The sequence below is a fragment of the Pelodiscus sinensis genome, chromosome 30 (genome assembly GCF_049634645.1).
Source record: "Pelodiscus sinensis isolate JC-2024 chromosome 30, ASM4963464v1, whole genome shotgun sequence".
NCBI classification, from domain to species: domain Eukaryota; kingdom Metazoa; phylum Chordata; order Testudines; family Trionychidae; genus Pelodiscus; species Pelodiscus sinensis.
The window spans coordinates 3,872,346-3,941,340 of record NC_134740.1 but is presented as its reverse complement, the minus strand read 5'-3'; the positions used below and the strand labels follow the sequence as shown (position 1 = coordinate 3,941,340).

General features: G+C 57.3%; 2 protein-coding genes, 1 non-coding gene and 3 gene segments (V, D, J or C); 5 read left to right on the top strand and 1 right to left on the bottom strand.

The window, feature by feature from the left end:
• The first annotated feature begins 6,761 nt into the window (after positions 1–6,761).
• Positions 6,762–7,424, top strand: LOC102448365 (Ig heavy chain V region 3-like). The segment is given in 2 exon segments: positions 6,762–6,879; positions 6,973–7,424. Coding segments are annotated over 2 exon segments (498 nt in total).
• Positions 7,425–13,617: 6,193 nt separating this feature from the next.
• LOC142821415 (U1 spliceosomal RNA) lies at positions 13,618–13,781 on the top strand. Its single transcript, XR_012898189.1, has one exon. It is a non-coding gene; the product is annotated as a U1 spliceosomal RNA (small nuclear RNA).
• A 10,987-nt stretch (positions 13,782–24,768) lies between these two features.
• LOC142821112 (uncharacterized) lies at positions 24,769–26,088 on the top strand. The gene is made up of 2 exons (XM_075911914.1): positions 24,769–25,065; positions 25,166–26,088. The coding sequence occupies exons 1-2, from the start codon at positions 24,939–24,941 to the stop codon at positions 26,086–26,088; spliced, it is 1,050 nt and encodes a 349-aa protein (XP_075768029.1). The 5' UTR covers positions 24,769–24,938.
• Positions 26,089–37,810: 11,722 nt separating this feature from the next.
• LOC142821111 (immunoglobulin heavy variable 1-69D-like) lies at positions 37,811–38,891 on the top strand. The segment is given in 2 exon segments: positions 37,811–37,961; positions 38,377–38,891. Coding segments are annotated over 2 exon segments (666 nt in total).
• A 6,451-nt stretch (positions 38,892–45,342) lies between these two features.
• LOC102459948 (putative olfactory receptor 10D4) lies at positions 45,343–49,429 on the bottom strand. The gene is made up of 2 exons (XM_075911913.1): positions 48,551–49,429; positions 45,343–45,582 (listed from the first exon to the last, which is right to left on the bottom strand). Exons 1-2 carry the CDS (start codon positions 49,427–49,429, stop codon positions 45,343–45,345), a joined length of 1,119 nt encoding a protein of 372 aa, XP_075768028.1.
• Positions 49,430–65,433: 16,004 nt separating this feature from the next.
• LOC142821110 (immunoglobulin heavy variable 4-59-like) lies at positions 65,434–65,914 on the top strand. The segment is given in 2 exon segments: positions 65,434–65,479; positions 65,565–65,914. Coding segments are annotated over 2 exon segments (396 nt in total).
• Positions 65,915–68,995: the final 3,081 nt, after the last annotated feature.

The window sequence follows — 68,995 nt, the reverse complement described above, 5'->3', positions numbered from 1 at the left end:
AGATGGTTCAAATCCCACCCCTGACATGGCTTTTGCCTCCTTGCTGGAGAAACGACCTCATTTCAATGCCTCCCCTAATACTGGAAGAGCAAGTGCTTAGGGTTGCCTTAGGGCTTCCTGGGGGCAGAGTAGCAGCAGTTTGGGGGAGTGGAAGGGAAGCAACAGTTGCAGCTTCTTTCCGCATCCAGGTCAGTGTCCCCACATGGGTGCAGGAGTGGGGTGCAGAGGTTTGCAGTGAAGGGTGCAGGGGGTAGCACTGAAGGGGTGCAGGGATTAGGGATGCAGGAGGGGATGCAGGGTTAGCAGCGATGGTGGCATTGATTAGAGGTGCAGGAGGGGGAACAGGTGCTGCCACCTTCCTGATCCTGCCCTGCTTTCTGTAGGCCCAAGCAAGGTGTAATGGACAGGAAGAGTGCTGAGCATCCCATTACTGAGGGGTTAAGATCAGTTATCCAGAAAAATGTGTTGGCAAGGGGCCCGGGAGAACCAATTGAGATAGAGGGTAGCAGGTTGAAATGGGTAGCAGGTTTAAAACTAATAAAAGAAAGTTCTTCTTCACACAGCGTGTAGACAGCCTGTGGAACTCTTTGCCAGAGGAGGCTAGGACTATAACAGAGTTTAAAGAGAAGCTAAATAATTTCCTGGAGGTTAGGTCCATAAAAGCTGTTAGCCAGGGGATAAAATGGTGTCCTTGGCCTCTGTTTGTCAGAGGCTGGGGAGGGATGGCAGGAGACAAATCGCTTGGTCATTGTCTTCGGTCCACCCTCTCTGGGGCACCTGGTGCTGGCCACTGTTGGCAGACAGGATACTGGGCTAGATGGACCTTTGGTCTGACCCAGTACGGCCGTTCTTATGTTCTTATGATGACTGAAATGTGAATTGTATAAGATTTCTTGTCTGTGTTCTTTGTGGGGGAGAGAAAGTCCAGGAGTTGAAGGACAAAGAATGATTGAAACCCAGGCAGAACTACCAGGTCTCCAATGAATTCTGGGCATGGGAATGGACTGAACAAAGAGAAAACCAGAAGTAAAGGACAGGGGAAAGTGCATCCAGTCTCGTTCAGGGAATTTTTCTTTATTTTGTGGTTTGGTTTGAACTGCTTTGTGTGATTCTATGCCTCCTCACCGCCTTTACCATCTAAGCACTGGGCCAGAGACTTTTCTCTGTTTTAATTTGTTTTCTGCAACACCTAGCAAGTGCACTTTTGCAAGTTTAGTAATAAAAATCACTTTGTTAAGCAGATGATTTGATTCCTCTGTCCTAGGAGGTCTGTCTGTCTGACTGTTTGTGTGTCCCTGAATACCTCAGACTGAGGGGCCAGCTACCAGAGTCTGCAGCTTGTTTTTCTCTTTTCTCTTTTCAAGTTCTTTTGGGGGCAAAAGAGCTTGGGGTAACTTTGGGGCTGATTTCAAGTGTTCACCACCAGTTTTTTAGTGATAAAAAGCACGGGATGGTGGCAGCGATTCCCCAAAATCTGTACGTTGTGATTCTGGGGGAAAGTTTTGGTAACAAGACCCTGTAGAGATAAAGGTGGTTTTTTGCTTCTGAGCTCTTTGTGAGCCCCCTTTTGAGCTCCCATTCTGAATGCCAGACTGGGAAACAACCTTGACACCAAGCCACTGGACCCAGCCTGCAGACACAGAGGGCTCGCCTTGTCTCACAGATATGCCACTCAGAAAAATGGCTGCAGGGGCTGTGACGTAGTGGGGGTACCTGGCTGGTTTCTATGCTGCTGGCTCTGGGGGAACCCCCACTGGCTGCCGTGGGTACCACGACCCAGCAAAACAGGATGAGTCACTATGCAAACCAGTGGCCAGACACCCCCCATGGAGAGGAACAAAGGAAGGTGGAATGCTGCCTTGGCTGGGGGGCAGGGCTGGAAGTTAGGGAGTTGGTTGCTGGCTGTCGGAGGGCATGGATGAGAGCCTAGGGGAAGGGGCTGGAGTTTAGGGGCCCAGTCTCCCCCATCTCAAGGGGGCCTGAGGCATCCTAGCCCAGTTCCTGTAACCAGATTACATCTGTGCTGCGCTGTGCTGGAGGAGCAATAAACCACCCTCAATTCCACTGGCTGGTACAGTCTGTTTGTGCCATTTCGGGGTGCAGGAGACGGGGACCCCCAACACGCCGTCACACTGGTGTCAGGAGCGGGATGCACTGCACCCCGTGGATGGAGCTTCCAGCGGCAAGCGACAAGGCGCAGTAGAAGCAAGAGCCCTGGAGCCAGGCGTGCTGGAGACAGAGCGAAGCGGTTCCTGGGAATCGTGGGGCGCTGCAGCACTAGACTGGTGAGTCTGCACCGAGGGGCCCAGCGGGCAGATGGCCTACGCCCGACTCTTGAAGGCAGAGCTGGTGGGGCTGTGCAGAGAGAGGGGCTTGCCTGTGCAGAAAGCAACCAAGGCCCAGCTGATTGCCCAGCTGGAAGATAATGACCAGCCACAGGGCCAGGATCTTGTCCCCAGGGGAAGCAGCCAGACCCCCCCTGAGAGTGTGTCAGGCTCAGAGAGGGGGAGGAGCGCTGGAACCCAACGGAGAGATGAGACAGCGTCTCCCGGGAGGCCTGCAAGCCGTAGCCCATCTAGGGCAGGGGCCAGCCCAGCGGAGCTGCGGCGCCTGGAGATCCAGCTGCGGATCAGGGAATTGGAAGTAGAGGACCGAGAGAAGGACCGCCAGGACCGAGAGAGGGAGCGCCAGGACCGAGAGAGGGAGCGCCAAGATCGAGAGAGGCAGCGGCAGCATGAGCTGGCCATGGCAGAGCGGAGAACCGGCGGGGCACCGGCTGCGCCAAGTGCGGATGGGCCCCAGGGTCCCAGGACTGCCAGATGCTTGGAGAGGCCCGTGGTGGCCCAATTGAAGGACATGGGTGACATAGATGGGTTCCTCAGTACCTTTGAGAGGGCCTGTGGACTGCAACGGGTTCCCCCAGCTGACTGGCTGCAGGAGCTCATCCCCGCACTGAGCCAGGAGGCGGCCGGAGTGCTCAGTCAGCTGGAGGACCTACAGCCAGGGGATTACAACCGAGTCAAGGAGGCCCTGCTGCACAAGTTCGGGCTGACCCCCGAGATGTACAGGAAGAAGTTCCGGGGGGTACAGAAAGGGCCACGGGAGACCTATGTGGATCTGGTCTCCCGCCTGGCGCAATACTGCCGCAAGTGGGTGTCTGGAGTCGGAGCCCAGACCGCAGAGGAGCTGCTCAAGCTGGTCATGATGGAGCAGTTCTATGCAGCGTGCCCACCCAAACTGAGGCTGTGGCTCAAGGACCGGAGACCAGAGAACCCCCAGGAGGCCGGGAGACTGGCGGATGAGTTCACGGAGAGCCGGTCCGGGTGTGAACGGGAGTCCCGGAGAGAAAGGGAACCGCGCAGAGACCGGATCTCGGCTGAGCGACGGAGGGAGTCAACTACGGGGCGAGACCAAGGAACAGGTCGTCTGCGCCCCAGAGAACCAGCCAGGGCCTGGACAGAGACAGCCCAAAGCCTAACTTGCCAGCGCTGTGGGCAAAAAGGCCACAAGAGGGCTCAGTGCACCAGGTCCCAGGACCGGGGACTTTCCAGGGTTAACTGGCTGGGGCGGGAGGAAGGGCAGGCTGCCCCAGAGGCAGGGGCTGGCAGGCAAACCTCAGCTCAGAGAGAGGGGAAGGATGCTCAGTGCACCTCCCCTGGGAGGTCTGATTCTCAGGAGGCGGATTTCTCCGTGTACCGGGTGGGGGCAGGACGGCCCCTGCGGAGCGAGTGCCTCATACCCCTGGAGGTGGATGGTAGGAAGGTGACGGGCTTCTGGGACACGGGGGCAGAGGTGACTCTGGCCCGATCCGACATAGTGGCCCCGGAGCGGATACTACCCCACGCGCAGCTGACCCTGAAGGGCATAGACGGGTCCCCGTTTAAGGTGCCTGTAGCCAGGGTGCATCTGAAATGGGGGGCCAAGGAGGGCCTCAAGGAAGTGGGGGTGCACCCGCACTTGCCCACCGAGGTGCTGATGGGGAACGACCTAGAGGAGTGGCCCCATGAATCCCAGCGGGCTCTAGTCACTACCCGGAGCCAGAGCCAGCGGGGGGCTGACAACGTGGGTCCAGGGAAGGACTCCTGGCAGCATCCTCAGGGTCCCATCCCAGTGGACACGGGGTCCAGCCAGGCTGGGACTCCGGACCTAGGCAGAGGTGGGGGACAGGTCCCGATCCCTGCCTCAGCAGCTGAATTCCAGGCTGAGGTGCAGGCGGACCCCTCCTTGCAGAGGCTGAGGGACCAGGCTGGCCTCCGTGCAGCTCAGCCCCGGGGGAGAGGTGGCCAGGAGAGATTCCTGCGGGAGCGTGGGCTCCTGTTCCGTGAGTGGCTCCCCCCCAGGAAGGCGAGGGCATGGAGGGTAGAGCGGCAGCTGGTCGTCCCCCGAAAGTATCGCCTCAAGCTGCTGTATTTGGCCCACGATTCCCCCGTTGGGGGCCACCGGGGGATCCGGAGCACCCGGCTGAGGCTGCTCCAGCACTTCTATTGGCCGGGAATCTTTACAGCCGTGCAGCGGTACTGCCGGTCCTGTGACTCCTGCCAGAGGGGCGGGAAGGCCCAAGACAGGAGGAAAGCGGCTTGGGGGTCTCTACCCCAGATAGAGGACCCTCTGGGCTTGCTGAGAGAGTTATGGGAGGGGAAGTCCTCCCTGGATGGAGCTTCGGGGGTGGAAGCCGCCCTGGCTGTCCAGAGAAGGCTCGCTGGGCTCATGGCCCCGGCCCGAGAAACCCCGGCCAGAGATCAAGGCCAGCGGAAGGGTGGGTGTGACCCCCGAGGACAGGCCTGCGCCAGTCGCCCTGGAGCGGGGCGGCGAGTGGACAGAGGGAAGCCAATTCATGTGGGGCCTCGCCACGGCCGGCCCGAGTCAAGGGGAGCACCCATGTCCCCAGGGCGGGTTCCCACGCAGAGGACCCGAACTTCCCCAGGTCACGAGCGGAGTGACCCTGCTCAGTTCGCTCTCGGAGGGGGGAGAACTGTGACGTAGTGGGGGTACCTGGCTGGTTTCTATGCTGCTGGCTCTGGGGGAACCCCCACTGGCTGCCGTGGGTACCACGACCCAGCAAAACAGGATGAGTCACTATGCAAACCAGTGGCCAGACACCCCCCATGGAGAGGAACAAAGGAAGGTGGAATGCTGCCTTGGCTGGGGGGCAGGGCTGGAAGTTAGGGAGTTGGTTGCTGGCTGTCGGAGGGCATGGATGAGAGCCTAGGGGAAGGGGCTGGAGTTTAGGGGCCCAGTCTCCCCCATCTCAAGGGGGCCTGAGGCATCCTAGCCCAGTTCCTGTAACCAGATTACATCTGTGCTGCGCTGTGCTGGAGGAGCAATAAACCACCCTCAATTCCACTGGCTGGTACAGTCTGTTTGTGCCATTTCGGGGTGCAGGAGACGGGGAACCCCCAACGCGCCGTCACAGGGGCTGTTTCTCTTTCAAAACTGTGAGCTCTGCGGGGAGACAGGGAAGGTTTCAGGAACAGCCCCAGCACAATTTGGCTAAAAACTGGCCAATGGGAGCTGCCTGTTTGAACAACAGGCAGCCACAAAGCACCATGCCCCTTCCATCCAGCTCCTAATTTTTCCACACAAGCATGTGGCCCTGCAGCTTTTGCAGGGGCAGAGGAGGCAGGGTTGTCTGTCTGTCTGTCTGACTGGGAAACTGCTGGCCAGGAGTTACGTAGGTAAGTCTTCTGGACAGAGGCTGCCTCTGTCTCCCCAACGCTCCCTTCCCCAAGCCTCTGCTCTCTATTCCTTCCCCCTACATCACATACCCAAACCCCTTTGTCCCCTCCTGTACCCATATTCCTGCCGAGAACTTACCCACCAGTCCCCTGCCCCCAGATCACAATGGTCTCCTGCCCTAGGTCAATGGTACTGTTCAAAGGTGATTTGCCCTTTCCAGAGAAAACCCCAACAACCTGCTGCACCTGCAAATGACCGGCCTGAAGCCCGAGGACACCGCCCGCTATTACTGTGTAATAACACAGTGATGCTAACTTGCTGTGTATCCCAGCCCGGTTCCTAACCTGCCACAATCACAAGCCTCCTTTAGCTACAGCCCAGAACTTTCCAGCCTCCCAACTTTCCTCCCTTCTGCTGTTTGAAGCTGTCTGGAGCAAATCCAGCCTGTCTCCCTCTGCCAGTCAGACCCGGAGGGGCCCCAGCCAGGGGAGCCGGCCCCCTCTCTCCCGCTCTGAGCCCCCTTTGCATAAATCCCCGCTCCAATGACTGGCTCCTGCTGCTTCCCCTTTGTCGCCTTCACCTGCGGTTTGTGTGAGCCCGGGTCACCCCCCTGGACTGATTCCAAATCCACGTTCCCCGCCCACACCTGGGGACAGGCTGCTGGACACACTGCGCTCACCAGCCAGTGACTTGTGACCCTCCGGTAAGAGTCCCAGCCCCGTGTGGCCTTGTGACCCAACCCCTCCCCACTCACTGACCCCCTGACCCGATGTCCGCATGGACAGGGCCCCGGAGACCCTTTCCCACGACGGGATAACTAGATGACAATCGGGATCTAGATTCAATACAGGGGAAAGGGCTCACACCCGGCAGCTGCTTCTCTCCCCTTTAACGGGCCGCCCTGGGGCTTATCACTGAACAGACACAGCGAGGGACGGTCTGACTCTGCCTTGAGCCAGGGCCAGAAATTCAGTATTAAGGGAAGGAAGTTGGGCCCATTATAAGCAGCGGGTCATGCAAATAGGGGAGAGAGGTTCCTGTTTAAAACTGTCTCTCTTTCTGCCCAGGCTGCACCCGCAGGGACAAGCCGCAGCTCCCTGGGTCTGCGCAGTGACCAGCCAGTCCCAGGAGAACTTCCCCCTCCAGGAGCAGGGACAATGAGACTTTGGGTCGCAGCTGTTTTCATTGTAGCAACTTTGGAAGGTATTTAGTGCCCCTGATCCAACGTCAGAGCCAGGAGCCCAGACAATTCTGTCTGGTTTTATACCGGTTCTTCTAACGTCCCTTTATTCCCAGGTGCCCGGTGCCAGGAGCTGGTGGAGTCCGGAGGGGATGTGAAGAAGCCCGGAGACTCTCTGCGCCTCTCCTGCAAAGCCTCCGGCTTCACCTTCAGCAGCCACTGGATGTTCTGGGTCCGGCAGGCTCCGGGCAAGGGGCTGGAGTGGGTGGCCGGTATCAGCAGCGTCAGTGGGAGCAGCACGTACTACGCGGATGCAGTCAAAGGCCGATTCACCATCTCCAGGGACAATCCCAACAACCTGCTGCACCTGCAAATGACCGGCCTGAAGCCCGAGGACACCGCCCGCTATTACTGTGCGAGAGACACAGTGACACGAACCCTGCGGCTTCTCGTACACAAACCAGAGCTGCGGAACTTCCCGCGTCTGCCGCACGGGGGCAGCAGAGACACGCGCCAAACAGCCCTGCCGGGGCCCGCCAGGATGAAACGCTCTGACGTCACGTATTAACTCTTTCGTGTCCTCAATACGCCGCCCCCTCCCCCCCACTCTGACCGGGAAGAAAGATGCGGTTTGTGCGGTGCAGGGACAATCCTGGAAACTGCCTTCAAACCAGAAATAAACAAACCTCCTGCCCCCGATGCCTCACTGGGAGCAAAACAGCGGCCAAACTACATGAACCGTAAGGACTAAGCGATCGCAATAGTCCCCAAGCTCACCAATGGGACAGAGCCACACGGGGCAGGAAAGTGTCACATTTGAGCACGAAACTGGAATCCTGGTTTAAAATCCTTATTTATTCAGGTCACCTTCAGAACGGTGTTGTCAGCCCAGGGGTTTGAGCCGAGATCCTGGTGCCAGTTCGAGGTTACGCCCATGCTCCGCTCCGCCCAACGTGACCCGCCGCCAGTGAATGCAATGAAAGCGCTCGGAGCCCGTTTAAAGTGTCACAAACTCTCCTGCCAGCGTGGGAAGAAAAGAACAGCGGCCAAAACCCCTCCAAAACCGGAACCCCTAGACCTTGGGAATATCAGGCTGAGATTTGCTAAGATTTTTAGGGGATCTGGGAGCCAAGACTTCCCCTTAATAAGGCAATGGGGAAAGCTAACCGCCTACCTAGCTACCTACCTCTGCCTCCAGTTAATAATAAATAACCAATAAGCAGACATCAATAATCAATAACGGTTGAGTTTGGGACGTATCAGGCAAAAGTGTTGGGGGAGGAGGGTTGGAACAGGGAAGGGCGCAGAATAACTGGAGTCTCAGGTCCCAGAATTCTGCTTTGTTTATACGAAAGAACAGACACCGGAAACTAATGAGAGACAGAAGCGGGGCGAGACAGTTTAATTCACTTTGGGATTTTGTGTTTTCCTCCTTTGCGGCTGTGACGGCGCATTGGGGGTTCCCCGTCTCCTGCACCCCGAAATGGCACAAACAGACTGCACCAGCCGGTGGAATAGAGGAAGTTTATTGCCTCTCCAGGATACAGCATAGCACAGATGTAGTCTGGTCACAGAACTGGGCTAGGATGCCTCAGGCCCCCTTGAGTTGGGGGGAGACTGGGCCCCTAAACTCCAGCTCCTCTCCCTAGGCTGTCTCCTCCATCCTCAAAGACCGCCAGCCACCAACTCCCTCCCTTCCAGCCCTGCCCCCCAGCCAGGGCAGCATTCACCTTCCTTTGTTCCTCTCCATGGGGGGTGTCTGGCCACTGGTTCAACAAGTTTGGCATTACCTTGGCCTAGTGAGGTTTTCCCTGCTGGGTCTTGCTCCAGACAGCAGGGGTCACCACAGCCCAGCAAGTACCCCCACTACGTCACAGCGGCAACCGAGAAAAGTGTGTGTGTGTGTGTGTGAGAGAGAGAGAGACAGACAGACAGACAGACTATGTCTGTCCAGGAAGGGCACAGGGAGGCAGAGGGGCCTTTTGATCGGCTCCTTCGAGCTCCTCCCTTGGGAGCTCCCTCTTTATGCAAATCACCTCTCCGGGCTCTGGGCTAAAGTAGCGGCCGCCCACAGCCTCGGTGACCCCAGGCGCTGAGCTGCCCCTTGCGAGCCCTTCGCTGTCCCCTTCTCGAGCACCATGAACTCCCCGCTCCTCCCACTGCTCTTCCTGGCCCTGGCCCCAGGTGAGTCAGTGGGAGGCTGCGGGAGGCAGTGCAAGTTGGAGGAGCAGGTGGGTTGGAGTCTGACTGATCCCTGCTTTTCCCAGGTGCCTTGTCCCAGCTCCGGTTCCAGGAGTCCGGCCCGGGCGCGGTGAAGGCCGGAGAGACCCTCACACTCACCTGCTCTGTCACCGGGGGCACCGTCACCAGCAGCTACGGGTGGAACTGGATACGCCAGGCTCCGGGCCAGGGGCTGGAACGGATTGGAGAATGGATCGGGGGTACATACTACAACCCGTCCCTGCAAGGCCACATCACCATCACCGTGGATTCTTCCAGCACCAAGTATTATCTGCAGCTCAGCTCGCTGATAGCTGCACACACCGCCACGTATGACAGGGAGCGAAGCAGGGACTGGCACAAAAAGGAGAAGCGGATTGTAAGCGGGGCAGTGAAGCCAGAGCAGCGGGGAGAGTTGAGCCCAACACCCCTCCCCTCCCCACACGGACACAGGCAGTGTCGTGAGCAGCAGAAATCCACCCACCGAAGGGCACGCAGGAGAAACTGGAATGGGAACTGTCTGATTCAAATCCCCTGTTGCTCAGGAAACAGACTTATGGGACTGGAAGGGGCCCGGAGCGGACATCCAGTCCAGCCCAGTCCCTTGTGCTCCTGGAAGGGCTCAGTGTTATCGAGACCGTCCCTGACAGGTGCCCTTTGCCACAGCTGGGGCTGGAACTAGCAACATTCTCAATCCCCGTTAGATCTGGCAAAGATATTTTGGCCTTGGAAAGGGTTCAGAAAAGGGCAACTAAAATGATTAGGGGTTTGGAACGGGTCCCATATGAGGAGAGGTTAAAGCGACTGGGACTTTTCAGTTTAGAAAAGAGGAGACTAAGGGGGGATATGATAGAGGTCTATAAAATCATGAGTGGTGTGGAGAGGGCGAATAAAGAAAAGTTATTTATTAGTTCCCATAACAGAAGAACTAGAGGACACCAAATGAAATTAATGGGTAGCAGGTTTAAAACTATTAAAAGAAAGTTCTTCTTCACACAGGTATAGTCAACCTGTGGAACTCCTTGCCAGAGGAGGCTGTGAAGGCTAGGACTATAACAGAGTTTAAAGAGAAACTAGATAATTTCATGGAGGTTAGCTCAATAAAAGGCTATTAGCCAGGGGATAGAAATGATGACCCTGGCCTCTGTTTGTCAGAGGCTGGAGAAGGATGGCAGGAGACAAATCACTTGATCATTGTCTTCGGTCCACCCTCTCTGGGGCAGCTGGTGCTGGCCCCTGTGGGCAGACAGGATACTGGGCTAGATGGACCTTTGGTTCAGACCAAAGGCCCGTTCTTATTTAAGGAGCCGCCAGCCTTTCATTCACACACAGAACTGGTTTGGAATTGACCGCAGGGTACCGGGGCTGGGCTGGGCTGGGCTGCAGGGAAATCTGGCCCTGGTAGTGACAAGGGGAGCTGCTGAGCGCTGGGACGTGGCTGACTGCTTCGGCCTTCTCACAGGTCGGGACAGAGAAGCGCAGACTTGCGTAGATCTCGTGGGCGGAGGAACCAGCAGCGGGACATTCTGTGTCCAGCCAGACTCTGGAACCCCCCTGCCAGGAGACAGAACAGCGCGATGCTGCGTCACACCCGCCTGGGTGCCCCCGTTCTATTGGCCCCGCCCCCGGCCCAGTTCCTTGCAGCTCACCACAAACCACCGCACCGCTGTAGTGGGGGGAGGGTGACTGTGCTGCGCAATGGCTGGGAGGGCTTCAAAGGAAGCTTCCACCGTCGCTTCCCTGAGCAACTCCAACATTTAAGAAAACTGCGGTTCAGAAACCCCCGCCTACGTCACTGCCAGGGTAGCCGAGTGCTGTAAAGGCGCTGAACTCAAAAGCTTGTTTTCCCCGGCTACGTCTACACTGGCCCCTCTTCCGGAAGGGGCATGTAAATTTCACTAGTCGTCGTAGGGAAATCCGCGGGGGATTTAAATATCCCCCGCGGCATTTAAATAAAAATGTCCGCCGCTTTTTTCCGGCTTTTAAAAAAGCCGGAAAAGAGCGTCTAGACTGGCCCCGATCCTCCGGAAAAAGCGCCCTTTTCCGGAGGCTCTTATTCCTACTTCAAAGTAAGAATAAGAGCCTCCAGAAAAGGGCGCTTTTTCCGGAGGATCGGGGCCAGTCTAGACGCTCTTTTCCGGCTTTTTTAAAAGCCGGAAAAAAGCGGCGGACATTTTTATTTAAATGCCGCGGGGGATATTTAAATCCCCCGCGGATTTCCCTACGACGACTAGTGAAATTTACATGCCCCTTCCGGAAGAGGGGCCAGTGTAGACGTAGCCCCCGTGTGACGTAGTGGGGGTACTTGCTGGGCTGTGGTGACCCCTGCTGTCTGGAGCAAGACCCAGCAGGGAAAACCTCACTATGCAAAGGTGATGCCAAACTTGTTGAACCAGACACCCCCCATGGAGAGGAACAAAGGAAGGTGGAATGCTGCCCTGGCTGGGGGGCAGGGCTGGAAGAGGGTTAGTGAGTTGCTGTCTGTGAGCATGGAGGAGACAGCCTAGGGAGAGGGGCTGGAGTTTAGGGGCCCAGTCTCCCCCCAACTCAAGGGGGCCTGAGGCATCCTAGCCCAGCTCTGTGACCAGATTCCATCTGTGCTGTGCTGTATCCTGGAGAGGCAATAAACTTCCTCTATTCCACGGGCTGGTGCAGTCTGTTTGAGCCATTTCGGGGTGCAGGAGAAGGGGGACCCCAACGTGCCGTCACACCCTGCAAGTGGGTTTTTCTGCGCTCCGAAAAGAGCCGCGGGTTCAACTCCCACTTCTGCCCCAGCTTTTGTTCTCCATGTGGAGAGGCGACCTCATTTCAATGTCCGCCCTCAGGACGTACTTCGAGCTTCCCTTAGAGCAGTGGCAAGAGAAGTCGGTGAGACTTCAAATATCTTCAGCAACTGCCCATTCAGAGCACCTGGATGGAACGTTTTGCTTTCTCTTCCAGTGGGTCTGGAAGTTTTGAGGGAAGTGGGGAATGGCTGCCCTTTGGGAACAGAAGAGGGTCTCTTGGACCATTAAGTAGAACGGTTGAAAGTTTCCTTTTCAGCGGGGCTTAGCTGGCTAGAGCGCCTGCCTAGCAAAAGCGCGTGTTTAGAAGACAGGAGATCCTGGTTTCAACTCCCCAGTGGTACCTTCTTCTGGCCTTCGCTGTTCGTTACTCACCTTTTCCAGTGTCCTTCTGGGAAACAGAAGAGGCCTCCACTGGCCACCCAAGTAATGGCTTGTTGAGGAAAAGGCTTATTGGAGAGAATGATGAAACCACAGGCTTGGGGCTAATGAAGAGGCTCCTGGGACTGGCTTTGGGAAGGCGGGTGTCCTGACTCCAAGTGCTGAGTCATGATAAGACCCCACAAGCCCCTGTGATTCCCTAGGGGTGTCAGTGCCCAGGCACCCTCGAAGCGCAGCCTCTGCAGGTCGGGCAGCGATGGAGAGTTACTCTCCTCTCGCCTCCCTTTGGATGGTCAATGGGAACATATGGAAGAAAAGTCCCAGAGGGCGGGCGGCACCAGGGCTAAGCTGCCCAAGGCACCTGCCAGGTGAGGCGGAGAGGAGGGATGCAGCTCCCAGTGGTGCCAGGTCAAACGTGTCTGCTCTTCCCACCATTTCCCCCATCAGACAGGAATCTGTCATGAGGAATCAGACAGTTCTGCGTTTGCCCATCAATGCAAATGTTGGCAAAAGATCCCGGCCGTTTTCTTCTCACCAGACTCAGGAGGAGGCACCTGAGAAAGACGGAGAGAAGGAAAAGGCCCCGAAACTCCATTTGCCTGCATGGATCCTGCAGCCAGAGCGCGGAGCACTAAGTCCTGTAGGGCCAGAGCTGGGCACAGGCGGGTCTTTCCAAAGGCCTTTTGCTCTCTGGGTGTGAATTCTGAGCGTTCGATGCCTGAAGCCCTCGAAGCCTCCTGCTCGGCATCTCCGCCTTGTCCCAGGGAACATCTGCAGGGGCTGTTCAAAGGCTGTGAGGGGATCCCCGGGATTCAGCCCGAATCATGGCTCTCCTGAGTCCCCCCCCCAGCCTGGGCTCCTCTCACCCTGCGATGCTGTGACAGGCTTCCCCTCCGGTGACAGTGAGCGCGGGGCGTGTGGCCGGGTGCACCCTCTCCTGCTGCGCCCCTTTGTCCCCCGCCCTGCTACTTTCCCTTAAACCTCCCCCCCCCCCCCCCCCGCAGCACTTGACAGAGGGGCCTGGGCTCTGTCTATCGGGCGCTGAGCAGCTGAAGAGCCGGGTCTGGCTGCACAGGGGACAGTGTGGACCAAGGGCAGTCAGGGGCGTGGCCCATCCGGAAGGGCGGAGCCGCGTGTGCACGTATGCAAATGTGTGCGCGAGCGGAGCACTGTGGGAGTGGAGCGGGCTGGCGAGCGGAGCCCTAATTTGCAAGCGGGGCTCTGGGTGGGGTCTGGGGACTGGCGGAGGAGAGGGGGGGCAGCTGGCAGCAGCGGGAAGCGGTGTGGGTGGGGTGGTTTGGAGGAGGACGTGGGAGCCACCGTGATGTGAGAGTTCGGGGCGCTTGAGGCTTGGCGGGGGCTCTGGGACAAGAGTTTATACTTACCTGGCAGGGGAAATACCACGCTCAGGAAGGTGGTTTTCCCAGGGTGAGGCCCGCCCATTGCACTGTGGGTGCGCTGACCCCTGCGATTTCCTCAAATAGAGGAAACTCGGCTGCACAATTTGTGGTAGTGGGGGACTGCGTGCGCGCTTTCCCCTGGTGTTGTTGTTAGAAGAAAGATCATCTTGTGCCGAGAATACAGGATTAAATTGGGGAAAACGATTCTTATCTATTCTGCACACATGCAGATAAATACTGTCAGATAGATTTCCCCAAGAGCTAACCCTGTGAGAATGTGTAAAGCGGGGCGGTGTTCGATGCTGGGGGTTGTGTTCTTTCCGCTTTGAAATTTGCTCTCTAGGTTCAGTTTATCATCCCTGTAAAGGACCATCAGTTTATTTCCCTGCTGGGTTGGGCTCGTTGCTTGTTTCTGTTCCTTAGTATCTCTCTTGTCGGTAGGACAATGGTCTGACCGAAACTGCGTGGTTCTCCGACCCTCTGGGAAGTTCTGGTCCAAGCTGCAAGCTCCCCACCCCCACTCAGCTCTGGGCCTGGCTTGGAGGTTGGCCACCCCCGAGTAACACAAACATTTACATGTCAGGAACGCTGTGGACAAATAGAAAAAAGTCCAGAAAGAGCAACACGGATTTCTAACGGTCTAGAAAACAGGACCCATGACACTGGCCTGTTCACACAAGCCCCACAACTTGCTTCTTCGCCCCATGCCCAGCTGCTCCCTTTTCACCAAGGCAGGTCCAGGCTCTGGTGCCTAACACCAGCCTTCCCCCGCCCCTACAGCCAGGGCTTCTTCCCCACCCCACGGTCCCAGGAGAGTTTCCGCGGGAGCGACCCCGAATCTGGATTTTAGTTTCTTTGCCCAGCAGATTCTGTAGCTGCCCCCGCTCCAGTGGCGGGCAGGTCCCGTGTTTCAATGGGATTGGATCCCACCCTGCGGTATGAAGGGACGTGTCTCTCTGCCACCTAACCGGTAGCCTTCCTGGCTAGGGGGATCCCTCCGGTCCCATTCCTACCCCAGCCCAGTGCCCTGTGCTCGGCGCCTGTCCCCTCCCCTCAGCCACCTCGTGTCATTACACCTGAGCTGAGCTAAGTGTCCGGCCTCTCTGCGGTATAAAGGGAACAACTGCCCCCAGGGGACATCGCCACGTGCTGAGCGCTCAGCCTTATACCCGGCTTGTGGAACCCGAATGAAAATCCCTGCCCGGGGCTGCCGGGTGAAATACCAGCCCCTGGTTCTAGGAGCCTCAGACTCCGCCCAGAAACAGCCCTGCCCGGCCCTGCCCGCTGGGGAGTTTCCCTCAGTGCCTGGGAACGAGAATGGAACCTCTGCTGCTTTTCCTCGCCCTGCTCGCCGCCCCCCGCTGTGAGTGTCCGCTGTAGAGCGGTGGAACTGGGGACGGGTGCAGCGACTCATGCTCTGGCTCATTTCTTCAGTTTTCTGGTTTCTCTTCCCCCAGGTGTCCTCTCTCAGGTGCAGCTGGTTGAGTCCGGTCCGGGGGCTGTGAAGCCCGGAGAGACCCTCACCCTGAGCTGCACCATCAGCGGTGACTCTGTCACTAGTGAATGGTGGGAGTGGGTCCGGCAGGCTCCCGGGGAAGGGCTGGAATGGGTGGGACAGATCTACTGGAGCAGTTCCAGCTGGCGCACCTACTACGGGCCGGCTTTCCAGAGCCGCGGAAAGCTCAGCGCGGACTCCGCCAAGAACCAGTTCTCGCTGCAGCTTCGCTCGCTGACAGCTGCGGACACCTATTACTGTTCCGGGAGACACAGTGACACAGAGCTCCGCAGGGCCCGGCACAAACAGGGGAAGCGGCTTCCGAGCAGCGAGTTCCCATTCGGCCGTGCGCGCTGCACAGATCAATGCGAATCCAAAGCCGAAAACAAGGGCAGGAGAGAAGCTGGATTGACAGACCCAAGCCAAGCGGAGTGCTGTCTGGACAGAGCGCTGCACGGGGCATCAGGGCACCTGCGTCCTTTCCTGCCATGACCTGTGGGGAACTGTGGAAAGTCATTTCCGTTCTCTCTCCCCTCTGTCTGTCCAGACTGGGACCTGTGGCTCTGTCTGTACGGGCGGGACGTGTAGACACCACTGTACGGTACGGCCAGTCACAGCAACCGGAACACGTGTGGTAAAGTGCCAGGCTAGTGCCAGTGCAAAGTTTCTTTCCTTGCTGAAAACAGTCCCTGTCAAAGGGGAAGAGTCTGGACTCGCTCTCCCGTCGCATCTGTCCCCGGCTGCTGGATCTTGTATGATACAGAGGCGGGTCAGCCACTCAGCGAGTCAAGGGCCCGGCTCATGTCTGAAGGGGGAGGGACTGGGGTGAGGACGGAGAATAAGCAACCTCCCGATCCGCTCTGCCGGGGGGTTCTGCCAGGGAGGGGGAAGCCCCTGCGCCCTAATCGCGCTCTCTGACAGGTGGGGGGAAGCAGGCAGCAGGGATGGGGAGAGGCTGCACTTGCTCGAACCCCTTATTGGAACGCCGGGCTCCCAAAGGGACTTACAGCCCCGAATTCACCGCCCGGTCTCTCTCCCCTCCCCAGCCAGGGACGGGGCCGCACGAGGATCTTGTGTATCCCAGGCGGGTGCCCAGCCCGGGGCTAGGGGGGTTTCCGGGACAGTCACCTCCATAGACCAAGTCTTGAAGTTGATCCACTATTTTACAGGAAGCTGAAAGAGTCCGGGTGCCTGGGACACGGCCCCTCCCCACGGACCGTGCGGGGCCACTCTGCGTATGGGACTTCAGAGCCAAGTGATCCCCGCCCCAGATCTCCTGACAACACCCAGCCCCTCAGGCCCTGCGTAGGAAACACAGTGACTGCAGGGAGCTGCTTCTTCCTCCAAGCGGCCTAGAGGTGTGAGGAGAGTCCCGGCGCTGCACAGACACCCAGGCCCGGACAGTCCGACTCCTGCACCTGGAGCCCTGGGGCGAGTCAGTCAGATCCCTGGCAAGAGCAGCGTGTGTCTCTTATCAGGCGAGGTATGCAAATGAGGAAGCCAGTGTCCTGCTTAAATCTGTCCCTCCCTCTGCCCAGGCTGCACCCGGAAACGCAATCGGCAGCCCCTGGCTCTGTGCAGTCACCAGCCAGTCCCCTGAGAACTTTCTCCTCCGGCACCAGCAGAATGAGATTCTTACTCCTTGCCAGTTTCGCTCTAGCAGCTTTGGACGGTATTTTTTCTATGAAAATTCACAGAGTTAGAAGGATATTGTGTGATCGCTGCATCTATACGGTATTTATAACCTGACTTTATCCGCAGGTGCCCGGTCCCAGGTGCAGATGGTGTACTCCGGGGGCGATGTGAAGAAGCCCGGAGACTCTCTGCGCCTCTCCTGCAAAGCCTCCGGCTTCACTTTCAGCGATCACTGGATGCTCTGGTTCCGGCAGGCACCCGGGAAGGGGCTGGAGTGGGCGGCCGGTATCAGCAGCGGTGTTGGGAGCAGCACGTACTACGCTGATGCGGTCAGAGGCCGATTCACCATCTCCAGGGACAATCCCAACAACCTGCTGCACCTGCAAATGACCGGCCTGAAGCCCGAGGACACCGCCCGCTATTACTGTGCCAGACACACAGTGACACGAACCCTGCGGCTGCTCGTACACAAACCAGAGCTGCGGAACTTCCCGCGTCTGCCGCACGGGGGCAGCAGAGACACGCGCCAAACAGCCCTGCCGGGGGCGCAGGAGAGCACAAGCCGGTCGGGATGGAACACGGCTCCTCTCAGTAAAGCTGAAGATCCCAGGGATTGAGGCCCGGAGCGACTGGCCCCATCTCCCCCTGGCTCAGTCTGGGGCCCCACGCAGGACCCTGATCTTGGTGCCCCAGGGCGGGGCGATGCTTGAGGGATGAGATCGGACAATCTCCAGCCACCCCCTCCCCTCCAGTGAAATGTCTGTAAATCAGGGGCCATCCTCTGGCCCTGCAGACTGGCCTGTTCTGTGCGGGTCTGGCAGGAACGAGTCGCGCGTATCAGTGAACCCAGCCCAGGACACTGTGTACCTGGGCCCGGCACGTGCCTTCCGTACTGGCCCTTCCCGCGGATCTGTTCGGGCCAGTCGCTGCTGCTCCTTCGGGGATGCGCCTTGGGCCGGGCAAGGAGGCGCTGCCCCAAAGTGACAGTCTACTGACCCGCTTCAGCAGCTCCCCAGCCCCTGCCTTCCACTCGCCCGCGCTGCCGCTTGGGCCCTGCTCGCTGGGGTTTGTGTCCAGGCGCTTCCCGCTGGGGAACTTTGGTGAGCTAACGGCGGGGTTAGTGGCGGGGATGGGGCTAAGGGCGGGGTTAGCGGTGGGGGTGGGGCTAAGGGCGGGGTTAGCGGCGGGGGTGGGGCTAAGGGCGGGGTTAGTGGCAGGCGCAAGGACACGTGTCGGGGGGGGGGGGTTGGGCAGCAGATGGATTGAGGAAAAGTCGGCAAGATGGAGCCAAAACTGCCGGATGCAGCCCGGGCTTCCCCGGGGAGACCGCCCCAGGGAGCAGTCTGAGGCGGAATCATAAATCCAGGCGCCCATCGCCACGTGGAGTGAAGCGAGTCTCAGAACTGGGGTGTCAGCGCGGAGAGGGAGCAGAATAACGTGACGTGATTTCACTAGAGAACCCGCATCTGCAGCCCTGCCCCCTGCTCCCAATGTCCCATCTCTAAGTGAGACAGAGAGAGAGAGAGCCGCGCTCAAAGCCTAAACTGGTCCGTTCCCCTGTGGGGATCTGTCCCTGCGGTCACAACCCTTGTTCCGACGCAGCCCAGACAACACGGAACAGTCTCGATAATACTCAGCCCCGCCAGCAGCGCCGGGCACTGGATTAAATGGCGCCTCCAGGCCCCTCCAGTCCTACGATTTTCCGCTTCTGCACTTCACCCCCCATAAAGCCTCGGATAGTCTGCGGGGCGGAAACCAGCATCTCTCCCTGCAGCTGCGGTTCCTGCCCCATTTGCCCCTCCCGGGAGAGACTCCCCCTCTGGGCCTCTCCCGGGCACATTCTAGAGGAGCCCGCGGGCCAAGGGTTTCCCGGGGATTTCACCCTCGCACATGGGAGATGTTTGAGTCTCCAGCCCTCCGCCAGCAGCGGGTCCTTCCCCAGGTAGTTCACCTCCGCTGGGTCACACCCCCAGGCAAATCTCGGGCACAGCGGGGTCTCCTGGGTCTTTGTGTAGGGCCCGGCCCTTTGCATCCTCCCATCGGCCCTCCCGCAACCCCCTCCTGGCACGTTGCGGGCGCTGACCTGAGCGCAGTGTCTCCCTGGTGTAATGGGGAGACCTGTCCCCGAAGGGACGTCGCCACGTGCTGAGCGCCCACCCCCTGGCGTCCCTTATACCTGGCCGGGGGAACCCGCATGCAAATCTCTGCTCGGCGGTTCTTGTTGAATACCAGCCCCTGGTTCTAGGAACCTCTGTCTCTGTTCAGACACAGACCTGCCCGATCCGGAGTTTCCCTCAGTGCCTGGAAGCGAGAATGGAACCTCTGCTGCTTTTCCTTTGCCTGCTCGCCGCTCCCGGCTGTGAGTGTCTGTGTGACACGTCGGGGAATTAGGGAGCCGCACACACATTCAGCGGCTAATTCCTTCCTGAATTTGTTTCCTTTTCCCAGGTGTCCTCGCTCAGGTGCAGCTGGTCCAGTCCGGCCCGGGAGCGGTGAAGCCCGGAGAGACCCTCACGCTGAGCTGCGCTGTCTCCGGATTCTCCATCACTACTCAGCATTACAGCTGGAGCTGGATTCGGCAGCCCCCGGGGAAAGGGCTGGAGTGGGTTGGGTACGTGTACCCATATAACAGCGGAGAGACAGGCTACGCTCCGTCTTTCCAAAGCCGAGTCACCATCTCTGGGGACACCGCCAAGAACCAGGTCTCGCTGCAGCTCCGCGCACTGTCAGCTGCAGACACCGCCACCTATTACTGTGCCCGCTACACAGTGACACGGAGCAACGCAGGGCCTGACACAAAAAGAGGAAGAGGCTTCTAGCTCGCACCGGGAGGCTCCAGCGATAGGTGGGTCCCTCCAGAGAAAGAGACACAGACGCATTGAATTAACTACGAACAAAACACCCGCACGCACATCGGGGGCTTTAAGAAAATCCCAGGCAAAATTTATTGACACGCCCCCCCTTCAGCTGCCACAGAAGTGTCAAGCTCACTGAAAGAACGGAGTCATTTCCTGCCTTCGAATGGCTGTCGGGCGGGGAATTGAGAGCTACAAACAATCGCTCGGGGATTGTTCCTGTGTCTGTCGCAGGAGCGTTATGGGCACTGGGAAGGTCACTCTGCCTTCAGAAGAGAGCGAAGGGCACAGACACACACGGAGCAAGTCCCATTCTCCCCAGTAGGATGCAGCGGCCCTTCACAGACACACACGGAGCAAGTCCAATTCCCCCCCAGTAGGGGGCAGCGGCCCTTCACAGACACACACGGAGCAAGGCCCATTCTCCCCAGTAGGGGGCAGCGGCCCTTCACAGACACATACAGAGCAAGTCCAATTCCCCCCAGTAGGGGGCAGCGGCCCTTCACAGACACACACAGAGCAAGGCCCATTCTCTCCAATAGGGGGTAGCGGCCCTTCACAGACTCACACAGAGCATCTCCCATACTCCCCAGTAGGGGACAGCGGCCCTTCACAGACACACTCAGAGCAAATCCCATTTTTTCTGGTAACTGGAGCACGTGCCCCTCCCCCAGCAGGCCCAGCCGGCTTTGTTCTCCCAGCGCCACAAGTCGCCCCGCCCGCCCTGACCAGCTCTCTGCCCTGCACTGAGGCTGCTTCTCACTCTCCGGGGCCGGGAAACCGCCTCTGGCTCCCCGCAGCTGCGGCTCCCTCCCCACCAGACCCTCCCGGGAGAGTCTCGATTCTCCAGACAGCGCCCCCTGGTGTCTGTATTTCCCAGCCGGGCACAGAGCACTGGGCTGGATTAAAAAACCCAGCGAGGGCACGGAGCGATCCTCGGAACATCGATTCCCATTAAAGTGTTGCATCCCACGTGAAGTGACTCTGGGCCACAGGCTGAGACACGCAGAGGGTGTGTTACTCCGAAGCCGACCAGACATCGCTCCGTCCCTTCATATCTCCCGGGGAACCCGCATGCAAACCCCTGCCCCAGGGCTACCTGTTTAAATACAGACCCCTGGTTCTAGGAGACGCAGTCTCTGCCCAGACACAGACCTGCCCGGCCCTGCCCGCGGGGGAGTTTCCCTCAGTGCCTGAGAACGAAAATGGAACCTCTGCTGCTTTTCCTTGCCCTGCTCGCCCCCCCGAAGCCCTGTGTCCCAGCTATCCACAGTCCAGCTCTTCCCCCCAGCGGCCCTGTGCCCACCTTGGTTTTTTCCACTTCCCCACACACCCTCAGACAGCTCTGCCCCATAGCGGTGTGAGCCCCCCTCCTTTCCCTCAGTCATCCCTGCTAATCTCTGTCCCCCACTCCGCTCATTGCCCAGTTCCTTCCCCTCGGGCCCAGCTCCCCGCAGTCCCATGCCTGGCCCAGAACTCGGCCCCCTCCTCCTCTTCCCATCCGGCTTCCCTCATCCCCCTCACTCCCATGGTTACAATGGTGCAGCAAGCTCTGCTGAAGCCTTGGCCTCCTCCCCGCATCTCATTTCTGTGATCACAGCCTCATTGGACACATGGCCCAGCTGAGTGTTCTGTTTATACCGGGTTGCCTCCCCATGGCGAAGGCTGTTTGATACACAGAGGTCTAAAATCAGCCTTCCTGACACTGAAGTTAGGGCTCTTTCCCTACCTGGAAACCTGTGGAACTCCTCGCCAGTGGATGTTGTGAAATCCAACACTATATCAGAGTTAAAAAAGAGAACATGTGGTTGTTGGCTAGGATGGGCAGAGGTGGTGTCCCATGCTGGGAATGGGCGACAGAGGAGGGATCACTTGAGGAGTCCCTTGTGACGTAGTGGGGGGTACTTGCTGGGCTGTGGTGACCCCTGCTGTCTGGAGCAAGACCCAGCAGGGAAAACCTCACTATGCAAAGGTAATGCCAAACCTGTTGAACTAGACACCCCCCATGGAGAGGAACAAAGGAAGGTGGATGCTGCCCTGGCTGGGGGGCAGGGAAGAAGGAGCTGGGGAGGGGGGCTGGGACTCCCCTATCTCAAGGGGGGCACTGAGGCCTCTTAGCCCCAGTTCCTGTAACCAGATTACATCTGTGCTGCGCTGTGCTGGAGGAACAATAAACCACCCTCAATTCCACTGGCTGGTGAAGTCTGTTTGTGCCATTTCGGGGTGCAGGAGACGGGGGACCCCCAACGCACCGTCACATTCCTGTTCTGTTCCTTCCCTCTGGGACACTTGGCATTGGCCACTGTCAGAAGACTTTTAGTCTTTTACTGTCTGGCGATTCTTACAGTCCTGTAAAATCAAGGAGTAGTCCTGGAGCACCCCCGAGACTCACACACATGCAGAGAATCTTGCGTTTACGTGGGTAAGACCCACCGCACCAGATGAGTTGTTTGCAAAGTCACAGACTGACAAAGCCACAGGTTGCCCCTCCGAGACTTCTGTCCTGCGTCCAGGCATTCTCAGGTGCAGCCCGTTTCTATTGACAGTGCCTGGGCAGTGCTTGGATTTGGCGCCATTATTTGCCCGGCTCATTTTGTGGCAGCCCCTGCTCCAAGGCACAGACAACACTGACTGCACTGGCGTTTGGAACCTCCCATAAGACAGATAAGAGCAGGGGTGGGCAATGACTCAGCAGCAGCTCATCAGGGTTAAATCCTGATGGGCCGCTGCCGTTCTATTTACCTGAACCTCCGCAGGCGATCCTTGGCCAGTGGGAGCTGTGGTCCCCTGTACCTGTGAGTTGGGTCTATTTAGCCTGCAGAAGAGAAGAGTGAGGGGGGATTTGAGAGCAGCCTTCAACTTCCTGAAGGGAGGTTCCAAAGAGGATGGAGAGAGGCTGTTCTCAGTAGTGACAGATGGCAGAACAAGGAGCAATGGTCTCAAGTTGTGGTGGGAGAGGTCCGGGTTGGATATTAGGAAAAACTATTTCACTAGGAGGGTGGGGAAGCGCTGGAATGGGTTACCTAGGGAAGTAGTGGAGTCTCCATCCCTAGCGGTGGGCTTGACAAAGCCCTGGCTGGGTTGATTTAGTTGGGATTGGTCCTGACTAGGGCAGGGGGCTGGACTTGATGACCTTCTGAGGTCTCTTCCAGCTCTATGGTTCTATGATTCTATGAATCTCAGTCAGGCCCTGTGCTCACAGCATCCTGTCCCCTCACAAAACCATCTCCCGTCATTCCATGTGCTCTGAACAGCAAGGGAATACCTGCCCCCGAGGGCACATCGCCCTGTACTGAGCGCTCAGCCCCTGGCCTCCCTTATACCCACTTGGGAACCTGCATGAAAATCCCTGCTCGGGGCTGCAGAGTTAAAAACCAGCCCATGGTTCCAGGAGCCTCAGTCTCTGACCAGACACAGCCCTGTCCGGCCCTGCCCGCTGGGGAGTTTCCCTCAGTGCCTGGGAACAAGAATGGAACCTCTGCTGCTTTTCCTTTGCCTGCTCATCGCCCCCAGCTGTGAGTGTCTGTGGGGCAGAGGGAGAATTAGGGGGACTCACTCTCTCTCTCTGGCTAATTACTTTCTTGGTTTGTTTCTTGCAGCTGTTCTCTCTCAGGTGCGGCTGGACGAGTTCGGCCCGACAGCGGTGAAGCCGGGAGACACCCTCACCCTGAGATGCGCTGTCTACGGGGTCTCCATCACTGACAGAAGCTACGCCTGGGACTGGCTCCGGCAGCCTCTCGGCAAAGGGCTGGAGTGGAGGGGAAATATTTATTCGAACGGCGAGAGCACGAGCTACGCTCCGCCTTTCCAGGGCCGGGTCACCATCTCTGCAGACACCGACAAGAACCAGTTCTCGCTGCAGCTCCGCTCGCTGAAAGCTTCACACAGCGGCACCTATTACTGCGCCAGACCCACAGTGACACAGAACGCAGCATTGAACAGCACAAGAAGGGGAAGAGGTACTCAGAGGCCTTGGAAAACCAGAGCAGCTGGACACTGGATCTATTTATGGGAGCAGGCGGGGAATTGAATCCAGTTTTGTCCCTGTGCCTTACAGAACACGAGCCATTGTCCGCAGCTGGGACAGGACACACACGCGCGCGCGCGCGCGCGCACGCACACACACACACACACACACACACACACACACACAAATTCTTTAGACTCGGCCAAAGTGACCCCAATACGAAAAAAAAGCTAAACTAAAGAGACTTCGGGCCATTTCTCTGTAGCACGTGCCCTGTGTGGGACACACTCTCCCTAGTGCCCCACAATGGGGTGTCCCAAAAATCTGTGTGAACTCAAATTCAGTCTCAACGTGGGTCTGCCCCCTCCGACCTGCCACGGGGGTTGTGTCAAACCGACATAAAAGAAGGAAACGGGCAGCTGTGGGCAGAGGCCCTGGGCAGAGAGAGCGAGGAAAAGCCCACACGAGTTGGAAGGCTGCGGTCTCGGGATGCGGAGGTGAGCACAGACACGTAGGGGAACACTCGCTGCACCTCCAGTAGGGGGCGGCGCAGGGAGAGGAGCGAGCACGTGACACAAGGTCGCAGTAACCTGAGCCCTCCCCATTCATCAGGGCCCGTCACTGACAAGCACAAGCCCAGCCTACAGATCTGTGTGGGCATGAGCAATTATCACCTCCTGGGGTTGGTCAGGCGGTACCTGGGAACACTCCGTGCTGGCGCGTTGCCCAGCGATCCCTGCGCTGCAGGGGCTCGGGTCAGGCGGTCCCAGATTTGCCGTCGGGGCTAAATAGCCATGAGGTGATTAACTTGCCACTTATACAAACCACAAGCTGCTGCTCCCCCTGCCTGTTAACTCTGGGATCCCCCGAGCGCAGTCAAAGCTCTTCATGGCACGAACCCCAAAGCTGCACCGTCCCTTCCGGTCTCCGTTCCCTCCTGCCTCACGGCAGCTGTTTATCTGTATCCCCTGCCCAATGCCCGGGGTCTCTCCACCACTTTCCCTATTGGCTCTGTCCGCGGGGCAAGATATTAATTAATTACTGTTACAGAAAGGCATCACCTTCCCCTTTAATCGTTCCCATGGCAGCTCATTTCCACCGGCTGTGTCTGTGCTCTGGTTTAATCTGTGCCATCTCTATTCTCAGGAGCCGGAGCTGGAGGGCACCAGACCCTGCTAAACCCTGTGTCCTAAGGCCCATGACACTCAGGGGAAAGGCTTTTCCTACAGCCCTGTGACCGCCCCATCCCAGTCCGGACGCGATGACGAGTTGCAGGTGGCTCCGCCAGACAGCGCTTCCCTCTTAGACGTCTCTTTGTCATCTTATATCCGCTGGGTGCAACCCGCATGCAAATCCCGGCCCAGGCCTTGCTACTTAAATACTACCCCCCCGGATATAGGAGCCTCAGTCTCTGCCCAGACACGAGAATGGAACCTCTGCTACTTTTCCTTGCCTTGCTCGCCGCCCCCATCTGTGAGTGTGGATGAGACGGAGGCAGGGGCAGAAATCAGAGACAGATCCGTAGGCGGGTTCTGTGGCTAATTCTTTTTCTCCTTTGTTTCCCTTTTCTCAGGTGTTCGCTCCCAGGTGCAGCTGGTCCAGTCGGGCCCAGGGACAGTGAAGCCCGGAGAGACCCTCACCCTGAGCTGCGCAGTCTCGGGTGTGTCCATCAGTGACAGCAGCTATGCTTGGAACTGGGTCCGGCAGCCCCCTGGGAAAGGGCTGGAATGGATCGGGTACGTTTACCCATACAACGGGGGCACAAGCTACTCCCCGTCTCTCCAAAGCCGAGTCACGATCTCTGGGGACACCGCCAAGAACCAGTTCTCGCTGCAGCTCCGCTCGCTGACAGCTGCAGACACCGCCACCTATTACTGCGCCAGACACACAGTGACACAGCGCGCAGCGGGCCCGGCACAAAAAGGGGAAGCGGTTTCTAAGCAGCCTGGCGAGGCCAGACGAGCAGAGCGAGCGGGGCCGCTCAGAGATAATCAGGACACACGCGGGGATGGATGCGAACAGCCCACACGCTCCTGTCGGGCAGTGACCGGGGCGGGGCGATTGTCTGTCGGACCAGAACACAGAGCGCGGGGACAGTCTGAGTCCCGGGTCTTTCTTCTCTCGGGATATCAGGGGTCTGGGAAGCACCATCCCCGCCCCCCGCTACTCAAGAAAAGCCAGGCCCGGACAGAGCGGACCTGGGCCCGGCACGTGACTGCCACACGGGTCATTGGCCCGGACAGGCTGCGAACGCGCGGCGCTGGGACGAGTCGCTGTTGCTCCTTCCCAGATGAGCCTGGGCCGGGGATGAGCCTGGCCCGCTTCAGCAGCTCCCCCAGCCCCTGCCAGCCTTTTGCTCGCACTGCCCTCGCCCGCCCGCTTGGTCCCTCGGTGTCCAGGAGCTTCCCGCTGAGGGGATCCCTGGACCCAGGGCCGGCTCTAGGTTTTTTGTCGCCCCAGGCAAAAAAAATTGTGGCTGCCCCCTCCCCCTTTTAGTTGCTTTTACACATATTTGCACTTTGCAATTTTGCTTGTTTGTTTTTGACTGTTTAAAATAAAAAAATGAAAACAGAAAATGTGTAGTTGGGGAAATAAAGCCACTTCCTACTAGTGTCCTCATTTCATTTTAACAACATCACAATTACAAACTATTTGGGTTCAACTCAGGGCCGGCTCTAGGTTTTTTGCCGCCTGAAGCAATAAAATGTTTGGTCGCCCTTTGGCCCGCTGCTGGACAGGCACTGGGGAGGTAAGCGCCCCTTTCACCTTGCGACCTTGTGGCTCTTTGACTCCCACTGCGCCCTCCGGCCAAACCCAGCCTACGTCCTGTCTCCCCTCCACACACATCCGCGTCCACGCACTTCCCGAACCCCGCCCCATTCACCAAACCCGGTTTCTACCTTCTCTCCCCTCCCAGGCAAACCCGACCCCCTCAGTTACCGGACCCAGTCCGCCCCCCTTCTCTCCCCCACCTAATCCACCCTGCGCCCTCTCTTCCCTCCCAGCCAAACCCGATCCCCCTCTCTCCCGACCGGACCCAGTCTGCTTCCCTCTCCCACCTCCCTCCACTGACCGAACTCTGTCTCCTTTCTCTCTCCCCGCCAAACCCTCGGGTCTCCTCCCCACAACACGTGCGGAAACATCCGAGCGCCCTGGGGGAGGGGTGAAAGTGGCCCGGGTCCCACGACGTCCCTTTCTCTGTAGTTGTAAACACCATTCCCCGGTGTGAAGCGGGGCACCGCGGGCTCCCTTCCACTGCAAGAGGAGAGAGAGGAGCCACCAGGCCAGGGCTCGCCAGCAGCCGCCGCGAGGGACTCTGCGGCCAGCGGCTCCTGGGGACGCTGCTGAAGAGTTGAGGGCCCGGCGCGGTAGGGCAGCTGACTGGCTGCCCCGGGCAAACACCTGGGAGCAGGAGAGAGGCAGAGCGCTGGGTGGGGCGCTGGCTGCGCGCCAGGGTCCAAGCTCCGCGCCGAGCAGAAGGAGGGTCTCCCGAGCTCTCCCGGCGCTGATTAGACAAGAGGCCGAAGGAAGGGAAGTAGGTGGCGGAGGTGGGGGTGTGACGACGCGTGGGGGTCCCCCGCCTCCTGCACCCCCGTAATGGCACTAACAGACTCCACCAGCCAGTTGAATAGAGGGAGTTTATTGCTTCTCCAGGACACAGCACAGCACAGATGTAATCTGGTTACAGGAACTGGGGCTAGGAGGCCACAGCGCCCCCCCCTCCCCCGCCAGATGGGGGGTGGCTGGGCCCTACAATCCCAGCCACCTCCCTAGCTCCTTCTCCCTTGCTTCCCAGACAGAGACTAAAACTCTCTTCCAGCCCTGCCCCCAGCCAGGGGCGGCATTCAACCTTCCTTTGTTTCTCTCCCTGGGGGGTAGCTGGTCGGACAGGTTGAGAGACCCTTGCCTAGTGACTCATCATTTGCCCTACTGGGCCCACAGCAGCCAGTAGGGGTCACCCACAGCCCCAGCATAGCAACTGGCAAGGTACCCCCCACTGTGTCACAGGGGGTGAAATCAACAACAACAAAGAAAGCGGGGAGGCTGCAGGCGGCTGGGACCGTGGAGGGCAGCAGGAACCGGTGGAAGCCTGGCTGGACGATCACTGGACTTCACCCTCTCTTATTTTCTTTGGGAAGCCTCCCCTCCCTTCCTACAGATGATCCCCAGGAGCTGCTTCCCCTTGACACTCCCCTCCCCACAACATTTCCCCTCCCAACAGCTGTCAAAAATGCAAGGTCATCCCCGTCCCCTGGCGTGCCCCCGGACATGCGGCCCCGCCCCCGGGGCCCCCAGCACGTGAGTGGCCCCACCCCCAGGCGTCCAGGAGCCTCTAAAGGTTGGGGACCACTGGGCTGAACAAAGGACCAGCGTTGGGGGAAGAGTCAGTTTTTGACTGGGAAAACATGAAGGGAACAGACTAAGCAGAGTGCTGGGAGTTTAGGCACCCAGGCACCCCACCCCAGGGGGTCTACTGCTGCCTGGCCCTCCCTCCTTATGCCCACATGTAACGTAGTGGGGGGTACCTTGCTGGTTGCTATGTTGGGCAGTGGGTTGTGGGTGACCTGCACTGGCTGCTGTCTGCAGCACAGCCCATCAGGGCAGGGGATGAGTCATTATGCAAAGGGGGCTTCAAACCTGTCTGACCAGTTATCTCACAGGGAGCGGAACAATGAGAAAAAGGGAAGTGGAGCCCTGGCTGGAAGTGAGTTAGTTTGGTTTCTGGCTGGTATCATGGAGGAAGGAGCTGTGATGATGCGTCGGGATTTTCTCGTCTCCTGCACCCCCGAAATGGCATGAACAGACTCCACCAGCCAGTAGAATGGAGGTTGTTTATTGGTCCTCTAGCATAGCATAGCACAGCACAGATGTAATCTGGTTACAGGAACTGGGGCTAAGAGGCCCCAGTGCCCCCCTTGAGATAGGGGAGTCCCAGCCCCCCTACCCAGCTCCTTCTCCCCTGCTTTCCAGACAGGAACTAACTAACTCTCCTCCAGCCCTGCCCCCCAGCCAGTGCAGCATCCACCTTCCTTTGTTTCTCTCCATGGGGGGTGGCTGGTCAGCCCGGTTTGGAGCCCCCTTTGCATAATGACCAGACAGCAGAAGTTGCCACAGGCCTGGCAAGGCACCCCCACTACGTCACAGCATCCTAGGCAACGGGCTGGGATTTAGGGGCCCAGACTCCCCCATCTTAATGGGGGCTGGGGCTTCCTAGGCCTGCCCTGTAACTAGATTACATCTGTGCTGTGCTGTATCCTGGAGAAGCAACAAACCCTCTCTATTCTACTGGCTGGCGGAGTCTCAAAGTGTTACAGACGGGTACAGGATCTGGGGGATCCCCAACACGCCATCACAGCACCTCAACCCTGTGCCTCCTCCTGATGAAAGTCACTGAAGAGGAGCAAGAGAGGGAAGATGGAGTGAGCATGCGGCAGGGAGGTGAAGAAGGTAAGGTTCTGCCATGGGGCTCAATCGGGCCCCAGCGTAGATTTTATCCAGGGGCTCTACCCCCGCGACACACTGGGGTCGGTGGGGCACTGGTTGATAGCTCTGCAAAGGGGGGCCCTGCAAAAACGCGCAGGCTGGGCGAACCTGACTCCCCCCTCTCGACTCTACTGCGAGTAAGAAAACGCTCCAGACTTTGTGTCTTTCATAACGCAGGAGATATGCAAATGAGAGCGAGAGTTCCCTGTTTAAATCTGTCCCTCCCTTTGCCCAGGCTGCACCCAGGCAATCTGCAGCCCCTGGGTCTGGGCAGTGACTAGCCAGTTCCCGGAGAACTTTCCCCGCCAGCACCAGGGACAATGAGGCTTTGGCTCCATCTCCTTTTCCTTGCAGCGGCCGTGGCAGGTATTTTCTCCCCTTTCCTGTTCTGGAGAGGCCGGGGGACATTGCAGGGCAGCAGCTGACACAAGAGTCATTTGTAACCGGTCTCTGTTCCCAGGTGCCCGGTCCCAGGTGCAGCTGGTGGAGTCCGGAGGGGATGTGAAGAAGCCCGGAGACTCTCTGCGCCTCTCCTGCAAAGCCTCCGGCTTCAATTTCAGCGACTACGGGATGCACTGGCTCCGGCAGGCTCCCGGGAAGGGGCTGGAGTGGGTGGCTCGGGTCAGTAAACCAAGCGGATCCAAGCAGGATTATTCCCCGGCTGTTCAAGGCCGATTCACCGTCTCCCGAGACAACTCTGTGAATTCGGCTTATCTGCAAATGACCGGCCTGAAGCCCGAGGACACCGCCCGCTATTACTGCAGCAGACGCCAGACGCACAGTGACACTGAACCTAGAAGTGCTGATGCCAGAACCAAGGCTGCACCGTCCCCCGTGCGCCGCTTGGGGGCAGCAGTGACCATGCAGCTCTGGGCACTGGCGAGAGAAAATGCTCCGTGTCAATCAAAACTCCGCCCTGGGCTTTTAACCCGCAATTCCCTGGCAACTTCATCGCGGGCTGGACACCGCAGAGACGGCTCCGTTCCCCAGCGAACCGCAGCGTGGGAGTCACCAGGGTGGATTCTTTCTCTCTCACCGCAGAGCAATGACAAACTCCGAGGTGGGGAGGCTTATACCTGGCTGGGAACAGGGCCGGCTCTAGGCACCAGCAAATCAAGCAGGCGCTTGGGGCAGCACATTTCCAGGGGCAGCATTTCCAGTTAAGCAGCCGCCCCCGGCAATGCCCGGCCCCGCCCCGCCGATTTTCCTGGGACTGAATTTCCAACTTTTCCCCATCAACGCGTCCATGTAAAACTCCATATTTTGGTGCTTTAGAGGCATCCCAATGGGCTGACAGAGAAAAGTTTGTTGGTTTTGTTGCCTCGGGCATAATCAAGGATCCGGAGTCGCTTTTGCCCGTCCAGCTGGATGACTTCGGGGTTGGGGGCGGAGGAGCCCACGTGCGCCGACTTGAAGGAGTCCAGCTTCTGCACGGGCCACAGGGCTCTCAGGGACTCCAGGGGGAACATGCGGTTGGAGTCGCACACGCAGACCGGGGGTCGTCAGGGGGTGGCTCCTGGCCGGGGCTGTCTGCCTCCGCCGCCCTGCCCATCAGCAGCACCTTCCTCCGGGTGCACAGAGAATCCAGGAGCCAGAGCATCAGCGCGGGGAGCAGGAATCTAGGCAGCAGGAAGAAGCAGGCAGCGGCCTGGGTGAGCAGCTGCAAGGCGCGAACCCCGAGGGAGTGGAGCATCGTGAGGGATGCTGGGCTCCGGCTCTCGCCCCTCCCACACACGCCCGCCTGCCGGGCTCCTTGCAGCTCAGCTGAGCTCCCGCTTCCCTTTAGGCCCATTTTATTGTCAGGGATTTCAATGAAAAGTGACTCAAGCTCCGGCCGGACCCGTCCCCTTGGCACTGGAGCCTGGGGGTTACCTGCCCCTCTGCGACAGTGAGCTAACAATGCACAGCGAGGCTGGAGGCTGGAGCCCCGCTTCGAGCTGCAAGGGACGCGCCACGGCGCAGGGGGCCAGGACGCAACCGGGCTCCAGGGGCAGAGAGCAGGCCCCACATCCGGCCCGGGACAAGGCAGGGCAGCAGGGGAGGGGACGCAGCGCACGTGTGGGGGCAGCTGGAGTGGTTGCCAGAGGCGCTGCCGGGAGACACGACCTCGCTGCCCGGAGGCAGGGCCAGTAGCTCCCGGCCACTGAGCGCGGGTGTTAAAGCGTTTTCTCTACCCTGTCCCCTCCCCATTTCGGGACCCAGAAGCTGCAGCCGGGCCTCCCAGCGGAGACGCGGGGCAATGGCCGCCCCTTTGCAGGTCAGGGGATGACACACGGGGCTCTGCCTTGTCCGAGCTAGAGGCCTGGCCCTGGAAGGGGCCGTCGCCGGCAGGCGCGTTTGGTTCCAGGGCGTTTAGCTCTTGCTTCGTCTTCGCTGAGCCGCGAACCGGCGCCTTGGCTGGGGAGCGATTGCAAACGGCCTTGCTGGGCTGCAGCCGCCGGGGGGTCTGTCCCGGGGAAAGGGCCCGGGGCGCTGCCAGGTTAGTGACCGCTGCTGCCTCTCGCTCCCAGACCTGCTGACAGCGTGAAATCAGCGAGAGGGGAGCGAGACAGGGAACCGATTCCTCGCCCCTAGGGGTCGCTGTTGTCCGAAGGCGGAAAGGTCCCCGCTCTGCTGCGGGGCGAAGGGAGCGACCTTCCCTCCCTCTTCTCGGAGCCGAGGCCGCCTCTCCGATTGGAACCTCACAGAACCCCCGTCGGCTCCTCAGTCCGCCGCAGGGAGCAGGAGCCTCGAGTTCACCTGGACCAAGTGTCGGTTCACACTGACAAGCAGGGGCCAGACTGGAGGTGAACTTGTGACCTGTTTGCTCTTCATTCTGCCCACTCAGATCCCTGGGGGAATGTCCAGTCTTTGAACATCGCCCTCATTTCGGGCTGCAACTGAGATCAGGACCCTGCTGTACTAACCATGGTGCAAGTATACACGTAGAGCTAACACTTTGCCTCCCCCCGCCCACCATCCAAATCCTCTAAGGTAATATAACACCATAATAATGGCTATACTGGGTCAAATCAAATGTCCATCTAGCCCAGTATCCTGTCTTCTGACGGGACAATCCCAGGTGCTCCAGAGGGAATAGATAGAACAGCTAATCATGAAGTGAACGGCCTGTCACCCATTCCCGGCTTCTGACAAACAAGAGGCTAGTGGCACCATTCCTATCCAAGATCCATAGCCATTGATGGACCTTTCCTTTATGAACTTATCTAACTCTATTTTGAACACTGTTAAAGTCCTAGTCTTCACAACATCCTCTGGCTAGTAGTTCCACCAGCTGACTGTGCATTGAGGGAAGTAATACCTTGTTGATTTTAAACCTGCTACCTATTCATTTTATTTGGCGACCCCTAGCTCTTGTGTTGTGGGAACAAGTAAATAACTTTTCTTTATTTACTTTCTCCACACCAGTCTTGATTTTATAGACCTCGATCATTTCCCCCTCTTAGTTGTTCTTTGTTGATGATGAAAAGTCCCAGTCTTATTAATCTTTCCTCATATTGCAGCCATTCCATACCACTGATGATTTTTGTTAATTCCTAACTGCCACTGAAATGGGTCTGAGCCCCCTTCATGAAGAAAGATTTGATCAGTTACACGGTCTTTGTGAAACTTTTGAATTTTTATAGGATATTGGAAATACTAAACTTCAGTTTTCTAAAGAAGATCTCATGAAGCACTTCCAGGACCTATATTTAGCGATCAGTACTGACAACGCTGCTGACATTAATGGAGCAGAATTGTATTATAATTTAATAGCTTTATCTGAGCTAATAAGTTCTAAAACTTCTCCTCTAAAAGTATTAGAATTTATAGCAAGAAATGATTTTTTTCACTCCAAACACTGCTATAGCATTCCACATTTTTTTAACATTACCAGTATCAGTGGCTTCTGGTGAGCGCAGTTTCTCAAAACTGAAATTAATAAGAAATTATTTCAGATCCACCATGTCTCAAAATTGTTTGTCAGAACTCACATTAATTTCAATTGAAAGTACTATTGCAAAAAAATTAGATTTTACTGAATTATTAAAAGGCTATGCAAGTATAAAAACCAGAAAAATTCAGTTCACATAAATTCTTTTAATTTAGGAGAAACTGGGCACACCAGAATACACTATGGCTACGTCAACACTGGCATGATTTTCCTAAAATGCTTTTAATGGAAAAGTTTTCCGTTAAAAGCATTTTTGGAAAAATCGCATCTAGATTGGCAGGATGCTTTTTTTGTGGAAAAGCGTCCATGGCCAATCTAGACGCGGGTTTCTGAAAAAAAGCCACGATCATCATTTTCGTGATTGGGGCTTTTTTGCGGAAAACAGTACTATGCTGTCTACACTGGGCCTTTTACGCAAAAGTCTTTCGGAAAAAGACTTTTGCCTGAACGGGAGCAGCATAGTATTTCCAGAAAAGCACTGATGATTTTACATGAGATCGTCAGTGCTTTTCCGGAAATTCAAGCGACCAGTGTAGACAGCTGGCAAGTTTTTCCCCAAAATCAGATGATTTTGCAGAAAAACTTGCCAGTGTAGACACAGCCTATGGTTATGTCTAGATTTCCGTTAGAAGCTTTAAAAGTTATTCCGTTAAAAGTTTGCCATTAAAAGCATTTTCATAACAGAGCGTCTAGATTGGCACGGACGCTTTTCCGCAAAAGCACTTTTTGCCTGAACCGGAGCAGAATAGTATTTCCGCAAGAAGCACTGATTTCTTACAGTAGGAAGTCAGTGCTTTTGCATAAATTCAAGCAGCCAGTGTAGACAGCTTGCAAGTTTTTTCCGGAAAAGTGGCTGATTTTCTGTAAAAACTGGCCAGTCTAGACACAGCCTAATGGTTTTCATTACAGAAAAAAAAAACAGCAAGCAAATGGTCTGATAGCCCTTTATAGACTAACAGAACATGTAGATGGTATCATGAGCTTTCCTGGGCACAGCCCACTTCTTCAGATGACTGGAGTTACGATTAGAGGATAAGGAAACTCGAAAGAAATAGGAGAAGGGAAGGGGCGGGGGAAGAAAGATGTTCTGTCACCCACCACCCTACCTCTGTGCATAAAGTATACTTACAGTGTATAGTTGAACCCAAACAGTCTGTAATTGTGATTTTGTTAAAATTAAATGTGTACACTAGTAGGAAATTGTTTTATTTCGCTAACTACAAATGTTGTTTTCATTTTTTAACAATTTTAATCAGTCAAAAACAAACAAACAAACAAACGAAATTTCAAAGTGCAAATATGTGTAAAAGCCAACATAAAAGGGGTGGGGCTGCCGAAACCTAGAGCCGGCCCTGCACCTTGCAAGTATGGAGAATAATCGCCACTGAAAGTCAAAGGAATTTATCAGAAACTATTCAAGTTCTTCAGAAAATCCATCATGGAGACCTTATATTCCGTGTAGAAGTGCTGGTCACCCACAGAAAGCAAGGGGAGCTGCAGGTACTTAGTGCATCCGAGGACACATTTTAAAGTATTTAGGTGCAGAGTGGGGTTTTCAAAATGCAAAGAGAGGCCTTTTCCCCATTGAAATCAAGGCGTGTTGGGCCCCGTGGTGATTTTGAAGATAACCTGCAGGCACATAAGGACCTTTAGAATTGTACCTTGAATCCAATGTTTCAAAATTGACTTTGCAAAACAGAATTTTCTCCATGTTTTTTAAGTAAAAACGAATGAAGAGAGTAACTTAATGCTAGATTTAAATATATTCCCTTCTCTTTGTAAAAGAATCACTATAGTCACTCAGCGGAAAAGATAAGAAAAGAAAAGTCTGGACAGGTATAAATCAACTGAATTCAGACAATGCAATCTATCGCAACAGGAATTCCTCTACAACACTTTTCATCGTTTCTTAGGGTAGCAAAGTGCTTTGCAAAGGAAGTAATTCTAGAGATGGGAAAATTGAGGGCCAGAAGCTGTGACTTGCCCAAGGTCACCAGCAGTAGAGCGAACACGGCTGCAAGTCATTGGAGTGTCAGTCCAGTGGCTTTCTCCACTAGACCATACTGCCTCCTTTGTGGCTTGTATAGTCCATCCTCGGGTTTCTGGACAAGGCCTTCGTTAATTCAGGCTGAGCCTCCTGGACAGTACATCTCCGCAAAACTCTGCTGTGTGGTGTAGTCATTCCCCGGGGGAGATCCCCGGACACAGAAACAGCTCTCTGCCTTCTCAAATATTCCCCGGTGAAACCGGCATGCAAATCGCTGCCGTGGAAGGGGGGTTCCAGCCTGTTTAAATACAAAGCTCTGGTTCTCTGCCAGAAGGCGATAGCTGACAGCGCCGCCCCGACACACCATGGGGTCTCGGCTGCTTTTCTGTTTGCTCTTATGTGCCGTGACATGTGAGTATTTCTGCGGACCGCAGGGAGCGTTCACACCCTAAGTTGAGGAGTAAAAGAGGGGTAAGAATAATAAGATCCGTCACCATCTTCACTCTTCCCAGGTGTCCACTCCCAAGTCCAGCTGGTCCCGTCCGGCTCGGGAACGGTGAAGCCCGGAGAGACCCTCACCCTGAGCTGCGCCGTGTCCGGAGACTCCAGCGGGATCATCTCGAGTGGCTGTTGCTACTGGAGCTGGATCCGGCAGAGCCCCGGGAAAGGCTTGGAATGGATGGGACAGATAACTCGAGATGGAAGCACAGACTACGCCCCATCCCTCCAAAGCAGGATCGCCATCACGGTAGATTCCTCCAGGAACCAGTTCTCGCTGCAGCTCCGCTCGCTGACAGCTGCAGACACCGCCACCTATTACTGCGCCAGAGACACAGTGACACAGAGCGCAGCGGGGCCCGTACGAAAAGGGGAAGAGACATTCTCAATAGACCTTTACAGCATTTATGAAAGAGAAAGAGAGAAAAAGGAAAGAAAAGGGACAGGGAAAGGGAAAGAAAGAGTCGGTCGAAGTGTTTTGGTGCCTTAGGTGAACTTTAGCGCCCCTGCGCACTACCCATCTCGCTTCCCAGACCAATCACTTAGAGCCATTTCCACGCGCCCTTGGCTCTCAGGCAGATCGAGGGTTTCATTCCGGTTTTCAAAGCGCCCGTGTGGCCCTGAGCCAGGCAGGGCACATTGCTACCGACACCCGCCTCTCAGCCCCGGGCCTGCATTCAAATCACCGGCTGATTTTAACCCTTTCGCATCCCAGCGCCGGGCCCTGTGGAGATGCGCTTTATCCCCAGTGAACACGGCGCTACTCTCTTGTGACCTGCCTCAGAGTGAGCCCGGCGCGTGAAACCAACCTGGTTCCCTGCCTACAAGACTGTGCGTGAGCCCTCCCTGAGCTCAGTTCTTTATACCCACGATGTCTTCCAGTTCCGTCTGAGGCACCGCAAACCAGGCAAATCCAGGCCTTGTGTTTAAAGCCCAGGCGCCGAGCGACAGTTTCCAATCTACCCCCATTTCTGCAACCCCTGGGCCTAGTTCTCCTCGTTCACTCCCTTTATCATGCTGTCCGGTCGGAGATATCTCCTCTTGCTAACAGGGCTCTCCGGTGCGTTCTTGTGCCCGAGAATTACACCCGTTTGCAGTTCTGTGTGCGCCCCGGGGGCCTCCCTGGTTTGTTCGCAGGTGCCCGGTGCGATGGGGAGCTGGTGGAGTCTGGGGGAGGACTCAGAAAACCAAGCGAGTCCCTCACACTCTCCTGCAAAGCCTCTGGATTCTCTTTCTCCAGCTACTTGATGGAGTTACTTGGGTGCTCCAGGCTCCTGGGAACGGGCTGCAGCTGGCGGCCCGGACCAGGCACAACGCAGAGACAATCCACTACACAGACTTGGTGAAAGGGCGCTTCACAGTCTGCAGGGACAATCCCAGCAACCTGCTGGACCTGCAAATAACCGGTCTGGAGCCCGAGGTCTTCGCCCGCTATTACTGTGCGAGAGACTCACAGCGAGAGGAAACCCGCTCCCAGCCCTGCAAAAAGCCTCTGCCTTGCAAAGCGAAGAATGTTCCTCCGAACCGCTCTCAGTGACGTCACACCCACCCTCCCCGCAGCAGCGAGCTGCCGGAGAAGGGGGGCGGGGCACTTGGAAGAGATTTCTTGTGCCGACCAAGCCAGATGGACATTGGGCCGGTCAGTGACTGTCCCTAGACACAGCGATAAACCGAAGCAGCCTGCGAAGCAAAACCCCGCCCCTTTCTCCAGGCCCTGCAGGGACACAAGTGACCAAGTGACACGAAGCTGAAAGGATGAGGCGGGGGGATCGTTTCTGTGGTTACTGAAGGGACAGATCCGCACGGGGGCAGCAAAGTGTCACGTTCGCTTCGGAAACGTTTCTGCCCAGAGACCGAATCGGGGAATAATCACCAGGAATTATTAGCCTCAGCTCTTCAGGCCGGGATGGATCTTCAGAGTGAGGCTCTTCCCAGGCTAATCCCTTCGAATCAGCACGAGTTCGGTGCCCAGCGCCCCTGGGAAGTTCGGAGATCACCGCTCACAGGCAGATTTCCCCACTGGAGAGTGCCCGTGTTTACACATTACTGGATTCTGTGTTATGTCAGTTTGACACCCATTTGCTGTCACATTGTCATAGCCCGACACTGGGCACCTTGACATTCACCAATTGTCCTTCACTCAGACGGACGCCCCGCCGACGTCACAGTAGCTTTCGTTTTGTCCTATATCGGGGCCCAAATTCCATAGATCTGCTCTTGCCACCTCCATGGCTGCGTCCCTCCAGATTCTGAGGCCATTTATGTGTACAGGCGGGCAAAGCCGAGGTTTTGTCATACCATGTAGCCACGCCCACATGCAAATGCGGCAGGAAATGTGCCTGATAAAGAACAGCCAGGGGGCCTCGCCAACAGGCGGCGGGTTTCCTGCTTTGCAGCACAAGAGTTGGGAGAGGAGAATGACAATGATCGGTCTGGGGTTCTGTTTCCTTCTGGCGGCTGTCTCAGGTAACGGGGGTGGATGCGGGTGTCTGCTGGGCACAGCTGGGCTGGGGGAGCAAAGATGGTTTGAAGGTGAAGACGTAGGAGGTGGGTCAGGAACTCTGGATTCTAAACCCTAGCTCTGAGCACATCGCACACGTTGGAATTTTAAACCCAAATAGGGTATTTTGATGCCCAGTTTTCATTACTCTGTAGTAGGAATGCCGTACAGAGCTCTGAAAAACCTCCAGCCCAGTTATACCTCAGTTTCCCCCCTGCAAGAGGATTAACTGTACTTCCTCTGAACAGGAATATGCCGTGGACAAATTCTTTATTATTAAAAGGCAGATCAGACCCTGTGATAAGGCAGGGACCGAGACTTGGATAAGGCTGGGAAGAAGAGGAATAGAATGGAATTAACGGTATTTTTTTTTATTGACAGGTGCCAGCTCCCAGATCCAGCTGACTCAGTCTGGGGTAGAAATCAAAAAGCCTGGAGAGTCCGTGAAGCTGACATGTAAAACCTCCGGCTACACCTTTACCAGCAATTACCTTAGCTGGGTCCGGCAGGCTCCCGGGAAAGGCCTGGAGTGGGTGGGATACATTGATCCCAGAGATAGTGAAACTCGCTATGACCAAAATTTCCAGGGGCGATTCACCATCACCACGGACAACTCCATAAGTACGACCTGGCTGCAGCTGGGCAGCCTGCGAGCAGATGACACCGCCACGTATTACTGCGCTCGGCGCACAGTGACACAAACCGCAGCTACAGCCCTTCAGAAACCTCCAGTGAGAAAACCCAGGTGTCTCGCCAACACTGGAGCCTTTAGCCTCCTCCGAGAGCATTTTCCCAGGTCAACAGTCCGGGGAAATATTTCTCTAAATGTCATAGACTCCACCCCACCCCCTCAACTCACTTCGGCCTCAGGTAGAATTTTCTGGCTGCAGCGCTAAATTACTTTTCAAAATACGAATTAGGCGCCTCTGACAGCGACATAAAAGCCCTGAGCAAATCCCCTTCATACCAGACAATGGGGGAGGAGGTCTTTCAATAGCTCTTCTTGAAGTCGTTCCTCGGTGAATAAATTAATTACCCTAAAGAGGAGGGGCTGTCTGTGCCCGCATGTCACCCTCCCTTTGACAGTGGAAGATGGGGTCTCAAATCCTTGCTCCCATACTAGGTCCTGGCTGTAGCGTTTCCTCAGCAGCTCAATTCCAGGCTGAGGTGCAGGCAGACCCCTCCTTGCAGAGGCTGAGGGACCAGGCTGGCCTCCGTGCAGCTCAGCCCCGGGGGAGAGGTGGCCAGGAGAGATTCCTGCGGGGGTGTGGACTCCTGTTCCGTGAATGGCTTCCCCACAGGAAGGTGAGGGCATGGAGGGTCCAGCGGCAGCTGGTCGTCCCCCGAAAGTATCGCCTCAAGCTGCTGTATTTGGCCCACGACGTCCCCGTTGGGGGCCACCGGGGGATCCGGAGCACCCGGCTGAGGCTGCTCCAGCACTTCTATTGGCCGGGAATCTTTACAGCCGTGCAGCGGTACTGCCGGTCCTGTGACTCCTGCCAGAGGGGCGGGAAGGCCCAAGTCAGTAGGAAAGCAGCTTGGGGGGTCTCTACCCCAGATAGAGGACCCTCTGGGCTTGCTGAGAGAGTTATGGGAGGGGAAGACCTCCCTGGATGGAGCATCGGGGGTGGAAGCCGCCCTGGCTGTCCAGAGAAGGCTCACTGGGCTCATGGCCCCGGCCCGAGAGACCCTGGCCAGAGATCAAGGCCAGCGGAAGGGTGGGTGTGACCCCCAAGGACAGGCCTGTGCCAGTCACCCTGGAGTGGGGCGGCGAGTGGACAGAGGGAAGCCAGCTCATGTAGGGCCTCGCCACGGCCAGCCTGAGTCAAGGGGAGCACCCATGTCCCCAGGGCGGGTTCCCACGCAGAGGACCCGAACTTCCCTAGGTCACGAGCGGAGTGACCCTGCTCAGTTCACTCTCGGAGGGGGGAGAACTGTGACGTAGTGGGGGTACCTGGCTGGTTTCTATGCTGCTGGCTCTGGGGTAACCCCCACTGGCTGCCGTGGGTACCACGACCCAGCAAAACAGGATGAGTCACTATGCAAACCAGTAGGGCCAGACACCCCCCATGGAGAGGAACAAAGGAAGGTGGAATGCTGCCCTGGCTGGGGGGCAGGGCTGGAAGGGAGTTAGTTAGTGGCTGGCTGTCTGGGAGCATGGAGGAGACAGCCTAGGGAAAGGGTCTGGAGTTTAGGGGCCCAGTCTCCCCCATCTCAAGGGGGCCTGAGGCATCCTAGCCCAGCTCTGTGACCAGATTCCATCTATGCTGTGCTGTATCCTGGAGAGGCAATAAACTTCCTCTATTCCACCGACTGGTGCAGTCTGTTTGTGCCATTTCAGGGTGCAGGAGACGGGGGACCCCCAACGCGCCGTCACATGGGGAAAATGAAGTTCAGGGAGCCGAAGGGACCTGCCCGCTGTCACCGGGCAGGCCAGGCATAAAACCAGGAGCCTCATCTACATCTCCTGAGCCCCAGCCTGGTGCTTGGCCGTCAGGGCCGGCCCACAACATTTTGGCACATGAGGCAGGGAGCTCAAATGATACCCCCTGTTCCCCTAGCTTGGGCCAAAACTTTGAAAGGTCTCGATTTTGCCTTCTTCCTGTTCTTTGTTCCCTCCTTCCTCCAGCATCTCTGTGCCTCTAGAGCAGAGAGAATAGCAGCAGCAGATACAATTTTCTACACTCTGGGTCCTAGTGGTGCCCTCCCCCCCACAGTCTGGCACCTGAGGCTACCGCCTCAGTTTGCCTCATGGCAAGGCCAGCCCTGTTTGCCATCACGGACCAGCCGCCTCTGGAGCCGTGTGGGGCTGCAGGCCAGACTAGAGGCTCTTAGCAGAGATCTTTTGTATCTGGAACTAAAGGGAGGGTGGGAACCCAAGCGGGCATCAGACCCATAGAAAGTATTTCTGCGGGGGAAGGGGGAGTGTCCCATTTTTGTAAATGGGGACCACAACAGTGCAACCTCCCCCCCTCCCCATGGTTTCCCCAGTAAGCATGCTCCGGCTGGCTGGAGGATGGCTGAGGCTGAATCCCCCTCCAGCTCCTGTGGAGGACAAGAGGAGCAGAACGCAGGCGCTCCTGAATAACAGCAAACACTTAAGTGTAAATATTGTAAATGTTTTACCTATGGTTAGTTACTAGGGGATTTACCCACTTGGGGGTGCAAGGCAGGGGGTTCAGGGGGGGAGGGTGTTATCACGCGTTGGGGGTCCCCGTCTCCTGCACCCCGAAATGGCACAAACAGACTGCACCAGTCGGTGGAATAGAGGAAGTTTATTGCCTCTCCAGGATACAGCACAGCACAGATGGAATCTGGTCACAGAGCTGGGCAAGGATGCCTCAGGCCCCCTTGAGATGGGGAGACTGGGCCCCTAAACTCCAGCCCCTTTCCCTAGGCTGTCTCCTCCATGCTCCCAGACAGCCACTAACCAACACTCTTCCAGCCCTGCTCCCCAGCCAGGGCAGCATCCCCCCTTCCTTTGTTCCTCTCCATGGGGGGTGTCTGGCCATACTGGTTGAGAGGTCCCTTTGCATAGTGACTCATCCTGTTTTGCTGGGCCGTGGTACCAACTGCAGCCAGTGGGGGTTACCCCAGAGCCAGCAGCACAGAAACCAGCCAGGTAACCCCACTACGTCACAGAGGGCACAAGGTTTGTGGGGGGAGGGGCTGGGCCAAGGATAGGTGTGCAAGAATCAAGCAAGGGGTAGGTATGGGCGGCGGGGCCGAAGGTGGCACTGCTCCAGATGTGGCTCTTCCCTGAATCTGGTGGCCTTGCAGAGGGCTGGTACTGCACTCACAGCCCACAACAGGCAGCTCCACAACAACCCCAACCCCCTCCAGCACCAGGGAAAATGAGAATTTGGGTCGCAGCTGTTTTCCTTGCAAGAGCATTGGAAGGTATTTTTGTCCCTGATCAAATAACAGAGTCAGAAGCTCAGACAATTATCGGCTGTTGTTTTTTTACCGCTTCTTATCCCTTTATTCTCAGGTGCCCGGTGCCAGGTGCAGCTGGTGGAGTCCGGAGGGGATGTGAAGAAGCCCGGAGACTCTCTGCGCCTCTCCTGCAAAGCCTCCGGCTTCACCTTCGGCGGCTACTACATGAACTGGTTCCGGCAGGCTCCCGGGAAAGGGCTGGACTGGGTTGCTGCGACTAACGAAGCTGGATGAAGCCAGTGGTATTCCCCGGCTGTTCAAGGCCGAGTCACCATCTCCAGGGACAACCCCAACAACCTGCTGCACGTGCACATGACCGGCCTGAAGCCCGAGGACACCGCCCGCTATTACTGTGCCGCACACAGTGACACCAACCCTGCGGCTGCTCGTACACAAACCAGAGCCCGCCGTCTCCTCCTCAAGCCCTTACCCCACCGCATATCCCATACCCCCACAGCTCCACCCTCTCCTCCAGCCCCCACCCCAGCCCATACTCCCTACCCCGCCTCCATACCCCACAGCCTCACCCCTCCTCCAATTCCCACACTCTGCCCCCACCTGCAGCCCATACCCCCCATATCCCATTCCCCCAATCCCTATGCCCCTCTCCCCGCAGCTGACGGCCTTGCTGAGCATGAGCCCCAGCGACACCCCCACCGCGGTTCCAGGTTTCAGTGGGGGGGGGGGGGAGCGGGAAGGAACCTGCCTGCTTCGGTTTAGTAGCTTCCTGAGAGCACAGAATTAAAACGGGAGCAGTCAGGCTGGGAGGCAGCTAAAGCCAAGCGCCCAGTTCCATTGTGTCAACCTCTGGCCAGGGGGTCTCAGATCTAATCTCTCAGTTTCTGTCCTAAAAATACTACCGGCTTCAGTGACATATTCCGGCAGTAATGGCATTCGCCTGCCAACCACCAGCAGGAGACAACTGCTGACCAGCAGGGAGAGCCCACGAGCTGCAATTACTGGACAATTCGTCAGTCAAGACATCTTCAGGGGACTTAACTACAGGACTCTCCCGTTAAAAACGGGCGGGTGGTCACCCAGTTTACAGGACATTTATTATCAGAGGGAAAGGGGGGGATAAATTCAGGTGAATGCGGCAGGCGGTGCCAGCAGGGGGCGCTCTCAGGCAGGGTGCAGCGGCAGAACGACAGGCAGCCAGTAAGGGACCAGCAGCTTGTGTGTGATAGAAGGTGCGGGGGTGAGTCAGAGGTTTGTGTCCTCTCTCCTCATGGCACCCTAAAGAAGGTTCCTCAAGGGGGGGCGGTGCGGAAGCCCCAAATCCCGGCACCTGCTGCGGGGCTGAAATGTTGATCCCTGGCGGCCCCTTCCGTGCTGAATTCCCAGCGACCCCCAGGCTGAAATGTTGGAACCCGGTGAAACCTCCTGATTTCCCAGCACCTCTCCAGGCTGTAGCCGTAACCCGCAGTGCCCCCGGAAGTTCCAGCACCACCCCAGAATGAAGCCCTGATATGTGCTGGCCTCCTGAATCGCCAGCACAAACATGATGCTGACGGGCCAGTCCCTGCCCCCTCCCACCTCCCAAGGCATGAATGCTGCGGCCCAAGCTGGGAGTGGCAGGGCTGAATCCTGTATGCCCAGTGCACCCTGTAGGGGAGAAGCCTCCAGAGCCCATGCACAGAGTTGCGGGGCTCTCTAGCAAGCGCAGCGCAGTCCCGGGAGAGCCCCACAGCCCTTTGGCTTCCTGCCCCCGGCCAGGTCAGAGGCAGGAGCACAAGCCCCGGGAATCGCTCCCCCGTATCTAGTAAAATCTCCTGTAGTGAAAGTGCCGCGTGTTTATCAGCAGGTGGCGCTGTTGCTCCAAAGGGACGGACTAGCCCAGAGACGAACCCTCTGCCTGCACATAGATCGATGCGCACCCAAATGGGCCATTGGCTCCCATAACACCTGGCACCAGCCCGTCTCTCAATTCCGATGTAAGGAAACACAGTCACTGCCGGCTTCATTCCCGCTGGGCGCCGAAAGTGTCAGGAGGGTCAGAGCGGCCTGTGCCCGGCGCTGCACAGACACCCGAGCTGGGCCAGTCTGACTCCTGCACCCGGCGCCCCAGAGAGAGTCAACCTCATCACTGGCGGGAGCAAGGCGGGGCTCTTATAAGCAGCGCGTTATGCAAATGAGGGAGTCAGCGTCCTGTTTAAATCTGCCCCTCGCTCTGCCCAGGCTGCACCCGCAGGGACAATCCGCAGCCCCGGAGAACTTTCCCCGCCAGCGCCGGGAAACATGAAATTTTTGCTCCTTCTGTGTTTCGCTGTAGCGGCTTGGGAAGGTATCTTCTTCCTCTGACTAACGGCGGAGGAGAGTTAAATTCTCCTTGCGTGGAGACCAATATTAATATCTTGTCTGTGTTCCCAGGTGCCCGCTCCCAGATCACCTTGGTGGAGTCCGGAGGGGATGTGAAGAAGCCCGGAGACTCTCTGCGCCTCTCCTGCAAAGCCTCCGGATTCACCTTTACCAGCTACTACATGGGCTGGGTCCGACAGGCTCCCGGGAAGGGGCTGGAATGGCTCGCCTGGATTCACGGGTCGAGCATACTGTACAGCGACTCGGTCAAAGGGCGATTCACCGTGTCCAGAGATGACCCCAACAATCTGCTGCACCTGCAAATGACCGGCCTGAAGCCCGAGGACACCGCCCGCTATTACTGTGTGAGAGACACAGCGAGGGGAATCCCGACAGGCTGATACAAAAACTCCAGCGGCAGAATCGCTCCCCTACGCCGCGCGGGGGCAGCACTTCCACAGGGAATCCCGCGCCAAGCGCAGCAACAACCTCATCGGGTTCCAGCTCCCCGTGTCTGTGTGTGATCAGGTCTGAACTAGCAACTGCTAGGCGCGCAGATCTCTGCTGTTTCCCAGAGGGTCACAGGAATACACGGGCAGAGAAGAGCAAAGGCCGCTACAAGGGTGTGACTGCGCGTTGAGGTTTTCCTGTCTCCTACTCCCCCGAAATGGCACGAACAGACTCCACCAGCCAGTAGAATAGAGATAGTTTATTGCTTCTCCAGGATACAGCACAGCACAGATGTAATCTGGATACAGGGCAGGCCTAGGATGCCAGACTCCCCCCTTGACTTAGGGGAGACTGGGCCCCTAAATTCCAGTCCCTGTCCCTAGCTCCTTCTCCCCTGATTCCCAGACCGAAACTAAAGACCATCCCTTCCAGCCCTGCCTCCCAGCCAGGGGCGGCATTCCACCTTCCTTTGTTTCTCTCCCTGGGGGTTGCTGGTCAGACAGGCTGAGACACCCTCTTTGCATAATGACTCATCCCCTGCTCTGCTGGGGTGTGCTACAGCCAGCAGCTAGTGGAGGTGACTCACAACCCACTGCCCAGCATAGCAACGAGCAAGGTACCCCCCACTATGTTACACATGTTCACATGATACACCCGCTGGCCTCATGTCCAGCCCGTCAGCTCCACCATGTAGTTCACGTCATTCAGCTGCTTAACAACCTTGAAGGGGCTGTCCCAGGCTGCTTGCAGCTTATTCTTCTGCACGGGAATTAGGACCACCACCGCACGAGGTGCAAAGGCAGGAACAAGATCCAGATCCCCTGATTCCCACCCTAGTGCTCTGACCCACTGGCCAGCCTGCTTTGTGTCAGCATCATCATCACCATCATAGGCCGGGCAAGGCTGGGGGTCAGCGACCCCAGGAGCTATTTCCGGCAGGAATAACAATGGTAATAAATTGTTGACCCCAGATTGACTCACCCACCGCCCGGGCATCTCACACACAGAGAAGGGTCCATGATGTAGCCCCTTCCCAAGGGGCGGGCTCTCTGTTGCTAGGTTTGTGCAGCACCTCGCAAAGCGCGAATTCCAGCAGAGACTCAGTGAACCGTGAGCAGCTCTCTGGAGCGTGGGACTGCAGAAGTGCATTAGGGGCCGAAATCTCTCTGTATGTCGCTTAGAGCAGGGCTCCTAACTCCCCACGGCTCCTTCCCAATACCAGCGAAAATCACAAGTGAGGAGGGATGTACCGTATATACCTTCGTATACCTCCTCCCAGGCTCCCCCCCTCCCCCTGGAAGCTGGCACACACGTCCCCCGGGGACGATCCCCCTCCCATGGTATGGGGAACCTCCGCATGTGCCTCTCCCGGGGCTGAACCCCCTTCCCGCGGCATGGGGAAACCCATGCATGTCCCCCCGCCTACTTCCCCCCTCCTCCCGTGGCATGGGGAACCCCCGTGCACCACCTCCCCTGGGGCCATCTCCCTGCGCTCCTCCTCCAGGGCCGACTCACCCCTCCTGCAGTGCAGGGAAGCTGCTGCGCTCCTCCTCCGGGCTGACACCAGGCTTTACACGAAGGCAAAGGGGAAGTGGCAGGGAATTTGGTGCCCCATTTAATTTGGCACCCTAGGTGGCTGCTGAGTTTGCCTATAGGCACGGGGCACCTATGGAAAGGATGCTGGATTTGGGGGTGCTCTGAGATTGTGGGGGATATTTCTGTTCCTCCCCAGTTTCATGTATCCAGCCAGAGTTCCTCTGGGCAGCGTACACTGGCTCCATGCCATTGCTTTGAGGAGCCATGGGTCCCCATCTGGCTCCCTTGTTTTGAACCTCTGACCTGCACCCCCTGAACTTGTTTTTCATTATTTGCCCCCAGAATCAGTTGATCCCTAGGTCCAGTCACCCCTCCCAGCAAGGCTGGGGAAGGGGCTTTTAGAACACTCCTGGGTTATGTCTACATGAGTGGGTTCTTGAGCAATAACATCTTGTGCAAGACTTCCTGTTGAAGAACTTTTGCACAAGAACATGTCCAATGGCCATGTGCTTTTGCACAAAAGCATCCATGGTAGTGTGGACACTCTCTTGTGCAAGAGTAGGAATAAATAGTAAGTTTTCAGAATGGAGAGAGGTAACTAGTGGGGTCCCCCAAGGGGGGACCCATCCTATTAAACCTATTTGTAAATGATCTGGAGAAAGAGATAAACAATGAGGTGGGAACATTTGCAGATGATACTAAACTGCTGAAGATAGTTATGATGAAAGCAGACTGTGAAGAGCTTTGAAAAGATCTCACAAAACTAGATGAATGGGCAACAAAATGGCAAATGACATTTAATATTGATACATGCAAAGTAATGCACATTGGAAAAAAATAATCCCAACTATACATACAATGGGGAGTAATCTTGAATCTTACAACTACTCAAGAGAGAGATCCTGGAGTCATTGTGGATAGCTCTCTGGAAACATCCACTCAAATGTCAAATGTGCAGTGCCAGTCAAAAAAAGCAAACAGAATGTTAAAAATACTTTATAAGGGATAGAGAATAGGGATTCAGTAGTGTAGACAATTAACGAATAATCAAAAGCTTATTGGTTAATGCTACAGACTACATGCATTGCCCTCTTCCCAGCTGACAGTACATTTTTAGCAGGCCCTGTACCATCCTGGCTTGTGCTGGGTCTAGGAGCTCCCGCTCCTCCAGATAGGGGCTGCTGCCACCCCAGAAGCTGCAGCGTGGGGTGATAGGCAACTGGTCTGCATAGGGAGCTGGTTTTTAAACTGGCTTCTCTTGCGGACCACCTCCCACCTGGCACCATATGGTGCTGCCTCTGGAGGCAGCAGCACAGAGTGGCAGGGAGCTCCTCAGGAGTGGAGTCGGAGTGCTCTGGCTGCCAGCCCTACCCTCAGAGACTATAAAATAGTCAAGTACCTGATAAGAATTCATGAGGTTAATCAATTATTCAATTAACTGATATTTAACATCCCTAATAGAGAATAAGACATTGTCTCTATAGAAAACCAAGGAGAGAGGGGGTTTCACCTTCCTGTTTGGCGCTGGTGCGAGCATCGGTTGAATACTCTGCCCTGTGACGTAGTGTGGGGTACCTTGCTGGTTGCTATGCTGGGTGGTGGGCTATGGGTGACCTCCACTGGCTGCTGGCTGCAGCATGGCCCAGCAGAGCAGGGGATGAGTCATTATGCAAGGGGGCTTCTGAACCTGTCTGACGAGTTCTTCCCCAGGGAACGGAACAATGGGAAGAAGGGGGATGGATCCCTGACTGGGGGCAGGGCTGGAAGTGGGTGAGTTAAGTTTCTGGCTGGGAGCATGGAGGAGACAGCCTAGGGAAAGTGGCTGGAATTTAAGGGCCCAGTCTCACCCATCTCAAGGGGGGCTGAGGCATCCTAGGTCTGCCCTGTAACCAGATTACATCTGTGCTGTGCTGTATCCTGTAATAAACTCCCTCTATTCTACTGGCTGGTGGAGTCTGTTCGTACCAGTACGGGGGTGCAGGAGGTGGGGAAACCCCAATGCACCTCCACACAACCCAAGCCAGGGGCTGATTGCTTGGAGAGGATTCACACAGCAGTCATGAGAATCCTTGCAGTGGAAATCCTGCCTCATAATGATTGACACAGAGAGTTTGAGTGCTGTAGACCTGTCTTATAAGGAAGAGATTTACTAGAAGACCAAAGTCCGAGTCTCTGATTCCTATTAATTCTGATGCACCACAAAAGCCACTGAGGGCCCATGCTGATGTCTTTATAACTGGGTTTGCAAACAGACTCACATGCTCCTCCTGCATCTGCTGCACATCAACATGCCAGCCTCTGCCCCCCCTCTCAGTTTTCTCAGAGCCGCTTTCACCTCCTTGTTGCGCAGCGTGTAGATGGCCGGGTTCAGCATGGGGGTGACCAGATTGCCAAAAATGTTCACGGGTGTCACCAGCATTTTGCTCATCTCTGGGTGAGAGTAAATCAAAGCACAGGGCCCAAAGAACATGGTCACCACCACCAGACGGGAGGCGCAAGTGGAGGTCGCTTTGCGACGCCCTTCACCCATGTTCATCTTCAGGATACAGAAGATGATCCGGATGTAGGACACAAGGATAAGGACGAAGCAGGTCATGGGCACCACCCCAATGTTGATGAAGCTCACAGTCTCCAAGATGTACGTGTCCGTGCAGGCCAGTTTGGCCACGGGGAAGATGTCGCAGAAGAAACAGTCCACCACGTTGGACCCGCAGTAGGGCAGTGTGAAGGTCAGGCTGGTGAAGATGGTGGCTTGGAAGGAGCTGGTGATCCAGCTGCTGGCAGCCAGGAGGCCACACACCCTGTGGTTCATGATGATCAGGTAGCACAGCAGGTGGCAGATGGCCACGTACCGGTCAAAGGCCATTATGGTGAAGAGCAGACCTTCAGTGCTGGCCAGAAAGTGGAAGAAGACTTGGGCCATGCACCCACCCAGCGAGATGGTTCTGCTGTTGGCCCAGAGGTTGGCCAACAATTTGGGGATGCTGATAGAAGACATGCCAATGCCCAGCACAGCAATGTTGCAGAGGAAGAAGTACATGGGGGTGTGTAGGCGGCGGTCGGCGAGGACGGCTGAGAAGATGAACAAGTTGCCCAGCAGGGTGCAGAGGTAGAAGGCTAAGAAGGTGAAGAAGAGGATGGTCTCAAAGCCATTGGTGTTGGGGATCCCTAAGAGAATAAAATGAGTCACCGCAGTGAGGTTCTCCAGCCCCATTTTGGTCTCAAAAGGAGAGAAATGGAGTCAGTGAGTTACAGAAACAAACAGACTTTTCATCCTTTAGCTACATTGTTCCCCTTCCATCCACGGCCCCCAGGACTCACTTTCCTTGTCCTTGTAATTCCAGTTTGGGGCAGGGCCTCTCTGAGAAGACTGAGAGGGGACTTGATAGTGATTTTCAGGTACCTAAAAGGGTGCCACAAGGAGAAGGGAGAAAAATTATTCTTCTTGGCCTCTGAGGTTAGAACAAGAAGCAATGGCCTTAAACTGCAGCATAGATTTAGGTTGGACATGGGGAAAAATTTCCTAACTGTCAGGGTGGTTAAACACTGGAATAAGTTGCCCAGGGGGGTTCTGGAATCCCCATCTCTGGAGATATTTAAGAAGAGGTTAGATAAATGTCTATCAGGAATGGACTAGACAGTACATGGTCCTGCCATGAGGGCAGAGGACTGGACTCGATGACCTCTCTCTAGATCCATTCCTGTTCTAGTGTTCTATGATTTTATGTGCCGGCACAGAGCATAGTGAGAGGATGTGCCTGCCACCGGTATCGGAGACTCAAGAGAGACCAGACAAAATGGATCACCTGACTTTCTTAGAATCTCTTCTGGCTGCTCTGTGCAAGTGTCTTCTCTTCTCTCCTTGTGCAATTACAATTTCTTCAGTCATGTTCTCTCTAAGCCTGTTCACCACAGTATCCTGCAGCCTTCTGTTTGTGGCTAACATTTGGGGAGTGGTTCTCTCTCTCCCTCTCTCTTATCACAGAATCCCTGGGCTGGAAGAGACCTCAGGAGGTCATTGAATCCAGCCCTCTGCCCAAGCAGGCCCAATCCCAACTAGAAGCCTGAGGCACTTTAAAGTGCATCTACAGAGCACTCTAAACTCAAAATAAAAAAAGCAAATAGTGTATTTTGAAAATTGGTGCATCTCTGCAGGACCACATTTTGCAATAACCACCCCCAATGAGACATCCCTTAACCCTTGTGGAAAAATATTTCACAATAATGAGTGGCTTGTTAATATACAGGGTAGCTATTTAAGTGTAAAGGTCCCTGGGTTTTGGGGGTAAAAATCACTTTATCAAATGCTTGCAGTGCAGTAAAAACAAATGATGCCACATGATCACCAGCCTTCACGGAAACCTACTAACCAGGCTTCTTATCTACATGCCTCTAGTTTCCATCCAGGACACATCACATGATCCATTGTCTGCAGCCAAGCCTCATCTTCTCCAATCCAATCCCTTTGACAGAGAGAAACACCCGCAGGGGCTCCATGCATTCAATGAAGTGGTTTTTACCCACGAACGCTTATTCCCAATTAAATCGGCCCGTCTTTCTGGAGCCAGGGGACTCTTCATTTTTGAAGACACAGACCAACAGAGCTGCCCATCTGGTTCCTCTCTGCAGAGGGCTGGCCCTGGTGCGCATCGGAGGGATTATCTAGGGAAGGTTTTGTTGGTGGAAGCACGGGGGCTGCAATGAGACGAGTCGGTGCTGAGGAGGAGGGGGAGGAGGGAACGTGCAAAACGATGAATGTGGGGAAGAACTGCCCCAGGGCGGGGAAAGATGGGAGTCGTGGGGACTGTTTTGGGTTAGAGGGAGCGGGAAAAGGGGGCAGCCCCAGCCAGAGGGGCTGGATCCAGGGCTGCTGAGAGAGACGCTAACTTGATGCGGTTCCCCTCATACGCAACCTGCACAGTTTGGTTCAGCATGTCTCAGTGCTGCGCTCAGCGGACTGGGCTGTGCAGCTGTCACCCCAGATGGGATTTTTACAGTGAGATTTGAACTGCGATGGTGAAGTGTCTGTGGGCGTGTGGCCCGGAGAGTCCCTGTGCAGGAGAGCAGGGCTGCAGGGCGGGGTGATGACCGACGGGGAGAGGCAGATCAGTGACACAGAGACACGACCCAGAGGCAGGCGCTGCACAGAAGGGGCCAGGGGCTGGGTGGGTGGTTCTCTACAGAGCACAGGGCCAGGCCAGAGACAAGCAGAGACCGAGGGCAGCGCGAGCGGATCGGTACCACAGCAGGCGCCTTACACTGGCTGCATGGGCAGAGGCGGCTCCAGCTGACTGGGATTCTTCCCTTCTGCCCCGGCCGGGACTCCTTTGGCCCCATCCAGCGTCCTCCCCAGCCCGGCCCAGCGCCTGGGATAGGGGCCCAGACAGGGCGCCTGGGACCCAGCCGGGAGCCCTAATCTGCTGCCAAAGTGACTAGAGCTGCCCCCTGCGTCTCGCCCGCGCTGCTGCCGAGCTCGCAGCTTCCCACCGCTTCCCGCAGCCTCCCGGCTCCTCCTAGGCCTTAAATCCCCTCCGGCCCCCTGGGGACCAGCCCTGAATCCCCACCGGGCTCCGGGCTGAGCCCTTGGTAGAGTTGCCAAGTAACAGAGATTCGGCCTCATTTTGGAGACCTCCAGAGACCTCCACCGGACCTGCTCTTGCTCCCCTGTCTCCTAGGGACTCCGCTGGGTTCACCGGGGCTGTATTCGCCCCGCCCGGCACACGGGGGTGAGGCAGGAGAAACGTCATCGGGACCAAAGGAGCCGGGCAGGTTTCCCCCTGAAATCGAAGCCAGGAGATGCCTGTTCCATGCCCTGCGCTGTTAGGGTTTGGGACATTGATGCTCGTCTGGGCCCTGCTGCCCCGTGGCACAAGCCAGAGAATCCCCACGTGGAGTGAAATAGCAGAGGCTGGGCCAGAGGTTGGGCTGGAGGCCTCTGTGTCCAGCAGAGCTTTCTCCTGGGTGTGTCCTGCTGTTGCCCGGACTCCTCTCTGTGCGGACAGGGATGTGTTCAGGTAGCCGGGTGGGGACAGGTGGTGGGGGAACACACCCCGGTGTGCAAATGGAGGCGAGGCACCATCTGTCCCGCAATCCTTGTGACAGGACAACAGAGACGCTGAGTTGAGAACTGAGCCATTTTGGGCAGGACAGGCGCCCCTCCCCCAACCTCTCACCAGACCCTGACACGCTTGTTCTGAGCCGACACAGAGCGAGCCAGAGCTTGCTGTCTGAGTGACCCATCAGAGGGAAGCGTTTTCTCTCATCCCCCTTCACTGGGATGCACGTCGCTCCGCATCTTCCTGGGCCATGGGCGGGTTCTGTTCCCCTCCCCTTTGCACTGCCAGGATCCAGGATCAAGGGCCCTTACTGCGTTATGGCTGATTGGACTCAACCAAAGCTCTTCCCTCCCTAGCCAGGGCAGTGGGGTGGGCACCAGCCGCACCAGGCACCTGAGCTGAGCACCTGCTGTGACGGCGCGTTGGAGGTTCCCCGTCTCCTGCACCCCGAAATGGCACAAACAGACTGCACCAGCCAGTGGAATTGAGGGTGGTTTATTGCTCCTCCAGCACAGCACAGCACAGCACAGATGTAATCTGGTTACAGGAACTGGGGGCTAAGAGGTCTCAATGCCCCCCTTGAGATAGGGGAGCCCCAGCCCCCTCCCCAGCTCCTTCTTCTCTGCCTTCCAGCCAGCCACTCCCTAACTAACTTCCAGCCCTGCCCCCCAGCCCGGGCAGCATTCCACCTTCCTTTGTTCCTCTCCATGGGGGGTGTCTGGCCACTGGTTCAACAAGTTTGGCATTACCTCTGCCTAGCGAGGTTTTCCCTGCTGGGTCTTGCTCCAGACAGCAGGGGTCACCACAGCCCAGCAAGTACCCCCACTACGTCACAGTTCTCCCCCCTCCGAGAGCGAACTGAGCAGGGTCACTCCGCTCGTGACCTAGGGAAGTTCGGGTCCTCTGCGCGGGAACCCGCCCTGGGGACATGGGTGCTCCCCTTGACTCAGGCCGGCCGTGGCGAGGACCCACATGAGTTGGCTTCCCTCTGTCCACTCGCCGCGCCGCACCGCTCCAGGGTGACTGGCACAGGCCTGTCCTCGGGGGTCACTCCCACCCTTCCACTGGCCTTGATCCCTGGCCAGGGTCTCTCGGGCCGGGGCCATGAGCCCAGTGAGCCTTCTCTGGACAGCCAGGGCGGCTTCCACCCCTGATGCTCCATCCAGGGAGGTCTTCTCCTCCCATAACTCTCTCAGCAAACCCAGAGGGTCCTCTATCTGGGGTAGAGACCCCCAAGCTGCTTTCCTACTGTCTTGGGCCTTCCCGCCCCTCTGGCAGGAGTCACAGGACCGGCAGTACCGCTGCACGGCTGTAAAGATTCCCGGCCAATAGAAGTGCTGGAGCAGCCTCCGCCGGGTGCTCCGGATCCTCCGGTGGCCCCCAACGGGGACATCGTGGGCCAAATACAGCAGCTTGAGGCGATACTTTCGGGGGACGACCAGCTGCCGCTGGACCCTCCATGCCCTCACCTTCCTGGGGGGAAGCCATTCACGGAACAGGAGTCCACGCTCCTGCAGGAATCTCTCCTGGCCACCTCTCCCCCGGGGCTGAGCTGCACGGAGGCCAGCCTGGTCCCTCAGCCTCTGCAAGGAGGGGTCTGCCTGCACCTCAGCCTGGAATTCAGCTGCTGAGGCAGGGATCGGGACCTGTCCCCCACCTCTGCCTAGGTCCGGAGTCCCAGCCTGGCTGGACCCCGTGTCCACTGGGATGGGACCCTGAGGCTGCTGCCAGGAGTCTTTCCCTGGACCCACGTTGTCAGCCCCCCGCTGGCTCTGGGAGGTGACTAGAGCCCGCTGGGATTCATGGGGCCACTCCTCTAGGTCATTCCCCATCAGCACCTCGGTGGGCAAGTGCGGGTGCACCCCCACTTCCTTGAGGCCTTCCTTTGCCCCCCATTTCAGATGCACCCTGGCTACAGGCACCTTAAACGGGGACCGGTCTATGCCCTTCAGGGTCAGCTGGGTGTGGGGTAGTATCCGCTCTGGGGCCACTATGTCGGATCGGGCCAGAGTCACCTCCGCCCCCGTGTCCCAGAAGCCCGTCACCTTCCTACCATCCACCTCCAGGGGTATGAGGCACTCGCTCCGCAGGGGCCGTCCTGCCCCCACCCGGTACACGGAGAAATCCGCCTCCCGAGGGTCAGACCTCCCAGGGGAGGTGCACTGAGCATCCTTCCCCTCTCTCTGAGCTGAGGTTTGCCGGCCAGCCCTTGCCTCTGGGCCAGCCTGCCCTTCCTCCCGCCCCAGCCGGTTAACCCTGGAAAGTCCCCGGTCCTGGGACCTGGTGCACTGAGCCCTCTTGTGGCCTTCTTGCCCACAGCGATGGCAAGTTAGGCTTTGGGCTGTCTCTGTCCAGGCCCTGGCTGGTTCTCTGGGGCGCAGACGATCTGTTCCTTGGTCTCGCCCCGTAGTTGACTCCCTCCGTCGCTCAGCCGAGATCCGGTCTCTGCGCGGTTCCCTTTCTCTCCGGGACTCCCGTTCACACCCGGACCGGCTCTCCGTGAACTCATCCGCCAGTCTTCCGGCCTCCTGGGGGTTCTCTGGTCTCCGGTCCTTGAGCCACAGCCTCAGTTTGGGTGGGCACGCTTCATAGAACTGCTCCATCATGACCAGCTTGAGCAGCTCCTCTGCGGTCTGGGCTCTGACTCCCGAGACCCACTTGCGGCAGTATTGCGCCAGGCGGGAGGCCAGATCCACATAGGTCTCCCGTGACCCTTTCTGTACCCCCCGGAACTTCTTCCTGTACATCTCGGGGGTCAGCCCGAACTTGTGCAGCAGGGCCTCCTTGACTCGGTTGTAATCCCCTGGCTGTAGGTCCTCCAGCTGACTGAGCACTCCGGCCGCCTCCTGGCTCAGTGCGGGGATGAGCTCCTGCAGCCAGTCAGCTGGGGGAACCCGTTGCAGTCCACAGGCCCTCTCAAAGGCACTGAGGAACCCGTCTATGTCACCCATGTCCTTCAATTGGGCCACCACGGGCCTCTCCAAGCATCTGGCAGTCCTGGGACCCTGGGGCCCATCCGCACTTGGCGCAGCCGGTGCCCCGCCAGTTCTCCGCTCTGCCATGGCCAGCTCATGCTGCCGCTGCCTCTCTCGATCTTGGCGCTCCTTCTCTCGGTCCTCTACTTCCAATTCCTTGATCCGCAGCTGGATCTCCAGCCGCCGTAGCTCCGCTGGGCTGGCCCCTGCCCTAGATGGGCTATGACTTGCAGGCCTCCCAGGAGACACTGTCTCATCTCTCCGGTGGGTTCCAGCGCTCCTCCCCCTCTCTGAGCCTGACACACTCTCAGGGGGGGTCTGGCTGCTTCCCCTGGGGACAAGATCCTGGCCCTGTGGCTGGTCATTCTCTTCCAGCTGGGCAATCAGCTGGGCCTTGGTTGCTTTCTGCACAGGCAAGCCCCTCTCTCTGCACAGCCCCACCAGCTCTGCCTTCAAGAGTCGGGCGTAGGCCATCTGCCCGCTGGTCCCTTCGGTGCAGACTCACCAGTCTAGTGCTGCAGCGCCCCACGATTCCCAGGAACCGCTTCGCTCTGTCTCCAGCACGCCTGGCTCCAGGGCTCTTGCTTCTACAGCGCCTTGTCGCTCACCGCTGGAAGCTCCATCCACGGGGTGCAGTGCATCCCACTCCTGACACCAGTGTGACGGCGCGTTGGGGGTTCCCCGTCTCCTGCACCCCGAAATGGCACAAACAGACTGCACCAGCCAGTGGAATTGAGGGTGGTTTATTGCTCCTCCAGCACAGCACAGCACAGATGTAATCTGGTTACAGGAACTGGGGGCTAAGAGGTCTCAATGCCCCCCTTGAGATAGGGGAGCCCCAGCCCCCTTCCCAGCTCCTTCTTCTCTGCCTTCCAGCCAGCCACTCCCTAACTAACTTCCAGCCCTGCCCCCCAGCCCGGGCAGCATTCCACCTTCCTTTGTTCCTCTCCATGGGGGGTGTCTGGCCACTGGTTCAACAAGTTTGGCATTACCTTGGCCTAGTGAGGTGTTCCCTGCTGGGTCTTGCTCCAGACAGCAGGGGTCACCACAGCCCAGCAAGTACCCCCACTACGTCACACCTGTGCTCTGGGGTTGGCCGGGGTTGGCTCCATGGGGGGACGCCCTGTAATGGAGACAAAGCCACAGACACCGCACAGAGGGAGGGGAGCCGGACAGGCCCCTACATTCGGGGTTCCAGCAGTGAGCTCATCCAGCAGTTTGCTGGTTTCCCAGCCCGGCAGGTCTCATAAGGCCTCCAGGGATTCCTCTAACTAGTCTCATTTCCTGCCCTTCCCTGGTGGGCACCTCGCTTGGGAGCTGAGATGCGGGGCAGACGTGGTGATTAATCTCTGTTGATGTGTTATCTCCAGTCCCGGCCCAGCGCCCCATCGGGTGGAATGTGCTTTGGGATTAATTAAAACATTGGCATTGCTAACGAGTCCCCAGCTGGAACTCACTGCGCTGGGTGCCAGGCTCCGACATGACTCTCGGTTGGCCCCAGCTGAGTTCTGTGTGGTTGCCGTGAATGTCAGAGTCGGACTAACATGGATGATTTGCTTCATTAATGGTTTAGAGAATGGCGGAGAGAGGGCGCTGATAAAGTGTGTGGTCTAGAGCCAAGGGGAGGGGTCGCGAGTGCTTTGGAGGAGAGGACTGTACTTCAGAACCAACAATAGTCTGAAGTAAAGAGGATGAAAATCAATAAGGACAAAGGCAAAGTGCTCCCCTTAGGAGGGAACAAAGCAGCCCACACACAAAAGAGGAAATGTCCGTCTAGGCAGGCGCACTGCGGGCCCCTAGTGATCCATCAGTCAAACAGAAGCCAACAGCCTGTCACTGTTACCCACAAAGCAAACCTGCCTCTGGGCTGCATGTTAACGGAGTGTTGTGAGCAAGGCACGTGAAGTCAATTACTTCGCTCTGCTCTGCGCTGATCAGGCCTCAGTTCTGGGCACCACATTTCAGGAAAGATCTGGACAAAATGGAAAAAGTCAGGAGAAGAGCAACAGGGATAATTAAAGGCCTAAAAAACAGGACCTAGGACACATGCCTGGTTCTGGCAAGCCCCAGAAGTTGCTTCTTCTTCTCATGCCCCAGCCCCTCCCAGTTCACCAAATCAGGGCCAGGCTCTGGTGCCCAACACTAGCTTCCCCGCCCCCCAGGGCTGCTTCCCCGCCCCATGATCCCGGGTAAATCTTGTTGGGAGTGTGACGGTTGGGGTTTTCCCATCTCCTGCACCCCCGTAGTGGCACGAACAGACTCCACCAGCCAGTAGAATAGAGGGAGTTTATTGCTTCTCCAGGATACTGCACAGCACAGATGTAATCTGGTTACAGGAACTGGGGCTAGGATGCCTCAGCCCCCCTCGAGATGGGGGAGACTGGACCCCTAAATTCCAGCCCCTTTCCCTAGGCTGCCTCCTCCATGATCCCAGACAGAAACTAACTAACTCTCTTCCAGCCCTGTCCCCCCACCAGGGGCGGCATTCCACCTTCCTTTGTTTCTCTCTCTGGGGGGTAGCTGGTCGGACAGGTTGAGAGACCCTTTTTGCATAATGACTAACCTCTGTCCTGCTGGGTCGTGCTTCAGGCAGCAGCCAGTGGAGGTCACTCACAGCCCACTGCCCAGCATAGCAACCAGCAAGGTACCCCCACTACGTCACAGGGAGCGACCCCAGATTTGGATTCTGGTTTCTTTGCCCAGCACACTCTGTAGCTGCCCCCGCTCCGGTGGAGGGCAGCCCCATGTTTCAATGAGGTTGGATCACACCCTGCGGTGTCTCTCTGCCACCTACCAGGCAGTCCTTCCTGGCTAAAGGATTCCCCTTTACTCCATCCCCATTGAGTGAAACCTTCCGTCCCATTCCTGCCTCAGCCCAGTGCCCCCTGCCTCTTCCCTCCCCTCAGCCACCTCCTGTCATTACAGCTGAGCTGAGCGCCCGCCCTCTCTGGGGTGTAAAGGGGGCACCTGCCCCCCAGGGGACATCGCCATGTGCTGAGTGCTCACCCCGTGCTGTCCCTTACACCCGCCCTGTAGAACCCACATGCAAATCCCTGCCTGGGGCTTCCTGGTTAAATACCAGCGCCTGGTTCCAGGAGCGTCAGTCTCCGCCCAGACACAGCCTTGTCCGGCCCTGCTCGCTGCGGAGTTTCCCTCGGTGCCTGGGAACAGAGAATGGAACCTCTGCTGCTTTTCCTGGCCCTGCTCGCCGCCCCCGGCTGTGAGTGTCCGCGGGGAAGTGGTGGGAATTGGGGCAGGACTGCACATCAGTTCTGTGGCTAATTCTCTCTTTGCTCTGCTTTCCCAGGTGTCCTCTCTCAGGTGCGACTGATCCAGTCCGGCCCGGGAGCGGTGAAACCCGGGGAGACCCTCACCCTGAGTTGCGCTGTCTCGGGTGTGTCCATCACTGACAGCAACTACGGCTGGGACTGGTTCCGGCAGCCTTTAGGAAAAGGGCTGGAGTGGGTGGGAGGGGTTTTTCGGGGGGGCACCGCCTCTTACGCCGCAGCGTCTGTCCAAAGTCGAGCGACCTTCCCTGCAGACAGCGCCAGGAACCAAGTCTCGCTGCAGCTCCGCTCGCTGACAGCTGCAGACACCGGCACCTATTACTGCGCCAGAAAAGTAGAGACAGTGACAGACACAGTGACACAGAGCAACGCAGGGCCTGTCACAAACACAGGAAGGGGTTTCTAGACGCACGATAAAGGCCCTTTGAAAGCTCCGTCTCCGCCTCAGGCTGGGCACAGAATGTGTTTACAGGTGGAAGCGAATTCAGAGACATTCATGGGGGTAGGTCGATGATTGGCTATAAGCCAGGCAGGCCCCAGACAGCACAGTCAATGGGCCACCTCTGTCCCCTTCCCTGGGGTGGAGCCACAAGCCGCCCCACACCGAGAGAAACCCCGAACAGCATCCTCCAATTGCAGGACCCTCTACCCCATCCCCCACCTGCCTGGAGGTGTCGCTCTCACCCTCCTTCCCTTCTCTGCCCACAAGCCCTGTTCTGCCCGCAGGGGTTCTGTGCCCAGCTTGGCTCCTTCCGCTCTCGGTCACTGCCCTTGCTAGGAAAGGTAGAGGGACTTGCCTTCCGTGCCAATTCTCTCCCACAAGAGCGATGGAAAACTGCCCCGCACTAGGGAACACTCCGGGTCCCTTCCACTCCTCCGACTCTCTGCCGCAGCTAATCCCCCGACTCCCCTTCGAGAAAGCGGTTTGTCCCTCTGGGTATGTCTACACTAGAAAGTTAGTTCGAACTAACGGACGTTAGTTCGAACTAACTTTCCTATGCGCTACACTAGCGCTCCGCTAGTTCGAATTTGAATCGAACTAGCGGAGCGCTTAGTTCGAACTAGGAAAACCTCATTTTACGAGGACTAACGCCTAGTTCGAACTAGCTAGTTCGAACTAAGGGCTGTGTAGCCCTTTAGTTCGAACTAGTGGGAGGCTAGCCCTCCCCAGGTTTCCCTGGTGGCCACTCTGGCCAACACCAGGGAAACTCTATGCCCCCCTCCCGGCCCCGGACCCCTTAAAGGGGCACGGGCTGGCTACGGTGCCCGTGCCAGGTGCAAGCCTGCCAGCACCCAGCTAGCAGACCCTGCACCTGGCACGGCACAGAGCCACCCACCCGATGCCTCCCAGCCCACCCCCTCTTGCCGGGACCAGGCTGGCGGCTCCCGGGAGCTTGCCCTGGACCGCAAGAGGCGGGCACCTTCCTGGGCTAGTGCGGACATCGTGGACCTCGTCCACGATCTCCGCACTAGGCACAGGAAAGTGGCCGTCTAGGGCAGGAGAGCTGCCAGCCTGGCCACCCAGGAGCAGGTGTGCATGAAAATCAAGGGGGTCCACTGAGACCCCCGACCCTGAGCCCTGAGCTTACAATGGCCGTCCTGGGTCAGACCAAAGGTCCATCTAGCCCAGTAGCCTCTCTGCCAACAGCGGCCAACCCTAGGGACCCTGGAGGGGACCAAGCCATTTGTCTCGTGCCATCCCTCTCCAGCCTTCCACAAACTTTGGGCAGGGACACCACTCCTACCCTCTGGCTAATAGGACTCCATGGACCCAACCTCCATCACTTGATCTCACTTCCCTTTAAACTCTGTTCTAGTTCTAGCCTTCACAGCCTCCTGCAGCAAGGAGTTCCACAGGTTAACTATTTGCTTTGGGAAGAAGAACAACTTTCTCTTACTAGTTTCAAGCCTGCTACCCATTCCTTTCCTTTGGTGTCCTCTAGTCCTTCTTTATGGGAACTCAGGAAGAACTTTTCTGAATGCACCCTCTCCACCCAACCCCTGCTTTTAGAGACCTCTATCCTGTCCCCCCTCCGTCTCCTCTTTTCTAAGCTGAACAGTCCCAGTCTCTGTAGCCTCTCTTCATCTGGGACCTGTTCCCAACCCCTGATCATGTTAGTTGCCCTCCCCTCTCCCAGCCTTTCTCTTCCCCTCTCCCACCTCCTTTTCCCAGTCTCCCCCAGTTTTTTTCAATAAAGACAGAGTCAATGTTGGAAGAAACATTAGCTTTATTTTGTACATCAATAAGAAGGGGGGCTAGGGAAGGGCAAGTGGAAGAAGGTGAGGGAGGAATGGGGCACGAGCCCCCGATGGGGAGGACTGGGCTGGCTCTGCGGGCTTCTGGGGGTGGAAGCTCTCCTGCAGCCCCCCAATTGCCCCCTCTCCCCAGATGGCAGCCTGCGGCAAGTGCAGCCGGGCTGATGGCCGAGTGGTGTGATGTGCCCAGTGTGGGCACTCAGGGCACTCCAAGCCAGAACTTCTTTGCAAGCGGGGCACCCCTTAGAACTGTGTGTCCGGGGTGGGGGTCGGGACCCTTTAAGCGCAGCCCTCGGCTAGCCTGAGACAGTATCTCCATGCTCTAAGTCCTCCTTTTATGCCCTGCCGGCACTGCTTCCGGCCATCATTAAGCCCTGTTCAGAGTCCACTCAATGTGGACTTACTAGTTCGAACTAGCAAAACGCTAGTTCGAACTAGTTTTTAGTTCTAGATGCGTTAGTTCGAACTAGCTTAGTTCGAATTAACTAATTCGAACTAAGTTAGTTCGAACTAGCGCTGTAGTGTAGACGTACCCTCTCTGGGGCGGAAACCAGCCTCCTCCCCGAACTGCCCCTCCCGGGAGAGACTCCCGCCTTTGGGCACCAGCTGGGCCCTGTCTGGGTCCGTGGAAGGTGCCCGGCACATTTTGGAGCAGCCCGCGAGCCGAGAGGGAAACACTCCCTGGTACCAAGGGGTCGCCCCTCAGATGAGGGGGCCCGACTCCCGTTCACCCGACAGCGCTCCCTGCACAGGGTCCCTGCCCCTGCTAGTGTATCCCTGACAGGAAACTCGGCCTGCAAATCCCTGATTGCAGGCGGCTCCTGGGTCCTAGTCAGGGGCCCGGTTCTCTGCTCCCTCCGAACTGCCTTTCACGCACCCTCCTGCCATTCCCTGAGCTGAGTGCCCGGCCTCTCCGGGGACATCGCCATGTACTGAGCGCTAACCGGCCCCCTGTTCTCCTACTCCCGCTGCTGTCCCTGATGCCCTCTGGGAACCCGCCTGCAAATCCCTGACTCGGGGGTTCCTGTTAAATTCCAGCCCCTGGATCTAGGAGCCTCAGTCTCCGCCCAGACATGGACCCAGGGGCGGGCTGGCCCGGCGGGATACAGGGAAGTTCACAGTTGGCCGTCCCGAATGGCCGGCTGCTGGAGGAGGAGAGGGGTAAACCCGGAAAGCTGCTCCTGGGAGCGGCTGCCAGAGACCTGGAAGACACCAGAGCCCTGCTGGAGCGCTTCATAGCGGGGAATGTTCATGCTCTGCCGACGGGCCCCCTGCTCTCTCCCCTCCTCCCCACTCCGCTGGGGGAGCGGCAGTGCAAGGACCCGCTTACACAGCCGAGCTCCGCATGGCGGGTATGGAGGGGTGGGGGCTCCCCGGGTGGGGGCTCCCCCTTTCCTGCTAATGGGAGCCAAAGCAGGTGCGGGGACTTCAGTAAAATTAGCACGCGCGGCCCAGCTCCAGGTGCGGAAAGTGGTCTGGAGCCCTGGAAGCAGCTGGGGCCAGGACTGGGGGGACTTCTGGGGCTCAGTGACACACTCCAGCCCGAAAACCGGAAGGCAGAAGGTGGGGGAGGTGAAAGGGGAAAACTAGTGGGAAGGGGATGGGAGAGGAAGGGGCTTGTGCTGAGGGGAGGGGCGGTGCAGGCGAAGAAAGGGGAAGGCACCAAAGGACAGGGTGGAGGAGAGACAAATGCCAGGGGGCCTGGCGGAGACAATGAGGAAAAGAGCAGAAGGGGAGGTGTCACTTGGAGGGGGGAGGGGACAGGGTGATGCTGGGAAAGGAACAGCAGCGCCAGCTGCTTCCCTAAAATGCCGCCCGGCAAAGTGCGCCCCAAGAACCTGCCTGATTGGCTAGTGCCTAGAGCTGGCCCTGGTTTTGGACAAGTTTAATTTGAACACTGCTCGGTGTACAGGCACGTCTTTCTAGCGTGCAAATATGTATTAACCGTGTCTGCAGCCCAGGAATCCTGCGAGATCTTTTTCAAAGCAGAAGTATTTTCTCAACAAATTGCTAAATTGTCTTAGTCACATCTTGAGTCCTTCATGTTAATGTCACGTGAGAAGTACCTATTGCCCCAATTAATAATGAGGACGTTATGAATGACTTAGTATCAAAGAGTACATTTAAAAAAAATTCTTTGATGTGAAAAAGAGGGCTGTTCTTAACCCATTTCCTGGGACTGTTTTGATTTCTAGTCTGCCTCTGCCCCTGCCCCTCACTCCGCTGCTCTCATCTCTCCCTACCCCCAGCCAGCCTCCCCGCAGCACTAGAACCGACAGCAAAGTGAATGAATGCACCCTATTAACACCCCTCTCTCACAGCCAGCCTGAGCTTTGCCATGCGTCCCTGTACATATGGGCATCTGAGTCCTATCATAATCCCACAGGAGCTTCCCAGCCAATGAGCCTGGGACTGGAGTCCTCTACTTCCATTTCCTTCCTCCACAGCTGCAGCTCTGCTGGGCTGGCCCCTGCCCTAGATGGACTACGGTTTGCAGGGCTTCCCTGGGAGGGGAGGCAGTCTGGTCTCTCCAGCAGGCTCCAGTGCTCTGTCCCCTCTCAGAGCCTGAGACATTCCCAGAGGAGGTCTGGCAGCTCCCCACTGGGACAGGATCCCAGCTCCATGATTGGTCATTCTCTTCCAGGGAACAATCAGGTGGGCCTTGGTTGCATTCCGCACAGGCAAGCCCCTCTCTCTGCACCACTTCACCAGCTCTGCCTTCAGGAGTTGGGTGTAGGCCATCTCCCCACTGGTCCCCTCTGTGCAGACTCACCAGTCTAGTGCTGCAGTTCCCCACTATTCTCAGGAACCGCTTCACTCTGTCTCCAGCACACCTGGCTCTAAGCCCCTTCCTTCTACTGTGCCTTGACACTCGCTGCTGGAAGTTCCATCCACGGGATGCAGTGCATCCGACTTCAGACACCAGTGTGATGGCGTGTAGGGGTTTCCCGTCTCCTGCACCCCAGTAGTGGCACGAACAGACTCCGCCAGCCAGTAGAACAGAGGGAGTTTATTTCTTCTCCAGGATACAGCGCAGCACAGATGTAATCTGGTTACAGGGCAGGCCTAGGATGCCTCAGCCCCCCTTGAGATGGGGGAGACTGGGCCCCTAAATCCCAGCCCATTGCTTAGGCCGATTTCTCCATCATACCAAGCAGAAACTCCCCAACGTCCCTTCCAGCCCTGCCCCCCAGCCAGGGGCTGACCTCGCTTTCCTTCCTTTGTCTCTTCCCCTGGGAGGCAACTGGTCGGACAGGTTGGGTGCCCCTTGCATAATGACTCATCCCCTGTCCTGCTGGGCCATGCTACAGCCAGCAGCCAGCAAGGTACCAACACTACGTCACAAGGGCTTTGGGAGCCAGGCCATTGGCTCGCGTAACACCTGGCAACAGCCAGTCTAACAACCCCTGTGTGAGGAGAAACAGTCACTGCCGGCTTCATTCCTTCTAGGGGTCGAAAAGTGTCAGAAGGATCCCAGGGCCCCGTACCCGGCGCTGCACAGACACCCAGGCCGGGACAGTCCCGTGTCCTCAATACGCCCCCTAGTTCCATTCTGTGCAGGAAGAAAGATGCAGTTTGTGCGGTGCAGAGAAAATTCTGGAAACTGTTTTCAAACCACAAATAAACAAACCTCCTGCCCCCGGTGCCTCAAAGGCAAAAGAGCCGGTCAAGTTACATGAACCTTAAGGAAAAAGGGAGCGAAATATTTCCCACGGTCACCAATGGGACAGAGCCACAGGAGGGCAGCAAAGTGTCACGTGTGAGCTCGAAGCTGGAATCCTTGGTTAAAATCCCCATTTACTCAGGTCACCTTCAAAACAGGGGTGTCAGCCCAGAGGCTGAAGCCGAGATCCTGGTGCCCATTCCAGGTTACACCCCTGCTCCGCCCACTCAACATGACCCACCTCCAGCGAATGCAATGAAAGCGCTCGGAGCCCATTTCAAGTGTCACAAACCCTCCTTCCAGCTTGTAGTTATGGGGGAAAAGAGCAGCGTCGAAAATCCCTCCAGAAACGGAGCTCCTTGTCCTTGGGAATATCAGGCTGAGATTTGCTAAGATCTCTAGGGGATCTGGGTGCCAAGACTTCCCCTTAATAAGGCAATAGAGACACTAACCGCCCACCTAACTACCTACCTCTGCCTCCAATTTAAAATCAATAACCAATAAGCAAACGTCGATAATCAATAACCGTTGAGTTTGGGAGCCATCAGGCATAAGTGTTTGGGGGCTGGAACAGGGAAGGGTGCGGAATAACTGGAGTCCCAGGGCCCAGAATTCGATTTCTTAGGTGCCTGCTTTGTTTACACGAATAAACGGACACGATAAACTAATGAGAGACAGGAGGGGGCGGGGGAGGGTGGAGAGTTCAATTCACGCTGGGCTTTTGTGTTTTCCTCCTGCGCAGCAACTAGCAAAGCGTGGTGTGTGTGTGTGAGAGAGAGAGAGACAGACAGACAGACAGAGAATGTCCAGGAAGGGCGCAGAGAGGCAGAGGGGCCTTTTGGTCAGCTCCTTATAGCTCCTCCTTTGGGCTCTGCCTCCTTATGCAAATCCCCGTTCCGGGGTCTGGGTTAAAGTAGCGTCCCCCGGGAGCGCACAACCGCCGTGTTCTCAGTAGTCTAAGCTGTCCCTCCTAGTGCACCATGAACACCCCGCTCCTCCCGCTGTTCCTCCTGGCTCTGGCCGCAGGTGAGTCTCGGCGGGAGGCGGCGGGAGGCGCCGAGGGTTGAGGGGGCAGGTGGGTTGGAGTCTGACCGATCCCTGCTTTTCCCAGGTGCCTTGTCCCAGCTCCAGGAGTCCGGCCCGGGCGCGGTGAAGCCCGGAGAGACCCTCACACTCACCTGCTCTGTCACCGGGGGCACCGTCACCAGCAGCTACTACTGGGACTGGTTACGCCAGGCCCCGGGCCAAGGGCTGGAGTGGATGGGACAATGGAGCGGGAACACAGTCTACAACCCGTCCCTGCAAGGCCGCATCACCATCACCGTGGATTCCTCCAGCACCAAGTATTATCTGCGGCTCAGCTCGCTGACAGCTGCAGACACCGCCACGTATTTCTGTGCCAGACACACAGTGACACGGAGCGAAGCAGGGACTGGCACAAAAAGGGGAAGCGGATTCTGAGCAGGGCAGTGAAGCCAGAGCAGCGGGGAGAACTGAGCCCAGAGCCCTTCCCCTCCCCACACTGACAGGGCTGAGTCCTCCGGGAGGGAGCAGCAGGAATTCCCCTCAATCTCTCCCCCTCCCTACCGGCACACAGGGGATACTGGACTGGGAACTCCCTGATATAAATCCCCTGTTCTTTAGGGCACAGACTCATGGGATTCGATGGGGCTTTGAGAGACCAGTACAGTCCCCTGCATTCCTGGCACGGCTGAGTGTTATTCTAGACCGTCCCTGACAGGCTCCCTTTGCTGGAGCTGGAACTAGCAAAACTCTTAACCCAGGTTACAGACCCAGCCTTCCAGGCGCAGCTGGGGTTGGAACCAGCGAAACTCGTAATTCCATTCAGACACAAAATTGGTCTGAAATTCAATGCAACCCGTCGGGGCTGGGCTGCTGGGTAAATCAGGCCCTGGCGGTGGCAAGGGGAGCTGCTGTGCGCTGGGACATGGCTGAGCTCCGGCCCTCGGTCAGGTGGGGACATGGGAGCGCATATCTGTGTAGGTCTGGCCCAGCTGTGGGGAGTGAACCCGGGACCTGTTCCGAGAACGCGGTTCTTAAGGGGATCGGACGATCCGGGTCCATTCACCTTCCTAAATCCGGCCCTGGCTGCCGGATCCACCAGGGAAATATTCTCGCACCGCGTGTCTGTTCCCAGATGCTTGTGATGTGTGACAGACCCAGGCAGACTCCTCCTTTCAGCGATTTCCCAGCTGCCCATTGGCCGGCGGGCAGGGGAACCAGCAGCGGGACATTCTGTGTCCAGCCGGACTCTGGAACCCCCCTGCCAGGCGACAGAACAGCGCGACGCTGCGTCACATCCGGCCTGGGACCCCCGTTCTATTGGCCCCGCCCCCGGCCCATTGCCTTGCTGCTCACCGCAAACCACCGCACCGCTGTAGGGAGTGTGACTGTGTGTGTCCATTGGCGGCGCTGAGCAATGGCTGGGAGGGCTCAAAGAGGGCGCGTGACGGCGCGTTGGGGGTTCCCCGTCTCCTGCACCCCGAAATGGCACAAACAGACTGTACCAGCCAGTGGAATTGAGGGTGGTTTATTGCTCCTCCAGCACAGCGCAGCACAGATGTAATCTGGTTACAGGAACTGGGCTAGGAGGCCTCAGGCCCCCTTGAGATGGGGGAGACTGGGCCCCTAAACTCCAGCTCCTCTCCCTAGGCTGTCTCATCCATCCTCACAGACAGCCACCAACCAACTAACCCACCTCCAGCCCTGCCCCCCAGCCAGGGCCGCATTCACCCTCCTTTGTTCCTCTCCATGGGGGGTGTCTGGCCACTGGTTCAACCAGTTTGGCCTTACCTCTGCCTAGTGAGGTTTTCCCTGCTGGGTCTTGCTCCAGACAGCAGAGGTCACCACAGCCCAGCAAGTACCCCCACTACGTCACAGTTCTCCCCCCTCCGAGAGCGAACTGAGCAGGGTCACTCCGCTCGTGACCTGGGGAAGTTCGGGCCCCTCGCTACGGGACAGCGCGTCGGCGATGATGTTGGCGCTCCCCTTGACGTGGATCACTTCCATGTCGTAGTCCTGCAGGAGCAGGCTCCACCACAGCAGCTTGGCGTTCGTCCCTTTCATCTGGTGTAGCCAGGTCAGGGGGCAGTGGTCGGTGAACACCGTGAAACGCCGGCCAAACAGGTACGGCTGCAGCTTTTGCAGGGCCCACACCATGGCCAGGCACTCCCTCTCTACGGTCGCGTAGCTCCGCTCCCGGGGCAGCAGCTTCCTGCTCAGGTACACGATGGGGTGACGTTCCCCTTTCTCGTCCGCCTGCATCAGCACCGCCCCCAGCCCGGTGTCCGAGGCGTCAGTAAACACGATAAAGGGCTTGTCGAAGTCTGGGTTTACCAACACTGGGGCCTTGGCCAGGGCTTCCTTCAGTGCACAGAGAGCCCTCTGGCACTGCTCCGTCCAGACCACCCTGTCGGGCCTCCCCTTCCTGCACAGCTCTGTGATCGGGGCAGCGATGGAGCTGAAGTTGGGCACAAACCTCCGGTAGTACCCCGCCATCCCAATGAAAGCCTGGACCTGCTTCTTGGTCTGGGGCACAGGCCAGTCCCGGATGGCCTCCACTTTGGCCGGCTCTGGCTTCAAGCAGCCGCTCCCCACCTTATGGCCCAGGTAGGACACTTCGGCCATTCCAACCTTGCACTTCCCAGCCTTTACGGTCAGCCCAGCCTCCCTCAGCCGATCCAGTACCTGGCTGACCTGGGCCACGTGGTCCTCCCAGGACTGGCTGAAGACGCAGATGTCATCGATGTACGCTAGGGCACAGTTCTCCATTCCCCTCAGCAGCTGGTCCACCAGGCGCTGGAAGGTGGCCGGCGCCCCTTTGAGGCCAAAGGGTAGGACCAGGAACTCATAGAGCCCCAGCGGCGTGATGAAAGCCGATTTCAGTCTGGCCTCCTGGTCTAGCGGCACCTGCCAGTAGCCCTTGGTTAGGTCCAGGGTGGTGAGATAGCGAGCTCCCCCCAGCTTGTCCAGGAGCTCATCGGGCCTTGGCATCGGGTAGGCGTCGGACACCGTGATGGCGTTGAGCTTCCGGTAGTCCACGCAGAACCGGATCGACCCGTCCTTCTTGGGAACCAGCACCACGGGAGAGGCCCAGGGGCTGGAGGACGGCTGGATCACCCCCAGGGCCAACATGTCCTGGACCTCTCTCTCCAGGTCCTGGGCTGTTTTCCCTGTGACCCTGAATGGGGAGCAGTGCACCGGGGGGTGAGTGCCCGTCTGCACCCGGTGGACAGCCAGGTTGGTGAGACCCGGCTTGTTGGAGAACAGCTGCTGGTGGGAGCGCAGCACCTCCCGGATCTCGGCCTGCTGGGCCGGGGTGAGCTGGTCCGAGAGGGAAATTGACTCCAGCGAAGAGTCCTCTCCGGTCCCAGGGAACAGGCCCACCAGGGGATCCTCCCCCTGCTCCTCCCAGGGCTTACACACGGCCAGCACCAAGTTCTCCCTGTCCCAGTACGGCTTCATCATGTTAACATGATACACCCGCTGGCCGCGCGTCCGGCCCGTCAGCTCCACCACGTA

Excerpts from the sequence above, each read along its gene's own strand:
- LOC102459948 (XM_075911913.1), bottom strand. The coding sequence starts at position 49,429 with ATGGGGCTGGAGAACCTCACTGCGGTGACTCATTTTATTCTCTTAGGG. Across the intron at positions 45,583-48,550 it reads ACACGCTGCGCAACAAGGAG|CCTTGCCCGGCCTATGATGG; the intron begins GTGAAAGCGGCT and ends GCTGACCCCCAG.
- LOC142821112 (XM_075911914.1), top strand. The coding sequence starts at position 24,939 with ATGCAAATCCCGGCCCAGGCCTTGCTACTTAAATACTACCCCCCCGGA. Across the intron at positions 25,066-25,165 it reads CTTGCTCGCCGCCCCCATCT|GTGTTCGCTCCCAGGTGCAG; the intron begins GTGAGTGTGGAT and ends CCCTTTTCTCAG.